Here is a 66,896-nt window from a genome sequence, read left to right as displayed (position 1 = left end):
GGGCCGTTTGCACAGTGACAGTTTAAACTAAATTTAATTTTAATCTGGATTAAATCCTTATCAAGTCTCGTTTGTTATTATTTGTTTCATTTTGAGTTTAAGCTACCAGCTGATTAAATTCAGTTTAATCTTTGACTGTGCAAACGGCCCTTAATTTCACAGTTTTTCAAGCAGATTATTGTCGTTTACTGTGTTGACTACTTTTCTTGAGTATTACTGTTTTGTTTGGGTGAAAGTGTATGAACGGCACAGTTCATGAGAGACTGTCGGCATCACATATAGCTTCTCGCTTCAGCTTGAACAATAAACAATGAAATTTGGAACATATAAAAGCGCTAAATAGAATTGTACGATGCTTGAATACATGACAACAAATACATATAATTCCAACTTAATTTATTGATGTTCAAAGTAGATGTTTAAACTTTGTTTTAATTGAAAGACAATGTAAATTATCAAGTAATATTTATTTTATTGCAACACAATATTAGACTCAACTCTTCAAGAGGCAAGAGCCATTTCAAGGTACTAAATAAAATAGCATTAATTGATATACATTTATAAGTTTATTCAATAAACTGTTTATTCATCTCATTCACACTTGCAAATGGCTTTTGAAGGTTGAAACTAGTTGGTTGCAATAAAATAAAGGGTATTTAACAGTTTTTATTGTTTTTTTTATAATCTGAGTCCTAAAAGAAAAGTAGATAATCATATTTAATATAAGGTATTGTACATCGAATCAATAAACTTTTTGTAATAATTATATTAAACGAAAATCCAAATTGAATGCTGTAATCACCCCCAAGACTTCTGCTATTGCAAATATTGACAACAGGGTAAACAGCTAGATGGAAATTCGATGAGCGCTACTATTCAAAAATTATTTGCAAAATTATTCAAATAATTGTTGTCAGTATTTGCAATAGCAGAAGTCTTCGGGGTGAATTACAGCATTTAATTTGGATTTTCGTTCAATAATAATTATCAATTCATCAGCATTTGAATAATTATTGCAACATCTCAGTATATTTCCATCTGTAAACTTTCTTGTGAATTACCGTATTGTTTACGGGACTTTGTTCAATTGAGATTGTGAATTATTGAATACAGTGATCAATTGAGATTTAAATTTAAAAATAATATTTACACAGGATCTGGCCACACCCTGGTCGCAAATCCTTACATCGGTTCCGGTGTGGGCCCTGTTGATAGCGGAAGTCGGCCATGACTGGGGTTTGTACACCATGGTCACAGATCTACCCAAATATATGAGTGACGTCATGCATTTCAACTTTGCTGAGGTAACCATTTTTCACTTCATCACATTCATAGTTACCTAATAATAATGATGATAATATTGAGTAAATAATTACTGTTACAAATTGATAAATACTTACCTTCATTATTGAACGAAAATCCAAAGTCAAATGCTGTAAACGGGTCGATGTCAAACGAGGCAAACGACAGAAGAGTCTTGCGACAGTCGAGACCACCGACGGTAGAGACCTGCGACATTCGAGGCCAGCGACGGTAGAAAACTCTGAAAAAGAGGCCTCAAATGTTGCCTGTGTCAGGCGACAGTGAGGCCTCTTTAATTTTTGAACAGCCCCGACAGTTGAGACCTGCGACCGTAGAGGACTCCTGAAAAAGGTTCCTCAAATGTCGCCTGGGCTAGGCTCTCCAGAATGGCAGACAGCACCAAAAGAATTATCATTTAATTAGTATGGATTTACCAGCAATTGATCTTATCTCACGAGAAATAATATCTAGAAATTTTAATCGACTTGATCAAAATAATCTGATTGTTGACATGACATGGTATATCATTCTAAATTAGAGTATTATCATAATTTCAAAGTTAATAATATTTTACAGTTTAAAGTGATTAGTGAGTACTATATTTTGTTATTCCATTTGGTTTGTAAACAATCTAAATTAGAACTTTCTGTTTTCAAATGTTTGTACTGAAAATTGGTCCTGAATCAAGTGTATGGAAACAACCCACTTTTTGGACTATTTATTGTTTATAAATCAAAATTCGGGGAAGAAACAGTTTTGGGCTGTGCCTGTTAGTCCTTCCCCAATCATTTTAAAGAATTGTGTTCTGTTTATCAATAAATAAATAACGAGCGAAGCTCGGTGCCCCGATATTGATAATATTAAGTGAAAACCTAATTATTGTTACAAATTTATAATACTTACTTTATTATTGAACGAAAATCCGAAGTTAAATGCTGTAAACCACTCCGAAGACTTCTGCTACTGCAATTATTGACAACAGGGTTAACAGCTGGATAAAAATTTGATGAGAGCTACTATCCAAGTACGGTATCAAATTTTAATTTCCTTCTGATAAATACTGTGTTGATAATGATCATATAATTTATTCACTGTTATTATAATATACTCGTGATTGGTGAAATTAATATAGTAGTCATGAACTTCCAAGTTATTTGAATTAATCTCTGGCATTCGCTTCTCTGGCAACTGTGTATTGACATCACAAATTTTACTAGTTAATAAAATTTATTTATTTATTCTTTTTTACAATAAAGCACAGATCGGGAGAGAAAAACTAAGAATACCTTGAACTATTTCTCTCCCAAATTAGGTAACATTAAAAATCCGAAATGAGGTTGTCTTCTAGATTTCCACAAAATTTTCAGCCCAAAAATATTTATACAAAACATTCTTTCGAATTTAGATGTTCCAAATACCAGAATAATGTGAATTGAATCATTATTCATAATATTTTAATCTCATTGTAATTTTTTTCCAGAATGGAATTCTATCAGCTATACCCTACTTGGTGATGTGGTTCGTCTCTATCTGCTCTGGTGTGATAGCTGATTGGGTATTGGCTAATAGATTAATGGGCGTGACTACTCTCCGGAAAGTGCTAGCCACTATTGGTGAGTTGGGATAATTGTTTATCAATCATGATTGAGTGATTGGAAAGATCTAATGTATCAAATTCTACTTATACAACATAAAGATAACTTATTACTACCTTGTACTAAAACTATAGTGCAAGATAATTCAGTATATCCAAAAGGATGTATGCTGGCTGCACTAGCTTATTTGGAGAAATTAAAACTGAATGTGATAATTATGTATTTGATAATTTTGATAGGAACAAAATTTTAAATGACCGCCATTTTGTTTTATTAATTTGAAAAATTATCATAATTTTTTGTAGCTTTGTTTAAAGTTGTTATAAATGATTGTGCACAGTTTGAATTCCGTATTTCAAACATTATTTAGAAAGAAAAGTAAGTAAAGAAAGAAAAATGGCCGCTGTGTGAGTAACTGAAGACTTCCGACGATTCAAATATGATATTTGGACTTTTTCTGTAGTTGAGAAGTTGATTTTGTGGTAATATTTCATATTAATAAAAATACTAAGCAATTGTCAAAAACCTCAGATTTATTGATACTAGAAAGACCGGTTTCGGTTGTTACACCAATGTCATCTCTGATAAACTGAGCTTGTCAGCTGGAATATGAGTAACCCTTGAAGACAGAACAATAAAATCTATTCTGATAGTTACTGTAATCATTCTTTCACTTTTTCTAGGTGGTGTGGGCCCGGCAGTAGGGGTAGTGCTAGCTTCGTACGCAGGGTGTGACAAAACCCTAGTCTCAGTTCTGTTTGCGGTTGGAATGGGATTGATGGGCTTCTTCTACGCCAGTCTGCGGGTCAACGCCCTCGATTTGAGTCCCAACTTCTCGGGAACCATAATGGCGCTGGTGAACGGGTCGGGCGCTCTGTCCGGAATGGTCACGCCGACCTTGGTTGGCCTGCTTACTGAAAATGTGGGTTTTTTTGAAAATTGAATAGTGTTTTATCAATAATTGCTTATGAAAATGTAGGTTTTTTTTTGAAAATTGAATGGTGTTTATTAATTACTTAGGCCTAATGGAAATGTAGTTTTCTCTAAGTTGAATTCATTTATACATTTATACATTGATAGAATAATATAATTCTTAACTATGGATGATGGGGGAGGAACAACAGGCTTAAAGCCCAAAACTGATCCTTTCCCAAATTTAGATAGAAAAAATAATTTTTAAAAACAATTTTAATTGTCTAAGAATAGGTTATGTTTACACTTAATGATTTTTGTCCAATTTTGAGTCCAAAATATTTATAAACTAGGAATTTAGAATTTAGAAAAGTTAAAAACGAAATTAAATAAGAATACTTCACTAAATCATCACTAATAACTGAAAAATACTGCTGTATCATAATTGAAAATTTTAAAACTTGAAAGAAAACTCAAACTTACTCCTAAAACAACAGTGGTTGTTTTAGAATTGTGTTTTAATCACAGTGAATGTGGTTTTCTTCAAGATTTGAAGGTCTTTTGTTTAGGCTACTCACAAAAATGAAGGTTTTCTCCTAAAGTAAGATTCAAGTTATGATGTCAGCACCTGATTTACATTGGGATTATCCTTGTCTGATGTTAATAAGTTCTATTCTATATTCCATTTCACTCATTTATTGTATAAATACTATAATCATAATACAATTATGACATTGGAGGAAAAACTAGGCTGAGCCTGTACTATTTCTCGCCAAAAATTTTGATAAATGTTAATGTTGTCCAAAAGATAGGTTATGTAATCTCACACTGCTTCGTCACTTGATTTCGGTCCAGGAATGATGATTAAAAATTTTGAATTTTGAAGGTTGATTTGATACTCTAAATAAAGCACAGAATGTATCACAATAAATTAAAAACTTAAGAAATATTGCACTTATTTAAAAAATATATTATATATATATTCTATTCTATTATCCTTGTCTGATATCGACACAGCATATTCCAAAGAAGAAAGGGGAATATTCAATTTTCTGTGATAATGAGATGTGTAGTGGAGAGTGAAAAGTGACTAAAACTTATTTTTAACTCGTAATCTAAATTTGGAAGAGAATATCAAAGGGTTCGGTTTGCTTGTTTTTGATTTTTCAATATAATTTTAATGGGAAGTGATTTTGTAGTAATAAATAAATAAATAAAATGAGTAAATGTGAGAAGGAAAGGAGGGGAGAATGCTAGATAATTGAGCTTTTTATAATATTTTAATAAATTGTCAAATCGAATGCATCTATTTCCTTTCAAGAAAATTAAGAGAAATATTTTCATGAAGATAATAGAATTCAGAGTCAGAAGCTGCATCATAAAATGAAAATTTCCCCTGGAATTGAAATTTCATGAATGTTGCCGTGCTACCAATTTTTCCTTAAACGGTTGGAATAGCATTTAACACCTATCAACCTAAGGATAGTTGTCGGCTCCAATGAAATAGATTCTTGATAAATGTGAATGGATCTATTGCCTATGAATGAGAAATCCAGTTTTCAGAGCAAATTAATTATAATCTTCAGATGATTTATACAAATACACAAAGAAAATATAATCTTAAGCCTAATTATTTAGAGTATTACGAACTAAAATACTTATCTAGTTTACAGTTGAAACACAGTGGCTATTGGCTTGAAAATACAAACAGCTATTTAATAACAAACTAGTACACAATAACTTGTATAAAACTCAATTTAAAACATTAATAAATTCACTTAACAGACATAATTCAGAGCACAAAATTACACACAAACAGCCAGCCATGTTTTCAGAAGAAAGAACACGGAAAAACCTAAGTTGCAAGTCACACAGCCAACGCCTCCAAATTACAGACACGTCACCAAAATATTATAACTTACAAGTTTAGAATTCACATTCTACATCTGTTCTCAATAAAACTTTATTTTGAAACTGTTATTTTAAATTTATATACATATCTCGATTTAAATAAACTATTTATCTAGTAATTTGTTAACCCTGCCTCGGTGACACCATGGAACATGCAACAAACATTTACGATAAAATTCTCCGTCAAAAAGTTTGTCCGTCTATTGATGACTCTGACATTTACTATAAAGTTCCATAGATCTCGAATTGAAGATTCGATTCAAATGTGAGAAAAAATGTAATATTACAAATACCCCCCTCTTGACATAAAAAAATTTTACTGTTTGGAAATTTAAGAAAAAATTGACATTGACCCTAATGAAATTGTTGAAATTTAAATTCGAGAACAGTAACAATTTTTTCTAGAAAAACATTACATGTCATCCAAAATTTGAAATTATTATAAAAATTCATCAATAGCGTTTGTTATATGTTTCCAAACAATATCTCAAAATATAGAATATCATATTTACTTTTGATTTAGCTTTATAATTTAAAGAAAAATATCTCAACAGAAAGTTTAATATGTAAAGAATAGTTTTTTGAAATTGCACATAAATTTAATAGATAGAAAAATTTAATTTTTATTGCATAAAAAAAAATTAGTATGTTGAATAAAAATTTTATTATTATTTTTTTTTTTTTTTTTTTTTAAATGAATTGATGAATTGTTACATTTAATTTCCACATAAAATTTCAATAAAGAAAAAATGTTCATTTCTTTCACTATTGACGTGGTTGATTTTATTGATGCACATTTTGGAAACAGTCCGTTAAGGCACTCAGTATGATTTTCAGTTAAGTGTGACTCCAATGTGATGACGTTAAGTGTTGGGCTGATCTGGATGCACGTAGTGTTGGGCTGATACTTGTAGTCGACTGATGCATCAAACTCGATACAGGTGACATCTCAGTTAGCATTGCCTCATGCTTTAGTAGACGGCTGCATACAAACTCGATACAGTGACATCTCAGTTAGCATGCTTCATTTTGTAGTAGACGGCTGCATTCCAAATTCAATACAGAGTCACATAAATTTTGTATCATATAATTATACAATTACATTTCAGGCTTGAAATGACATGTAATTCGTTTTTTGGAAAAGAGATAGACGCTGCATACAGGATTAATTTAGGTGAGGATTAATTTAGGTAAGGTTGGTTTTTTGATATTTTCAGCTTTCAAGGTTTAGAGTTCTGCATACAGGAATAATTTAGGAGAGGATTTTTTGAATCAATTCTTTCATGATACTGTGACTGTTCTTCTGAATTCAAAGTGTGAATGTGAACATGGATGGCAATTACCTCCAGGTAATGCAGTAGTGTTGAAGTTTGAGATACAGAGTCAGCAATAAGCATTGGCATGCTATTGGCGTATGCTTTGGTGTCGGCTTTGGCATCGGCGTTGATATTGGCATTGGCGCAGGCATTGGCATTAGCATTGGCACAGATTTTGGCATTGGCGTAGCTATTGGCATTGGTGCAGCATTGGCGCAGATTTTGCATTGGCGCAGGCATTGACGTAGCTATTGGCATTGGCGCAGCATTGTATCAGCACAGGCATCGGCGTAGATTTTGGCATTTTGGCGTATTATTAGTGTTGATATTGTTGTAGGTATTAGTGTAGGCATCAGCATTGGCACAGATTTTGGCATCAGCATTGGCGCAGATATGGCTTCGTTATTGGTGTAGGCCGCAGCGTAGATTTAGGCGTAGATATTGGCGTAGTTATGTCACACTAGTTCGAAAATCACCCAAATGTTCTTAACACTCTTCATGGCGTTCACTTGTTGCTGATTTCGAGATTCACATGATAACTATTTCAATGTTAATGTCTGTGCTGTACCTGTTATCTTAAATGCTTATAAACTAAAAAGAAAAATTTGATTAGGCTATCAATACAATCTAATACACATGAAAATTATTTTTAAGTATTTATGAAATTGTTCTTAACATCTTATTATACAGTCAGCAATACATAAATTGTGAAATATGGACATATCAATGATAATTTAAAAAAAAATTCATTTTCATCTATTCACTGTTCAAATATCAACATTTATCCCATTCTTCAAAATAGAAATATAATTTCATAACACCCTGTATCATTATCAAAATTGTAAAAACAACAGATCATCACAACAAAAATTAATTTCAATAATTTCAGACAATTGATCTTCTATTCACAATCATTTCATAATATATCTGCATTTCATTATCATTTAATATAACATTTCATTTATAGCAAGTTCATTTCACATTTATGATTTATCATTCAGGGTTTCAAAATTATTTAGTTTTAATTTTGTTCAAAAATTGTATAAAAAGCAAATTATTTAATATTATTTAATCATCGTTTGTTGGATACTATAGTTTATTTCGACTCTTCAATGTTCTAAACACAAACTACATTTCATGACAAAACTTTACTATCAATCATTAAACAAGAAACCATTCAAAAACATCAATAATATTTGCTTCAAAGGCAAACAATATTCATAAGTAATCTGCATCTATGGCAATCAACATTATTAATCATTATTTTGCATCTATGGCAATCAACATAAGTAATCAACACAAAAAATATTATCTCATTACTGCCTCTCTAAGTCATAACCTCTGTTATTCCTTCTTTAGGCAATAATGGGTTTCCATCTCAAAAAACAATCACATACCAGCAAAATTCTAATCAACAAACCCCACTAAAAATTCTACATACACTCCAGCATCCATTTCAAACGATAATCAATCATATCAAAATTTATAGAACAAACAGTTTTAAAATTTTGAAAAAGATATCAATCACAAAAAAACTTATTTCAATTAACATATAACAAAACGTTTTAAATTGAACCATTATTTTTAAAATAATTTAAATTTAAAGACTGTATAATAAGTACAAACATTTCAAGACTATAATACAAAGATGATCAAGATGAATAATGGGTAAATAAGTTCCCTAAAAAATACAAAAAAGAGGAAAAGAAAACTGGGTAAATAAATTCCCTAAAACAACACACCATTTCAATAAGTGATACATGATGAAAAAATATACCACAAGCAAACAATATTTACACAACAATGGATAGATTTTAGAAAAGTTAAGTTTTATCAACAATTTAAAGATTAGGAAAATAAGCTACTATTTCAACTTCCAAAATTATTTCAGAAAAAATACAAATTTAAATGACTATGGACAAGATTGGTTAAGATGCATCATAGAAGAATTCTACTGAACATTACACAAAGACAGGAAGAATCGAAAATTGAAAAGATTAAGGGCCAAGAAAAATAGGCTACAGGAAAGAAAAAAGACACGATTATGGACTCTTACCATACACTGTGTAGTGATTATGCTATTCTGAATCCCGGCATAACACAGGATTCCTAATCCTTGTGTGTTGGGGAATACCTTTCATCATGTGATTCACTGTCATCATCTTGTAAATAAGCAACTTGAAACAACCTTTGAATACTAATACATCAATGGAAACTTTGCGTTTTGTTTTCTTCAATAGCATGATTTTATTCATGGGTTCATTTGTTTCAACAAAGCCGTTTTGCCTACAAAAGTAGTCATGTTCACTTGAGAATGCATTGCATACACCTTTTCAATTCTCAGTTGAAAATTGAACTCATCAACTTGACTCAAAGCAAGATTCATTTTGTTTACATTGTTCCTAACTCCACAGAAACCTGTCTCATGTAACATTCACTTTACTTATAGTTTTCCTAACTTCAATGTAGCAATATTACTTTCATGATAGTTGACTTTCAGTGAAGACAACTCCCTACCTACTTCTTTATTCAATTCTACTATCTCACTAGGGTGACTTTTCAACAACAGTAACTAGGCCTACATTTTCAGAAACTTGAATGAGTTGATCTTGTACTTAACACTACTATCATCCTGCTTCAATTGTTTTCATCTTATGATTTTTAATCAATGTCTCATGTGCATTTTTCAATAGAAGGTTTATACTAACCTGCTCTAGTCTAAGCTAGTACATTCTGCTTCATATCATCAAACCTAGCATTTTGATTTTTAAACATTTGGTCTAACTTAGCATTGCTTCATCAAATTTAGCATTTTGCTCATCAAACTTTGTGTGTAAGAATGCTATAAGATTCAGATCATTTTTAATGTTTGCCATTTTGTAATATGCACTGATTCATTAAAACTTGATCTCTCTTGAACCGACCTCCCACTCAGCAACAAACCATTCATAACTATCAAGATATCTATCCACTAATAATTTCTATAACCAGGGATTTCATGGTGTACCATTTGGGACATATTTATTTTGTATTCGGTCCCACAGGGGTACCATTTGCCGTGCTACAATTTTTCCTTAAACGGTGGAATAGCATTTAACACCTATCAACCTAAGGATAGTTGTCGGCTCCAATGAAATAGATTCTTGATAAACTGTGAATGGATCTATTGCCTATGAATGAGAAATCCAGTTTTCAGAGCAAATTAACTTATAATCTTCAGATGAATTTATACAAAACACAAAGAAAATATATCTTAAGCCTAATATTTAGAGTTATACGAACTAAAATACTTATCTAGTTTACAGTTGAAACACAGTGGCTATTGGTTGAAAATACAAACAGCTATTTAATAACAAACTAGTACACAATAAACTTGTATAAAACTCAATTTAAAACATTAATAAATTCACTTAAACAGACAATAATTCAGAGCACAAAATTACACACACAACAGCCAGCCATGTTTTCAGAAGAAGAAAGAAACGGAAAAACCTAAGTTGCAAGTCACGAAGCAAACGCCTCCACATTACAGACACGTCACCAAATATTATAACTTACAAGTTTAGAATTCACATTCTACATCTGTTCTCAATAAAACTTTATTTTGAAACTGTTATTTTAAATTTTATACATATTCTCGATTTAAATAAATATTTATCTAGTAATTTGTTAACCCTGCCTCGGTGACACCATGGAACAATGCAACAAACATTTACTAATAAATTCTCCGTCAAAAAGTTTGTCCGTCTATTGATGACTCTGACATTTACTATAAAGTTCCATAGATCTCGAATTGAAGATTCGATTCAAATGTGAGAAAAAAATGTATTAAAGTTTTGCGAATAAAAATGTATTGATATCATAGAACCATAGAGAAACAATAGCATAAGTAGATATCCATGGTATAGGGTTTTAGGTCGCAACTTTTACTGTTATCTCAAGCCTATAGTCATGTATTTCTTTCCCGTGAAGCTTTATGACGCTGGTAGTCTCTCATATTGTGCCGTTCATACACTCTCACCCGGTCAAAACAGTAAAAATCGACAATAATCGGCTTGAGATAACAGTAAAAGTTGCGACATAAACGCCCTATACCATGGGATATCTACTTATGCTATTGTTTCTCCATGGTTCTATGATATCAATATATCATTTAATAGCAAAACATTCATGAAATTTCAATTTCCAGGGGAATTCTCATTTTATGATGCAGCTTCTGACTCTGAATTCTATATCTTCATGAAAATATTTCTCTTCCTTTTCTTGAAAGGACGCTATTGTTACGCTATTATTACGCTATTGTTTCTCTATGATAGAACCAAGGGAAAGGATTATTGAGTATCGCTTTGATTCTTCAGCAATAAAGAGCATTTTCGTATCAAGCTCCCAATAATTAGTGGAAGGCGTGATGCAGAGTATAATGATCTAAGTAAAGTAATGTACTGCAACTTGAATCACTTATTGTAATTCTTCAATCATAATTCAAATTTTATTCATTTTTAGAAAACCCTGGGAGAATGGCGTGTAGTATTCTGGATCATGGCGCTGGTGCTGATTGTCACAAACTTCGTGTTCGTCTTTTTCGGTTCGGGCGAACTTCAACCCTGGAACGAACCCAAGCCAAAACCAGACGCCGAAGCAAACAATGATCCAACCACGCATGCGCGTGACACAAGAAACGGCACGTTCAGCAATAATGCTCATCTGGAAACAGGAACAACTAAAAACGGAATCAGCGAAACTAACGGAATGAGGAACTAACAAACAAGGGCTTTTGAAATTCGGTCGAATGACTTCATCTATGTATAGTGAGACTTACTTTAAACTGCCAGCTTTGGGTGGATGGGAAGGATGGAATTCACTTCATCAAGATGTCAGTTGATCAATAGATAGGGAGATGTCCACTTCATGAAGATCTCAGTTGATCAATGTGAAGGGTGACGTCTACTTCATCAAGATGTCAGTTGATCAATGTGAAGGGTGACGTCCACTTCATCAAGATGTCAGTTGATCAATGTGAAGGGTGACGTCCACTTCATCAAGATGTCAGTTGATCAATGTGAAGGGTGACGTCCACTTCATCAAGATGTCAGTTGATCAATGTGAAGGTTGACGTCCACTTCATCAAGATGTCAGTTGATCAATGTGAGGGTGACGTCCACTTCATCAAGATGTCAGTTGATCAATGGGAAGGTTGACATCCACTTTGCCAAGATCTCAGTTGATCAATGGAAGGGTGACATCCACTCCACCAAGATCTCAGTTGATCAATGGGAAGGTTGACATCCACTTTGCCAAGATCTCAGTTGATCAATGGGAAGGTTGACATCCACTCCACCAAGATCTCAGTTGCTCAAGATCAGCCTGGGTTTTCCATTTCATACTTCCATCATTGACTGAATGGGAATGGTGACATTCACTTCATCAAGATGTCAGTTGATCTACAATCAGCCCGGGTATTGACAACTTCAATAGGTCCAGTGTTCAGTTTGTCAAGTTCAAGTTACTTTCAGAAAGTCCACTGACAGTTTAAAGTGGGTCTCACTGTATAGATGACGTCATTTGAAACGCTCCATCAAGTTTTTCTCAACTTGTGAGAAGTTATTAATTTTGTAAATAATACTGTGAACTAAGAAAGTCGAATTCCTATTAGTAATGATGCACCTAGATTCTCTTAGGTGTGATACTTATAAACGTGAATAATTATAATAATTAGTCATTGCAAGTCTGTGATTGTACTTAGCGAGTAATTAGAAAAATGTATTGTAAAAAATATATTAAAAATGTTGAAACCCTCAAAATATGATGTGAATGTTAATACTATAATGTTACAAATAATATTATTTTGTAATATTAAAATAATATTGAATTCAGACTGTCAGCATGGGAAGCATTTATGAGCAATCATATTTCAATGTTGTTGAAAAAATATTATAATTATAAATCCATTAATGCTGACAGTTTGAAATGATGGAATTTTCTGAATGTGATGGAAAAATTTGATTGCACAATACGGTATTGTGTAACTAGTTTGTTGAAGAGCTCTTGAAAGAGAGAATATTATAATATTTTTGTCGAGTAGATTTTTGAGAGCTGGTAGTTAAGATAAGATTGATAATGTAAGTTGTTAAGTGTCATTGTTGTCTGACCAGAGAGTATAATATGTTATTGAATAAAATTATTTTCATTGAAAAGTGAGAGTTTTAATTACAAGATTTGATGAATCTTGAAATTATTCCTCAAAATTCCTCTTTCTACATTCATGATTAGTTTACTGGATAGATTGCGTGAAAATGAAAGACAAAAGAAAAGGTCAAACTTGATTCAATTATTGACCAAAAATACCGGAAGCTATGATTCCACTTGTTGTCTATGGATGGAATGAATGAGTGATTATCAATGAATGAATATCAATGATGCTCACATAATTAATAATTATCTATGTTCGGACAAGTGATTATAAAAATATGACAGAAACTAACTGAGATAGGCTGATAAATATTCAGAGATTCTGGCTAAATTGATCTTATTTATGTATCAGCCATGTCTTAGAAACATGTTGTACTTATACTGTTCAAATCAAGTCAATATTCTCACACACATTTTATTTATTGAGAATACATTACATGAAAAACAAAGTACAACTCGAAGAGGTTTACAGCTACATGCCAAAACAAACCTTATTTACATGAAAAGTGTGACACAAATGATTTAGAAATAAGCTAATTAATTTGGTGGTAATTAATTAGCAAACATTGAACGGTCATAGGCCCGTTTATTCAAACACAGCGCCAAATGGTAGTAATGCATCATAGTCGATACATCGATATATCGATGTTTTCTCCATCGGCATCGACATTTTGTCGATGTAACATCTTCGAGAATCGAGATTGAGTCTTCAAAAACAACATAACCTACAAAAAACCTAAAACTCGTGATCTCTAGCCCACGTATTGTAAATGATCAAAGGAGGATTAGACTGATTTTTATGATTATTTGTTACTTGAATAAAACTCTATCATCACGTAATCAACAACCTTTCAACAGTCCAGTTATTTTCAACGTTTGGTAAAAAGGATTTCAACAAGAAGTGTTTATAAAAGGCAAGTTGGTTAGTGCAGATGCTTTATACATTTATACAATATTATTAAATCTAGTTCTTGTACATTTTTAAAATTTATCAAACATGAAACATTCTTCCTAATGAAGTATGATAATAAGCTTAGTTTTCGTCCAGCATTTTACATGTCTTTCAAAAGTTTCATGTACAACTCTTTTATTAAAGCCAACTTGAAGGTCATATTACTCATTAGGACACAGGCTTTGTCGTCAGTGAGCCACCAATGGTGTCCGTGTGTAAATCAAGCTTGAACAAAAGTAAGCCATCAGTGTTGTCCCTATGTAAACCAAGAAGGGACATAAGTAAGCTATCAGTGGTGTGTAAACCAAGCCTGAACATCAGTGAAACATTAGGAATGGTGACCGGACTGTAGAATCAAGCAGGAGCGGCCTGGCTCAGCTACGGGCCCTCGGCTATGGCTGATTATGGGGCCCCCCACCGGGGGGTCAGTGGGTCGAATAACCTCAAGCAAGAGGGGTGAGGGTCGGGGGCCCTCCCCCGGAAAATTTTGTATAATAATATTGATGCCTAATAACTGATTTTTACACTGTTTTGGAGAATGTAATACCTAATTATGTCTAAAAATTAGTGGCATTTGGTAGCTTATTAAAATATTTGTAGGTAATTTTTATTGGCCTACATGTTCTTCATGATATAATATTTAAATTTGTATATAAATATTTATTATATATTCAAGTGTCCCCACACAGGGTAGCCTATAGGGAACACATATTAGAAATTAGGAAAACAATATTGTATTTGATTTTTGGAATGCATTTGATTGTATAATTATTTTTTTTTTGAATAAAGAATTTGAATTTGGGGGGTCCCTTGGCCTCGGGGATCTCCGACCACCTGACCTGGCCAGACCGCCCCTGGACTCAAGTGAGTCACCAGCCGGCGACTATCCCTAGTGTAATAAACCAAATAAGAACTTATACCCTGGAACTCGCTTTGACACTTGATGTCCCAGCCTGGTTTCCTTAGACTGGCCTTAGTGTGTACATGCAAGATTAACATTGTGCACATGGTGTACATGCATGATAAACATGTGTGAACATGCATGTTAATCTTGCGCGCACATCACACATGTTTGCTATGCATGTTTTGTCATCAGCAAGAGGCTTCTAACATAAAATAAACAGGTAATTCATAACACCCCTTATCTCGGTTGAACGAACTTGCATGTCCCAGTCTGGTTTCCTCATGAAATTCGGGCTAAATCCAGGGTGCCCATCCCTGATACGTGTCCCCCCTTGAATTGGGATCCCAAAGAATGTCAATTTTTATTCTAAACACTGAAAGACTGCTGACCCCTTTTAGGTCCCCTTAAGATTTGATTTTGAGGCTCCCCCCCAAGAATTTCAAGGACGCAGACTGCGTTCAAACCCTCTCATTTTGGGCACCCCTGATGAATCAAATCTTTGATCCTGGTGGCATTGAATTCATTGAATTAAACATTATTCATAATATTTCAATCGCATTATAAATTTGGTTTCAGAATGGAATCCTGTCAGCTATACCCTACTTGGTGATGTGGTTCGTTTCTATCTGCTCAGGAGTAATAGCTGATTGGGTCTTAGCCAATAGACTAATGGGAGTCACCACTTTACGGAAGGTTCTGGCTACTATTGGTGAGCTGCTTGAAGTTCCTTAATTCATTCATTTTATTTCCATTGAAATATCAGTTTAGATTCATAATTCACATATATTAATTCAAGATATACAATTAATTAGGCTTTGCCCATGTGAGGAACCTTCGTCAAGTTTTGTATATGTATATTCTGTATTGTTAGTATTTCCTAAGAAGAAGAATAAAAATAGTTTCAATTTCAATTTCAATTTAATTAATTACGACATGATGCAATGGATAATATATATTATGTAACATGAATATAATGATAATCTATTTTTTAAAATTATGTGAAACGTCATAGATAATCTATAATAGCCTATAATAAAATAAAGAATAATTGGCTTACACACGTAGGGGATAGGAAACTCACGTATGACGCATCATCACGTCTCAACTACTCAACTGATTAACTTGGAATTTTGCATATACATTCTTAATTCACCGAGGATGGTTATAGGCATATTTTCAATTCTTCAAGATTTCAGTAGGCCAAGCTTTTAATTAGTCCCTTGCGGAGCAGGGGTTACCTGCTAGTATATTATATTTATTATAGATTCAGATACATTTCCAATATTTAAGGGTTATTCAGATATATTTTATTATTAAAATTGTATGAATGAATTTTATTTTTCTAGGTGGTGTGGGCCCTGCAGTAGGAGTAGTGCTAGCTTCGTACGCAGGATGTGACAAAACCCTAGTCTCAGTTCTGTTTGCGGTTGGAATGGGTTTGATGGGTTTCTTCTACGCCAGTCTGCGGGTCAACGCCCTCGATTTGAGTCCCAACTTCTCGGGTACCATAATGGCGCTGGTCAACGGGTCGGGTGCTCTGTCTGGAATGGTCACGCCGACCTTGGTTGGCCTGCTTACTGAAAATGTAGGTTTTTTTGAAAATAAAATAGTGTTTTATCAATAATTGCTTATGAAAATGTAGGTTTTTTTGAAAATTGAATGGTGTTTATCAATTACTTAGGCCTGATGAAAATGTAGTTTTTTCCAAGTTGAATTCATTCATAGACTACATTTATACATTGATAGATACAATATAATTCTCAACTATGAATGATTGGGAGAGGAACAACAGGCTTAAAGCCCAAAACTGATCCTTTCCCAAATTTAGATAGAAAAAATAATTTTAAATACAATTTTAATTGTCTAAGAATAGGTTATGTTTACACTTAATGATTTTTGTCCAATTTTGAGTCCAAAATATTTATAAACTAGGAACTTAGAATTTAGGAAAGTTGAAAACCAAATTAAATAAGAATATACTTCACTAAATCATCACTAATAACTGAAAAATACTGCTGTATTCATAATTGAAAATTTTAAAACTTGAAAAGAAACTCAAAATTACTCCTAAAACAACAGTTTGTTGTTTTAGAATTGTGTTTTATTGATCACAGTGAATGTGGTTTTCTTCAAGATTTGAAGGTCTTTTGTTTAGGCTGCTCACAAAAATGAAGGTTTTTTCCTAAAGTAAGATTCAAGTTATGATGTCAGCTCCTGATTTACATAGGTATTTATCCTTGTCTGATGTTAATAAAGTTCTATTCTATTATCCTTGTCTGATATCAGACATATTTCAAAGAAGAAAGGGGAATATTTCAATTTTCTGTGATAATGAGATGTGTAGTGAAGAGTGAAAAGTGACTAAAACTTATTTTTAATTCGTAATCTAAATTTGGAAGAGGAATATCAAAGGGTTCCGTTTGCTTGTTTTTGATTTTTCAATATAATTTTAATGAAAAGTGATTTTGTAGTACCTAATAAATAATTTTTTTTTCATTTCATTTATTGTATAAAATACTATAATCATAATACAATTATGACATTGGAGGAAAAACTAGGCTGAGCCTGTACTATTTCTCTTCAAAAATTTTGATAAAATGTTAATGTTGTCCAAAAGATAAGGTTATGTAATCTCACACTGCTTCGTCACTTGATTTTTGGTCCAGGAATTTGAAGATTTTGAATATTTAAAGACTTATTAGCTAGATAAACGCTGTCATCAATTTTTCTTCCTCCTCAAACAGTCTCAGAATGGGAAGCGTATGAAGTCTGTGTGAGGAATGGTTATAGTTAAGGTTATGCAAAGGCTGAAATTAAACTTTCTACTGGTGATATTTTTCAAAGTTTTTCGATTTGTATACTATGAAGCTATCAAAAATAAAAATTTTTCTCAGGAAAACATTTTTTTCGATCATTACTTTTTGAGATATGAGCGCCTAAATTTGAAATTTTTGTGCCAGAACGTTTCAAGTTTGGTGAAAGATAAAACCATGAGACTTTAAGGATAGATTCTTTTTGGTATTGTTGATCTAATAAAACAAAAATTTTCTGAAAATATCAATTTTTGAGAAAGTTATTCAATTTACCAAAAATGACCGAAAATAACTCAACTAAAAGTTATTTTTGGTCATTTTTAGTAAATTGAATAACTTTCTCAGAAAATGATATTTTCAGAAAATTTTTGTTTTATTAGATCAACAATACCATGAAGAATCTATCCTTGAAGTCTCATGGTTTTATCTTTCACCGAACTTGACATGTTCTGGCATAAAAATTTTTAGGGCTGTGCAAAGGCTAAAAATAACTTTCTACTGGTGATATTTTTCAAAGTTTTTCGATTTGTATACTATCAAGCTATCAAAATTAAAAAGTTTTCTCAGGAAAACATTTTTTTTCGATCATGACTTTTTGAGATATGAGCGCCTAAATTTTAAAATTTTGTGCCAGAACATTTCAAGTTCGGTGAAAGATAAAACCATGAGACTTTAAGGATAGATTCTTCTTGGTATTGTTGATCTAATAAAACAAAAATTTCCTGAAAATATCAATTTTTGAGAAAGTTATTCAATTTACCAAAAATGACCGAAAATAACTCAACTAGGCTAAAAGTTATTTCTGGTCATTTTTAGTAAATGGAATAACTTTCTCAGAAAATGATATTTTCAGAAAATTTTAGTTTTATTAGATCAACAATACCATGAAGAATCTATCCTTGAAGTCTCATGGTTTTATCTTTCACCGAACTTGAAATGTTCTGGCACAAAAATTTTAACTTCAGGCGCTCATATCTCAAAAGTAATGATCGAAAAAATGTTTTCCTGAGGAAACTTTATTATTTTGATAGCTTGATAGTATAAAAATCGAAAAACTTTGAAAAATATCACCAGTAGAAAGTTTATTTTTAGCCTTTGCACAGCCTTAAAAGTGAGTCTACAGTATAACTAAATTTTATTATATAACTATTATTATTCGTCAATTTAATCATATTCCTTTCCATTTTTGTTTCAGATACTCCAGCCTACTCCATCAAACAACACAAGCTCTTTCAACAGCATGGATTCAATAGGAAACAAGAAATTTCAACAAACATTGGGTTGAAAACAACATGACTTCAATAGGAAACAAGAAAATCAACAACCATCAGACTGAAAATTAACAACGTAGTTAGCATACTTTAATCTTAAAACTGAAGAAAAAACTTTGAAAAAATTTGGTTACTAGCCTTTCTCCCTTTTCACACTTCTTAACTAGGAAACAAGAGAATTCAACAAATATCAGACCGAAAATTAACAACGTTTGCATACTCTAATAATATAAACACTCTAAATAATCTTAAAACTGAAAAAAATCTTGGATAAATTGTGGTTACTAGCCTTTCTTCCTCTTCACACTTCTTAACTAGAAAACAAGAGAATTCAAAAAATATCAGACTAAAAATTAACAACGTTTGCATACTTTAATAATATAAATACTCCATATACTAAAATAATCTTAAAACTAAAAAAATCTTTGATAAATCTGGTTACTAGCCTTCTCTCTTTTCACACTTCTTAAATAGGAAACAAGAGAATTCAAAAAATATCAGACTGAAAATTAACAACGTTTGCATACTCTAATAATATAAACACTCTAAATAATCTTAAAACTGAAAAAAATCTTGGATAAAATGTGGTTACTAGCTTTCCTATTTACACTTCTTAACTAGAAAACAAGAGAATTCAATAAACAACAGACTAAAAATTAACAACGTTTGCATACTCTAATAATAAATACTCTAAATACACAAATAATCTTAAAACTGAAAAAAATCTTTGAAAAATGTGGTTATCAGCCTTTCTTCCTCTTCACACTTCTTAAATAGGAAACAAGAGAATTCAAGAAACATCAGACTAAAAATTAACAACGTTTGCATACTCTAATAATATAAATACTCTAAATACTCAAATAATCTTAAAACTAAAAAAAATCTTGGATAAAATGTGGTTACTAGCCTTCTTATTCATACTTCTCAACGCTATCTACTTTTTCGCCTGTCGCTTCTCCTACCTTATGTATCAAATCATGTACAAAACAAGGCCAAAAGAAAAGAAACGCGATAAAAGTGTGGATAAAGTGAAAACTCTGATAGTGATTGGATCCGGGGGTCACACGACTGAAATGATGTTGTTAGTTGAAAAGTTGGACTTTAGAAACTATTCTCCCAGAACTTATGTGATCGCCGACACAGATACTATGAGTGAGGGGAAAGTTTTGAGGTGTGAGGGTGAAAATGAGGGTGAAAACGAGGTGAAAGAGGGTAAAAACGAGGCTAAAAACGAGGTAAAAGAGTGTGAAAACGAGGTAAACGAGGTTAATAAAGACTATAAAATCCTAAAAATCCCTCGCAGCCGAGAGGTACACCAATCCTTCCTCACTTCGGTTATCACAACTTTGGAATCCATTTTCTATACTCTACCAATCATGCTGAGGGTAAACCCTGACCTGATACTCTGTAACGGGCCCGGTACATGTATACCAGTTTGTGTGATAGCCTTTCTGATGAGACTCTTTTTCGTCTCGAACAATCGGATAATTTTTGTGGAAAGCGTTTGTCGTGTACAGACTTTGTCGTTGACTGGGAAAATTTTGTTGTTTATTGCAGATGAAGTGTTAGTTCAGTGGCCGGATTTGACTGCTGAGTATCCCAGGGCTAAGTTTATTGGTAGACTGTGATGGTGGTTTTGGTCCATGCAAAATACGTGAAATTTATTAATAAATTAATTGAGAAAATAAAACATTAATAAACAAATTAAACATTGAGAGAATACAATGTTTGACAGGGCTGTAGGGATACCCGTTTATTTAACTAATAACTATGACTAGTTTAACATAACTCATAACTAGTTTATTGGTAAACTGTGATGGCTGTTTTAGTCCATGCAAAATATGTAAAATTAATTGAGAAAATACAGTGTTTGGCAGGGCTGTAGGGATACCCGTTTATTTAACTAATAACTATGACTAGTTTAACATAAATCATAACTAGTTATTGGTAGACTGTGATGGTTGTTTTAGTCCATGCAAAATACGTGAAATTTATTAATAAATTAATTGAGAAAATACAATGTTTGACAGGGCTGTATGGATACCCGTTTATTTAACTAATAACTATGACTAGTTTAACATAACTCATAACTAGTTTATTGGTAAACTGTGATGGCTGTTTTAGTCCATGCAAAATATGTAAAATTATTAATAAATTAATTGAGAAAATACAATGTTTGACAGGGCTGTAGGGATACCCGTTTATTTACTAATAACTATGACTAGTTTAACATAACTCATAACTAGTTATTGGTAGACTGTGATGGTTGTTTTAGTCCATGCAAAATACGTGAAATTTATTAATAAATTAATTGAGAAAATACAATGTTGACAGGGCTGTAGGGATACCCGTTTATTTAACTAATAACTATGACTAGTTTAACATAACTCATAATAGTTATTGGTAGACTGTGATGGTTGTTTTAGTCCATGCAAAATATGTAAAATTAATGAGAAAATACAGTGTTTGGCAGGGCTGTAGGGATACCCGTTTATTTAACTAATAACTATGACTAGTTTAACATAAATCATAACTAGTTATTGGTAGACTGTGATGGTTGTTTTAGTCCATGCAAAATACGTGAAATTTATTAATAAATTAATTGAGAAAATACAATGTTTGACAGGGCTGTATGGATACCCGTTTATTTAACTAATAACTATGACTAGTTTAACATAACTCATAACTAGTTTATTGGTAAACTGTGATGGCTGTTTTAGTCCATGCAAAATATGTAAAATTTATTAATAAATTAATTGAGAAAATACAATGTTTGACAGGGCTGTAGGGATACCCGTTTATTTAACTAATAACTATGACTAGTTTAACATAACTCATAACTAGTTATTGGTAGACTGTGATGGTTGTTTTAGTCCATGCAAAATACGTGAAATTTATTAATAAATTAATTGAGAAAATACAATGTTTGACAGGGCTGTAGGGATACCCGTTTATTTAACTAATAACTATGACTAGTTTAACATAACTCATAATAGTTATTGGTAGACTGTGATGGTTGTTTTAGTCCATGCAAAATACGTGAAATTTATTAATAAATTAATTGAGAAAATACAATGTTTGACAGGGCTGTAGGGATACCCGTTTATTTAACTCATAACTACTATAGAAAACATTTTCAGTTGAAAATTGTATTTTTTTGTTAGGGATACTCTAGAATAGAAATAAAAATATAAGAATCTAAAGCTGCGTTTACATCAAAGCTGTTAACATAATGTTTATTTTCCTGTCCTTTTAGATTCTATTAGGTTGAACGGAACTTGACAAACACATATGTTCATCATGTGTATGATAAGTTATGTTCAATCTAATAGATTCTATAAGGACGGAAAAATTAAAATTTTGTCAATACAATAACTTTGGTGTAAACACGGCTTTAGTACCCATTTTTTAAAAATGGTTTACTTACGACAAGTTTCGGCCATGATGTCATTACTAGTAGTTCTGTGAACAGTAGACCTCACGCATTATTCTCATCCACAAATACCTGATTGAAACTATAGACCTTATGGAAATACAGCAATAGACTGGCTTCTCCACACATCTGTGTAATCACTTGTCAACTGATTTATGATGTAGTCTGATTTTAACTCTAATATTGGCGTATGAAGGAGGCTCCTTTTTCCTTTTATATTATCCATGAAATGCAAAATTTCCAAAAACCTTGTATATAAGTCGACGCACAATTAAAAAAGGAACATACCTGTCAAATTCATAAAAATCTATTGCCGCGTTTCGCTGTAATGCGCAACATATAAACATTTAAAAATTAAGAGAAATGCCAAACCGTCGACTTGAATCTTAGACCTCACTTCGCTCGGTCAATCAAGTAATTAAAAAAGTCAACTTGTCGTAACTAAACAATTTTAAAAAAGGGTACTAAGATTCTTATTTTTTATTTCTATTTAGTCGAAAAATATAATATGATGTAGTTTTTTAATTGATCAATGATGAATTAAAATTATATTCATATTAATTCATTCATTCATTCAATGTGAAGTGATAATCAAATGTAATATTTAACTATAATTTGGTGTCTTAATACTTCTAAATTCAAAATTTCCAGCATATATATATATATTTTTGGACGAAAATTGAACTGGAACCTCTTACAGTAGAATCATAACCTATTTTTTATACATTTCATTATCAAAATTTGGGAATGAAATAGTTTTGGGCCAAGTCTGTTGTTCCTTCCTAATGATATTTATATAATTTGTGATTGTAACCACGAATAAATAAATAAATATAAATTGATCATCACAATTTTCCAGTCAGACCTTATTTATTCCAAGGACTGTAACGATTTTATTAGGATATGATAGTAATATTCTATTAGTTGAATATGGTAAGGTACTTGAGATAGGGTATACAATTTAGACATTCCTATTGATAAGTTATTGATATTAATCTGTATGATGTAATATTGATATTATTTGAAATAGGTAGTCTGATAAGTAGTGAGATTATAAATGAAGACTATGATAAACTATACTTTTGTTTCATTGTGTGCTACCTTGAACTTATATTTCAACACTGATCTCAGAAACATATTTATACAGGTGACACAGAATAACGGAAACTTTTAACAACGCCATAAAACATTAGTGGGAAGGGCAAAAATAATTTTATTCAAACTAATGTAAAGTTCAAAACTTGCCATTTGATAATATTATTAATAAATAATTTATCAATTAAAAATGTCTAGAAAAAATCCTAAATAAACATAGAGCTTTCTGTCCTATATCGTACCGTGACGTGTCGTCCCGGAATGTGAGTGTGAGCGCTGTTATCAGGTCTGGCTGCAACTGTCTACAACGTTGATGGAAAGATACAATTTTCAAGATGTTTGATGTTTTTGAACGGGTAGGTAGTATTATAGTCAACTGTCTACTAACGTTAATGGAAAGATACATTTTCAAGATGTTCGATGTTTTTGAACGGGTAGTATTATAGTCCACTAGACAGCTGATTTATGATGAATAATTCTATAGTCTGATTTTTACGGTAATATTGGCGTATGAAGGAGGCTCCTTTTTCTTTTTATATTATCCTTGAAATGCAAAATTTCCAAAAACTTTGTATATACGTCGACGCGCCATTTAAAAAGGAACATACATGTCAAATTTTATGAAAATCTATTACCGCGTTTCGCCATGAATGCGCAACATAAAAACATATAAACATTCAAACATTTAATCGCACTAAAAACTTTGAAATTTTTCATTGCGTCAAAAACATAACCCACAAAGAAACAAGCAAGGAAATTGATCGAACCAGTCTTTTGACCGTGTTCAAATAATTTGATCGCCCGTTCGGCGGCAGTCAAACTTAACCATCGGATTGACCGTGGTCAAACGTAACTGGGGTTGGTGGAACGAATTATTTCTGATTTAATCAGCTGATAGACTTTAACCATGTTCAAATGCCTTGACCAAGGTTGGTGAAACGGGGCATAAGAGAAATACCAAACCGTCGACTTGAATCTCATTCCGCTCGGTCAATAATTATTGACATATGACCATAGTTGATCTATTATGGTATTAGTACATTTTTATATTGTAACTAGCTGTCAGGCTCGCTTCGCTCGCCATATCCGTCTAGCCAGGGGGCTCCGCCCCCTGGACCCCCGACTGGATCGTCCCAGAATGAGATCAGTAGGCTCGCTTTGCTCGCCTGCATTTTCATTTGAGCATTTTTATCATATGTTAGAACAAATCCAGTCGGGGGTCCAGACTAAACGTCTGGCTAAACGGATATGGCGAGCGAAGCGAGCCTGACGGCTAGTAATATAATATTCCTAGGATTGAAGTAGCAGTGCCCAATCAATTTTTCTGCGATAAATGCATTTATTTAAATCTTCAACTGGTGCCAACCTAACAAAGTCAACTCAACTTAATGCCAACCTGACAAAATTATTAATTTAGTTGCCAGTTAACAACTGTTTCGAAGAGGTACTCCATCTAGATTATAGTTCTATAGTAACATATGATATGGAAATTTCAATTATAATTAAGAGATTGGAAGAAGAAGAATATACATGCTGAAAGACGAACTTTAACCCTTAAAAACAAACCTTAGAGTTAAAATATTGCCAAAAGATTTCTTAGTGCGCCTCTAAAGGCCAACTGAACATACCTACCAAATTTGAACGTTTTTGGTCCGGTAGATTTTTAGTTATGCGAGTGAGTGAGTGAGTCAGTCAGTCAGTCAGTCAGTGAGTGCCATTTCGCTTTTATAATATATATATTTATATATCTTCTATATACATTATCTTCTATATAGATTTATATATCTTCTATATACATAAAAGCGAAATGGCACTCACTGACTGACTGACTGACTGACTCACTCACTCACTCACTCACTCACTCACTCGCAGTACTAAAAATCTACCGGACCAAAAATGTTCAAATTGGTAGGTATGTTCAGTTGACCATTTAGAGGCGCACTAAGAAATCTTTGGCAATATTTTAACTCTAAGGTTGTTTTTAAGGGTTCAAAGTTGGTCTTTTAGCATGTATATTCTTCTTCTCCCAATCTCTTAATTATAATTGAAATTTCCATATCATATGTTACTATAGAACTATAATCTAGATAGAGTACCTCTTCGAAACAGTTGTTAACTGGCAACTAAATTAATAATTTCGTCAGGTTGGCATTAAGTTGAGTTGACTTTGTTAGGTTGGCACCAAGTTGAAGATTTGAATGCATTTATCGCGGAAAAATTGATTGGGCACTGCTACTTCAATCCTGGGAATATCATATTGCTAGCCGTCAGGCTCGCTTCGCTCGCCATATCCGTTTAGCCAGACGTTTAGTCTGGCCCCCGACTAACATATGATAAAAATGCTCAAATGAAAAATGCAGGCGAGCGAAGCGAGCCTGCTGATTTCATTCTTGGTCGATCCAGCCGGGGTTCCAGGGGGCGGAGCCCCCTGGCTAGACGGATATGGCGAGCGAAGCGAGCCTGACGGCTAGTGTTATTATAAAACTGTAATATTTTTACAGTGTAATATTTTTCATCAAGAGCATTTGATAATTCATTTATGTCATAGTATCAGTGTAATACCGGCCGTTCTTATAAAAAGTTGTTCATTTGAAATATCAGGGATTGGTTGGAATGTAAAAAGTTCATTTACTTCTCACTAATTTTGATAAATATCTATTTGATAACGTGTAGAAGTTTACAATCCACTAGAATTTAGAAGTATCTAATCCACTTCAATGTTTTCTTGCAGTTATAGGCTATTGCAATTTTACAAGCCATAGGAGATAACTTGAAAAAATAAATACATTACAAATTGTTTGGTTTGAGATGAAAATGATGCATTATAATGTGAATAAAAATGATAAATTTGTAGAGATATTTGCAGAAAAATTTTTGGTGGAAATCCCAACACAAGCGCTCGTATGGGCGGTGTAGCATTCTGGCAATTAGGCCGCTCACCGCTTGTCACACGCTAAAAATCACTCCTATGCTCAAGCAAGTCACCAACTGAGCTGGATAAGGGCTGCAGAAGTTAGGGAAGATAGTGGGGTAGGATTACATGGCACTCTCACCACTCACTAATTTATTTATTTATTTATTATTTATTTACAATACAAATGACACTAATGTAATAACATTGAAAGATAACATAATAAGGTAGTCCTTATGCTATTTTTCTTCCAAATTTATAGGTGACAAAGTCCAAGATAAGGTTAGAATTTCACCTGTACAATTTCTATGAAATTGCCACATTGGGAAATAAAACAAAAATTCGTAAAAATGCGGCATATTTGCCGCCCGCGCGAGCGGATGAAGGTTAAGCAAGAAATTATTATATTTTTATATAATTTCATAATGAATTTTCATAATTAGGATGAAATATTTTGTTAATTAATTATTAAGCATAGTTATTGAGAAAAAGGAATCAAATACTTCATATTATGTGAAGTAATGTAAATTCGTATGGCTTTTGTTGGTGGGGAGTCCTTCGCGGGAAGGTCCCACCGCCTGAATTTATCGTTGAAGCCGTCAATGGGCCTTACGTCTGTCATACTTCAGCCGGGACCGACAGTTTAACGTGCCCATTCGATAACAATCCGATATTGTGAAGTATTGTGGTGTAATGAAGGAAATACACAAACAACATTCAAAATATATTTATTTACATTTCTTCATTTCTAATTTATATTTATTTCAATCTCACATTACTTCCCAAACTTATCTAAGTACAGTACCATAAATATCCACTTGGAAGACCATGAATTATAATAAATCTATTTTCAATTCCAATTTATTAATATAGGATAGCCTACATGCTAAAAAATATATTCGAAATTCAATTCAACTGTTCAGTTTGACTGAATTAACTTACACATTACAATAATTTATTGTTTCTGGTGGATAGAATAAAATACCGGTGGGTATAAAGATGATCTAATTGGCTATTCAGTGAACGAATTACAATAATCGGCTTTGTCATTTGTTCAAGGTTGAAAAATTGGCTAAAATATAATTTCAGACAACCATATTTGCATAATTTTCAATTTCTCAATTAATAGTCTACTATACACATAGGCTTTAACATAAATTATTACTATATTCAACAAATCCTATTTATTTTTTTTTAATACATTCAGAATATCATTGGCTTTGTCCTAATATGCGTTTTTCCGCGATTAATGCCAAAATGAACAAGTTATCGAATTTACAAAAAATGTTACTTTTTTATCTGTGAACGATATGGGGAATAAAATGTTTTAGTTTGGAACGAAACATTTTTTGAATTAATAAGGGAAGTTCTAATAATATAGTCGAAATAGTTTAGGATCTGGAAAGAAAACGGAATCTGGTAAGTTAGCACTTCCACAACCTATAACTCGCTTATTAGACCACTTAAAAATTTCAGTTGTCACTATTTCTCACTCTTATAATGATCTTAACAATTATAATGAAAAAGATGATCCAATTTAAATAGTAAAAAAGAGTGTACTGAACAGCCTTAAGCTGCTCCCATAATTCCCACCAACTCTGTACATACATTTTTGATTGTCTGATTGTGCCCTTTATTTTGCTTTCACTGTGACATCTTGCAACTTGTTAATTCTCACGTTGAAATTTATGCAATCACTAACTTATTGTGCCCTGATCAATAACTGTACCCATTCTATATATATTCAAGCTTCAACTATACCACAGAGAAAAATATATTCTTTATTAATCTATACCCATAGCCCTACTTTCAAGGCAATTTCGCTACATTGTTGATACTGTGGAAGGAATTATACTACTGCTGTTTAAAAAAAGAATTAAAATAAGTATGAGATTCTAAGGATTCGTGTAGATAGACCCGAATTTTCATTATATTTATCTGATATGATCCTTGGAGGGGGGGTCTAGGCCCCCCTGCCTCCCCTAAATGGCGCCCCTGGGGACAACAAATGACCAATGAAAATCATTTAACACATTCAATGATATATTTTTAAAAATTGAACAAAAACAACCAGGCTACAACTAACTAAAAACCAGAATACATAGAATAGGTACCAACATTACTGTTCTCAACATACTCCTCAACCCACTAGCAGAAGCCGATTCTCCTTCTTTACCAACTTCATCTCTGTCTATTTCTTTATCCGATTCTTCCTCATGTTTCTCTTCTTCTTTCTCTTCCCCACCATCCTCACTATCATCATCATCATCATCTTCGTTATCATCATCATCATAATCAATCTCCCCCTCTCCAGCTCCGCTCATACCGTTGTCAGTAGTCGACTCATAGTCTTCCGTGACATAATCGAGAGTCGATACTTTTGTAGTATCGATACTTGTTGTGCTATCGATGTGTTGTGTGCTAGTATCGATAGGTCGTGTCGATAAGGTAGTATCGACTGTCGATTCGGTCTCGAGTGTTTCGTTTTCTTGTAGCAGCCACCTGTAGATATCGTGGTAGTAGCTGGCGTACCAAGTGTTCACTTCGGTTTGTTTCATAGTTGAGATGTACTTTTCGATTGAGAATACTTTGTTGATGCCGGTCAGGTTCAGCTGTTTCATTTTGCCCTCCATGAACGAGTGGAGCTGGAAAATTGATGAAAAAAATTAGAGAAAATTCCGAAATAAAATGAAAAAGTTGCTGAATGAGGATGAAGAATGGATGAAGCTGGGAAAAATATAAATGGGAATCAATCATCAACTTAGAATTCATTGAGAGAGAGAGAGAGAGAGAGAGGGAATTTTCATTGAGAGAAAGAGAGGGTGAGAGAAAACGAGTGAGAATGAGTGAGGCAAAGATGATTAAGTTGCCAATCAAGTAACGGAAAACATAATTATTGTGAGAGATATTAAAAAAGAGTATAAGAGTGTCGCAATCACGTATGAAATAGGAAGAATGAGCGATTCAAGAGCCGTTAAAAGAGTCTCCAGAGAAAACCCAGGTGTAGGATGGCTGAATGGACGTTCACGAAAACGCTGGCTGGAGGATGTAGAAGATGATCTTCGGAAAATAGGCGTTAGGGGATGGAGCACTACCTCCGTAAACAAAGCCATAGTGCATTCTGGTGACGTCAGCACAGGTAGGGCTCCTACACCAATAAAAGCACTAGCTGATATAGATCAGCTGAAATCAACAAATTTTTATTGGTGTAGGAGCTCTACCTGTGCTGACGTCATCAGAATGCACTACGGCTTTGTTTACGGAGGTAGTGGATGAAGACGCAAGGCTGCCGACAGAGAGGAGTGGAAAAAGTAAAGTAAATTCGTATGGCTTTTGTAGGTGGGGAGGCCCTTGCGGGAAGGTCCCACCGCCTGAATATATAATTTGAGTTGTCAATGGGCTTCACGACTGTCATACTTCAGCCGGGACCGACATTTTAACGTGCCCATCCGATAACACGGGAGTGATCTGGTTAAAAAACTTTTGGTATTGAGAGGGTTTGAACCCGGGATCTCTATGCTGCTACGCAAGCACTCTATCCACTAGACCACGGATCACTCCAGAGAGGAGTGGAGAGAGGCATTCTAGAGGAGGCCAAGGCCCTGGATGGGCTGTAACGCCAGGGAGTAAAGTAAAATCACGTATGAAGAAACCAACTGGTCGTATTAGAAAGTATCAAATCTTGTCTGCAATATACCAATCAATTATTTAATAGAGGATTAAAAGAGAATTATATAATTTATGTATTATACTTACTTCATCAATCTGAATTGGATTCATATGCAGGGTGGCAAACATGAAATAGTTCTGTAAATCTTCAGGACCATATCTGAAATGAGCAAATAATTATTGATATAAAGATGAGTAAAACAAATATTTCGAGGGAGTTTCATGATTCTGAACTAATATCATAATTAAATATTGAGGTGATCATCAAAATCTGAATATGTTACAAAATGAGATGATTTGGATAGCGAAGTTCATACATTAGGCTACAGTGAAGTCCACGTTATAATGGCAGTGTTTGATTAGTAATGGTATTGCTATCCTTGTCTCTCATTCAACAAAGCGGATAGCTCTATCTCTCGCTTTGATCTGCTGCCAGATCGGCTTTCAACAATGTAGAATTGATAATTAATTCACAAAATATTCCATATTGATTATGAAATTTTTGAAAAATATAATTTCTTGCTTAATAAAATTTAATTGATTATTTTAAACGAGGATGAACAGTTAATATCACTTTGATAAACCTGTATCAGCTACCGTCAAGAAGGCATTGACTAGACAGTGAGGATCGGCAGCGTTGTTCTCCTATCTTTCTCCACTGCCATTATAACGTGGACCACACTATATCTCAGGTAATAAGAATAGCCCAATATTTCAGAGCTACGATACTGTGGTGATATAGTATCTTATTCATAGGGTTGTGTGGCAGAGAGGACCAGGAGTCCTAACTCCGCCCTAATAAAGACATGTAATCAATCAATTCCTCAACAGAGGTGCTTTTAGTATTCATGGCTTTTCAATTATTATCTACTTAATCCAATAAATTTGTTCTGAATCCTCAAGTCAAGTTCTCAATTATTTCTTTGTTTTCAAATGAATTTGATAAGAGTTTCCATTCAATTAAGTGAATGATTAAAAGCTGATAAATATGTTCAGTTTTGAAGCAACTAAATTTGAAAATCCACTTTCTGAAAATATTTGAGTGCTGAAAATTTTGTGAATATTGAAGAACTACAAGACTTGAACTATCTCGGACTATGTGTTACATGTTATCTGACTGAGTTTGGGAAAGGAATAGCAGAAGGTTACCTTATTTTTCTCTCTCTATAGTTTCGATCATGTACTTATTGTAATGAATGATAAATTAATAATAAACTGAGGGAAACTAAAAACTTAAAAAGCTGCATGATGATAAACTAAAAATCACTCCAGGATGAAAATTGTAATGACCTGGAAACGATGACCATTAAAAATCAAGAGAATTAAAATGAAATGTTTTGAAGTAGAATATACGATAGTTTCAAACTTACAGAGCAGAAATTTCCTCCGCATTCTTATAGAAAAAGTTCAGCATGGTCTCCGAATTTGTTTTTCTGCGAACCAGTGCTCCAATCAGAGTATTTCCCTCGTTATTTTTGAAGAACTCCGATTTCACGTCCAGAGAATCCTCAAGCATCCTGTAACGAGAAAAAATTTAATTATATAAAGTTTAAATAAACATGATGACGTAATGACATAAACATGAAAAATGATGATGAAACACTGGAATGTTGTTGACCGAGCGAAGTGAGGTCTAAGATTCAAGTCGACGGTTTTGCATTACTCTTTATATGTTTTTATATGTTGCGCATTTACAGCAAAACGAAGAAATAGATTTTTATGAAATTTGACATCTGTTCCTTTTTGAATTTCGCGACGACGTATACATAAGGTTTTTTTTTAATTTTGCATTTTAAGGATAATACAAAAGGAAAAGGAGTTTCCTTCGAACACCAATATTACTGTAAAAATCAGACTATAGAATCATTCATCATAAATCAGCTGTCTATTGGACTATAATACTACCCGTTCAAAAACATAGAACATTTTGAAAATGTATCTTTCCATCAACATTAGTAGACAGTTGTCTATCAACTTTGTCTTTCCATAATCTGAGGCCATGATTCAAGTTTGGAGTTTGGAGTTATTGATAGAAAACATTTTTTTTTACATTTTTCCTTTTTAATCTGATGATTAAAAAGAAATTGATTTCTAAAATCATGAAAAGTGAGAAATGAAGTTTGTTGGAAATCAGCATTATGGTAGTTTATTTTGTTAATTTCATCACATCGATTTTTCGCCTAAACGACAACACAGAAATCAATGTTCTCTGATGGGTTGATTGGATTGGCGTATCGACGGCAGCCAGACCTGATAACAGCGCTCACACTCACATTCCGGGACGACACGTCACGGTACGATAGGACAGAAAGCTCTATGTATTATTATTTAGGATTTCTTCTAGACAATTTAAATTGATAAATTATTTATTAATTTCTGAGAAAACATAACAACAGGTCAATGTGACTTACTGAGCGCGAGGTCTACTGTTCGTTCACAGAACTACTAGTCAATTATATTTTATCAAGCAAGAAATTATATTTTTCAATAATTTCATACTAAGATGAAATATTTTGTTGGTTAAATATTAATTCTACATTGTTAATTGACGATCTGGCATTCTCAGAGCAAAGCGAGAAAGAGATAGCGCTATACCATTGCTTCATCAAACACAGCTCTTATAACGTGGACCTTACTATAGAAATCATAGCCACCTCTAATACAAGGCCCCGGTCTACGATATTGCAACGTCGCAGTGTAGGCCTACAATCTAATAAATAATTGGTGAAAAAGATTTTAAAAATCTGGTGTGGCGCACTCACACAACTTTCCTTGCCGTTATGAAAATTTATCACCTGACGCTAGTGTTCCCGCGCATCTCAAGTCTACTATTCAAAGATCCAAGCCAGCTGGTGACAGGACAATAAGGCTGGAGACACACGAAGTTTGCTATCTCTTCATAGTGAATGATTTAATAGAATCAACAGTTGCCAACAGTTTATAATTGTAATAATAACATTTTCTCGAATTTCGAGCTTATTTTCAATTTTAGGTGAAAATGTTACTGAACATTAATTGAAGAGATTTCCATGCTCAATCTTCTCCACTTGGAATTTTTTGTTCAAATTGTATTTAAAGCCTGATAATTGGGAATCTAAAATCAAACTTTGCATAGATGGGGCGGAGCTCCTGAAATTTTTACAGATATGGGACTTGTGGCAGTTGGTAGAGCTTATCAATGACTATTTTAGGTATAAATTTGATCAAAATCGTTGGAGCCGTTTTCGAGAAAATCGCGAAAAACCCTGTTTTTGACAACATTTTCACCATTTCATCCGCCATCTTGAATTGCATTGGATCGAAATTGTTCGTGTCGGATCCTTATATTGTACGGACCTTAGGTTCCGAAATTTCAAGTCTTTCCGTTGATTGGGTGATGAGATATCGTGTACACAGACTTACATACACTCATACACACACACACACACACACACACACACACACACACACACACACACACACACACACACACAATACCAAAAACCACTTTTGTGGACTCAGGGGACCTTGAAACGTATAGAAATTTAGAAATTGGGGTACCTTAATTTTTTTCGGAAAGCAATACTTTCCTTACCTATGGTAATAGGGCAAGGAAAGAAAAAATAACAGCTGATCTTTTTCACAAATCATGTATTAGATTCTAGGCCTACACTGCGACGTTGGCCGAATATCGTAGGACGGGGCCTTGTATTAGAGGTGGCTATGATAGAAATACGTCTTCGGAAGACGAAGCTGTCTTATCTCCCAATGTTGAAAGCTACGTTGATGTGAACGGGACAGATTAAGCTGCGTACACATATACGCGCTTCCAACCCGCACCGAGCACGCTCCGCCCTAGTACCGCCCTCGTTCCTCCATCGTACCGCAGTCGCTCCGCCCCCGCTCTGCAGTCGCACCCATCATGAACGTTACGGAAGATGTTAGATCTTCTCGCGTTCCCCGGTCGATCCACTCTTGCTCGCCGGTCGATCATCAATCGCTCTGCTGGAGTGACGTTCGGTTGCGGAGCAGAGCGACAGTCTGTACGCACCTTTACTGGTATGAAATTTACATATTGATTGACATTAGGAGATACGTTGGCAAGGTCTTCCGAATACTTATTTCAAGCTACACGTATGTGACGACCTATAATTTCAAACTTTGACATAAATTATTGGATTTGTCAACATCCATAAAAATACTCACTGCATGATTTTGCTGGGATCCTGAGAGCAGGCCATGGCTTCCAGGTAGGACTCCCTCTTCTTGCGACTGGTGGTCGACATGTACTGCTTCCTCACGAACTGCCACACCTCCTCTGGGCCGGCATTCACAGCCGTACACAACAGGATGTCCTCCAGGTCTGTCGGGATCCTAAACATTCAAAATCCACATAGATTAATACTATAGAGAAAATAGCATAAGAAGATATCCCATGGTCGTTTATTTTTAAAATTTCAAGTCGATTTTTTGTTAACTCAAGCCGATTACTGTTACTGTAGACTATAAATACTGTCTATCTTTACTGTTTTCTTGGGGTGAGAGTGTAAGAACAGCAAAGTATGAGAGACTACCAGCGTCACATAGCTTCACCAAAAATAACCACTAGGACTATCGGCTTGAGTTAACAGTGAAATTTGGAACATAAACGCCCTATACCATGGCATATCTTCTCATTAAATCTTCTCTCAATATTCTCAGTATCGAATCTTTTTTCCCCAAAAGGTCAGTAGTAAAACAGATAAAATAAGTAGCTATTTACTTCCTTTATTGACCGAGCGGAGTGAGGTCTAAGATTCAAGTCGACAGTTTGGCATTTCTCTTAATGTTTAAATGTTTATATGTTGCGCATTTACGGCGAAACGCGGTAATAGATTTTCATGAAATTTGACAGGTATGTTCCTTTTTAATTGCGCGTCGACGTATATACAAGGTTTTTGGAAATTTTGCATTTCAAGGATAATATAAAAGGAAAAAGGAGCCTCCTTCATACGCCAATATTAGAGTAAAAATCAGACTATAGAATTATTCATCGTAAATCAGCTGACAAGTGATTACACAGATGTGTGGAGAAGCCAGTCTATTGCTGTATTTCCATAAATTCTATATTTTTACTTTCCTTGCCCTATTACCATAGGTAAGGAAGGTATTGCTTTCCGAAAAAAAATTAACGTACCCAATTCATAAATTTCTATACGTTTCAAGGTCCCCTGAGTCCAAAAAAGTGGTTTTTGGGTATTGGTCTGTATGTGTGTGTGTGTGTGTGTGTGTGTGTGTGTGTGTGTGTATGAGTGTATGTGCGTCTGTGTACACGATATCTCATCTCCCCTCCAACGGAATGACTTGAAATTTGGAACTTAAGGTCCTTACAATATAAGGATCCGACACGAACCATTTCGATCAAATGCAATTCAAGATGGCGGCTAAAGTGGGGAAAATTTTGTCAAAAACAGGGGTTTTCGCGATTTTCTCAAAAACGGCTACAACGATTTTGATTAAATTCAAACCTAAAGTAGTCATTGATAAGCTCTATCAACTGTCATAAGTCCGATACATGTAAAAATTTCAGGAGCTCCGCCCCATTTATGCAAAGTTTAATTTTAGATTCTCAATTATCAGGCTCCAGATACAATTTAAACAAAAAATATCAAGTGGAACAGATTGAGCATGAAAAACTCTACAATTAATGTCCTGCAGCATTTTCACCTAAAATTGAAAATAAGCTCGAAATTCGAGAAAATGTGATTAGCCAATTACAAACTGTTGGCAACTGTTGATTCTATTAAATCATTCACTATGGAGAGATAGCAGACCTCGTATGTCTTCAGCGTTATTGTCCTGTCACCAGCTGGCTTAGATCTTTGTTTATAAGTAGACTTGAGATGCGCGAGAACACTAGCGTGGTATACGATTTGGGAAGTATCAGTAAATCAGCTGTCACTCTCCTACAAGCCGGGTCCACACTGAAAACAAATGTTCGACAAACATGGGCAAATTCAGTGAGGAATCGGCATAAGAACGGCACAATGACTACCAGCGTCACATAACTTCACGAAAAATAACTACTTGGACTATCGGCTTCAGTTAACAGTGAAATTCGGAACATAAACGCCCTATAACAAGGTATATCCTCTCAGGTTATATTTTCTTCATGTTGATACATAATATTAATGTTAAGATAAGGGTACTTTCAAAAAAAGGTTTTTACCCTTCAAGGCGAATACCTTGAAGGCAAGAACACACAAATAGACTGCGAAAAGTCAAACGACTGCATGCAGACGTGAGGAAACATAATTATGAAGACAGACAGACGTGTGCGTTGCAACAGTCCTGTTTGTTGGACAACATATCAATTATTCTACTTGATTTGAAGCTACAATTGACTTGGCGGAATATGCAGAGCAAAGTAGAGATACAGCGGCGGCGATTTTGCCGTGCTTAAGCGGAAAGCGTTCTGTAGTCAATACCTCATGATATGCATACCTAGTTTCCTCTCTGAAAGTACTGCATCGACTGAGTCTGATCGACAACTTGGCAAACCGCTCTCCTTACTATGAGTCTATTCATCACTGTAATTGGCAGATCTCCCTCCATTTCTCTGCTCTGTTCATCCCTCCAAGTCAAAAGTAATTTTATAGATAAAAAAATATGAATCTCAGTACCCTTTGAACACAACATGGGTCAGGGTACTGAGATTTATAATTTTATTATTTCATATTAAAAGTTGCCATAAAGAAAAAAGACAACAGTGGTAATTTTGTATAGACTATATAGTTTCCTCTCTGAAAGCACTGACTGCATTGACTGAGTCTGAACGTCAACTTGGCAACCACGCTTCTTTTTATGACTATTCATCAGTGTAATTGGCTGATCTACTTTTGAATTGCCTGTTTTAATCTTACTATAACAATCATGTTTTTATATTGTTTTAATGAATGGACTATAGTTTCCTCTCTGAAAGCACTGACTGCATCGACTGAGTCTGAAAGTCAACTTGGCAACCGCACTACTTTCTATGTCTATTCATCAATGTAATTGGCCGATCTACTTTTGAATTTCTGTTTTAGTTTTACTATAACAATAATGATTTAAATATTGTTTAAATAAATGGACTATAGTTTCCTCTCTGAAAGCACTGACTGCATCGACTGAGTCTGAACGTCAACTTGGCAGCCGCGCTTCTTTCTATGACTATTCATCAATGTAATTGGCTGATCTACTTTAGAATTGCCTGTTCTAATTCGGCTATAATAACAATCATGATTTAAATATTGTTTTAATGATTAATTGACCAATTAACTCACTGAGTTTCAGCTTCGGACATGAGCAGGTAGACCTGTTTGAGAGCCCTGTCGACGCATCCGTGGTGTCCGAAGCCACAGGCGAGGGCCACCACTGTCATCCGCGTCAGCTGACTGGTGTCACACTCTGGTGTCGCGTCGTCGTCGAAGCTCAGTGACGAGTACCAGTTGGAGACCAGCATCTGGATGTAGCGCTGCAAACCATTTCATAAAATTATTATAAAATGGGGAAAAATTTATTAATCCAGACAATAGTAGAATAATAGAAAGGAGAAAGAAGAAGGAAGAGGAGGAAGAGAAGGAAAAGGAAAAGGAGAAGGAGAAGGAGAAAGAGAAGAAGATGAAGAAGAAGGAGGAGGAAGAGGAGAAGGAGGAGAGGAGGAGAAGGAGGAGAAGGAGAAGGAGGAGAAGGAGGAGAAGGAGGAGAAGGAGGAGAAGGAGGAGAAGGAGGAGAAGGAGGAGAAGGAGGAGAAGGAGGAGAAGGAGGAGAAGGAGGAGAAGGAGGAGAAGAAGAATGAGGAGGAGGATGAGGAGGAGCAAGAGGAAGAGAAAGAGATGATGGGAATTATAACTCGAAGTAATGTTCAAATATGAAACTCTACTTAATAAGTTAAAAACTAGTGGATTTGAATCTAAAGGTGCGTACGGATATACGTGCCGCGAACATGAGCAATTCACTTTTAATCAGCTGACTATATCTGTATTTTTACAGAAACGGTAAGATACAGATATAAAAAGCTTGGCATCAGCTGATTAAAAGTGAATTGCTCATGTTCGCGGCGCGTAAATCTGTACGCACCTTTAGAATTATGGGATGAATGAATCAATAAAAATATAGAATGATGGTGAATACAATATTGCATTAATAATTAATATAATGAGAAGGAGAAGAAGGAGGAGCAAGAGGAAGAGGAAGAGAAGATGAAGATGGAGAAGAAGAAGATGAAGAAGAAGAAGAAGAAGAAGAAGAAGAAGAAGAGGAGGAGGAGGAGGAGGAGGAAGAGGATGAGAAGAAGGAGAGCACGAGGAAGAGAAAGATATGATGAAGAAGAAGGAGAAGAAGAAGACGAAGGACAGAAGGAAGAAGAATAAGATGAAAAAAGGGAGAAAGAAAGATGATTCCATTAGGTTGATTGAAACATTAGTCAATAATTAAAAAGTTTTCTCATCAAGTCTCACTTTCAAAGTGCCATAACTCCTTCAATTATTACAATCGACACATTTGAAACAAAACATTCTGTAGATAATTTTATTTACTTCAAAATTGTTTCTCTATAAAATTCACCTCAGATTCACGGTTGAGGAGTTACAAGCCAAAAACCGCACGAACTACACAATTTTATTCTCACAGACTTCAGAAATCTCAGAGCCCAAAGCTTAGACAGCTCTGGAGCCTGATTGATGGATGAGTGAAGGATCGTCAGCACATTCTGGCGGCAGAAATCCTAACTAAACGTCACCTGCAACTCTGCAAACGGGAGCGCTCGCCCCATCTAGCGGCAGCAGTTGTAACTAAACTGTACATTGATTTAGTTTTTCGTGAATTGTGGTGTTATTGTTGATTTCACGCTAAAACTCCATAGAACAAAAGTTGTAGAAAATGGAACGGAGAACAAATTTAGTTCTATTATGTTTTCTTGTATCACTACGTACAAGGTGGAAGTTATGAAAAACTGAAAATAGGTTGATGGTGATTTGATTTGTAGTTAGTTTTTTCTTGCGAAAAAATCTTTTTCCTGGTTCAGAAGGAGAAGAAGTAAAAAAAGGAGAAGCATAAAGTAAAAAAGAGGAGAATAAGAAGTCAGGAGATGAAGAAGAAGAAGAAGAAGAGAAGAAGGAAAAGTAAAATGAGAAGAAGGAACAGAAAAAGAAGAAGAAAAAATACAATTAAAATCATATGAAACAAAGTGGAAGATGTAGAGAACAACATTTAGAGAAGAGGAGGATGGAAAGCATAAGAGGAAGAAGTAGTGAAAGAAGAAGAAGATAAGAATAATAATAAGAAGAAGACAGGAGAAGAAGAATTGAAGAATAAGTAAGTAGAGGGAGATAGAGATGAAAAGGAGTGGCTGGAGGAAACAGTAGAAGAGGAAGGAGAAAATAGAAGAATGAGAAGACAAAGAAGAGAAGAAGCAACAACAACAAGAACCAGGAAGTAGAAGATCAAGAAAAAGTGCAAGAGATCAGAAAAAATAACAGCTATAGTGAGGTCCACGTTATAATGGCAGTGGATAAAGATAGAAGAATAGCGATGCCGATTCTTTTCATTAATTAATTATATTTCTACACTGTCAAAAACATAATTGGCATCGCTTCGGACCAAGAAAACGGTAGTACCACCGGCTTTGTCGAATGATAGACAAGGATAGCAGAACCAAAGTTGATCAAATACTGTCATTATAACGTGGACCTCACTATAGAACAAGAAGAGAGAGAGAGAGAATATTAAAGATAGAAGAACAGAAAAATAAGAAGGAGACGATAAAAGACTGGGAAAAGTGGGAGAAAAAAATGAGAAGATACAAAATTAACAACCACAAAATAAGGATCATGGGATAAAATACTGGGAAAAGTGGGAGAAAAAATGAGAAGATACAAAATTAACAACCACAAAATAAGGATCATGTTCAGGAGGATAAGGATCATGGGAAGAAGAACAACAAGTAGAATGAAAACCGGAAAATTACAATGATAACAATATCAAGAGATAGATAACTTAATTAAGCTAGATAATGAGAGAAGAAGAAAAACAGAATAAAGAAGTAAGAAATATGATCTAAAGAAGTGAGAAATAGTCAGGAAACAGTCTAGGAAATTTATTGAAACTCGGCCACTCACCCTAAACAAGGGCCTAGCAGGTGTGCCAATCAACTTGGCTTCCAGAGTTTTGAAAATATCGAAGGCAGTGGTCCAAGGTATGATGTCGGTTTCATGCGCCAGGTATTGGCTGAGGTTGAGTGCAGTAGTATAGTTGAGGTACCCTGCACTGGCCAGTGTGAACGCATCATCCAACAGCTGAGCTCTGTTGAGAGGGTGGATGTCTGCGAACTCACAGCTGATCATGTCGTCGATGAGGAGGTTCCAGGTGTGGGGGTCGTAGCTCACACGGTAGAAACCTGCAATGAAGAGGTTTTTGTCAGGTTTCTCAGTTTAAAAGTATGTTTTTTCAGGCTTCTCAGGTAACTAGTAGTTCTGTGAACAGTAGACCTCACGCAGTATTCTCATCCACAAGTACCTGATGTCAACTGTTTTAAATGTTAACAAAATCAGTTCACGTTTGAATTTGTATTCCATAATTTATTAATATTTATGTTAATTTAAACAATGAATAGAATATATTTCTATTCCAGAATTTATATAATATTCATCCAGTTCTGTGATAATCTTTCCATCTAATCAAAATTAATATTTTTCAATCAAAAATATTATAATTTCTTCAGCATTATTTAGTTCATTTGATTATTTTTAATTGTGCGAAATATCAATGTGAGGAAAATGTAGTTGGTGATGATGGTTGAAGCTGAAAATTAGGTGTTTTTCACAATACAAGGAGCATTGTTGTCAGGTGTACCTGGAAATCTATTTGAGATAGAGTGCTCTCCCTGATTTTAGATTGTGGAGCACAAAAATACGCCCAGAGGGGATTTTGAATTATACATCTAAATGTTAACAATCGGAAGATATTGTTGATCAAAAACTGAAATTCATCAAAATTGATTTTTCCTTCAAATTTCACTCATTTTTGAAAAATCATAACTCAGTACTCATTGGAGATAAAGAGTTCCGAATGATCTCATTTTATTCAGAATTTTTTAATCTAAAAAATGGCTAGTGCAAATGTTTCTGTCCGAGATTTGGCAGGAATAGCTGAAAACTGGAGAATTAGCCGAAAATACGAGGTTTTTGGGTCACTCTGTATCTAGCACAAGGAAATTTTGCATGGAGAAATTGGTTCTGGACTTCTCTTATGTGCCCAAATAATAAATTAAAAAATCAGAGCTACAATATAAATTGCATGCACCAATGTATATAGTGGCTGGACTAATATTCCAGGAAATTATTCTGGAAAATGTATAATTTCAGAGATATGTAAATTCGAGAATAAATAATGTGCAGAATGCTCTCTGAAATAAAAAACAAGACTGTATAATCTCTGTTTCAGAGACTAACATCATAGACAAAACATAAAAAGACTATTTTTTCTTCTCTCATGGTAAAATCACCTGCAAGTTGAATATTGAACATTATCCACTCATCATCATCGAGGTTGATCTCGACCTGATGGAAGGTTGGACACGTTGAACCATTCACGTGGTCTCGTGTCGTTGAAATCCAGTTCGGTGCTGGTCGTGTAGGAGAGGGGAATCCACCAGCGGGGTGATTTAGCCGATTGCTCGCCCGATGAGTTGGTCATCAGGAAACGTTTCTGAAACGAACACAAAATTATTGAAAATTGAATGATTAAGTGTATTGAAGCAGTGAAACAGTACAGTAATCTTGTGGAATACATACAGTAACAATAGTAGGCCTATTGATGTAGTGTATACAGTTAAGTATTCAAATATTGAGTTAGTAGAGGAAGACCTGATTATGGTGAGATTCAACTTATAAAATCAGCACCTGATTAAAATCATTTTATAGTGATGTCTACGTTATAATGGCAGAGGAGAACAACGTTTTTTTGTGTAGTTGAGAAGTTGATATTGTGGTAATTATTCATATTGAATGGAAAAGAATAAGAAAATGTCAAAAACCATAGATTTATTGATACTTAGAAAGACCGGTTTCGGTTATTACACCATTGTCAATTTTTTGGCAATATCTTTTCATTCAATGAGAACAAAGTTCCCGACCCACTGTCTTGTCAATACCGTCCATAGACGGTAGCTGAAACAGGTTTATTGATGTAATATCAATTTTCCTTCTCCTTTAAAATAATTAATTATATCCTATTAAGCAAGAAATGATATTTTCCAATAATTTCATAATGAATTTTCATAATTAATATGAAGAATTTTGTTAATCATTTACTAATTCTACATTGTTAAAAGACGATCCGGCCACAAAGCAAAGCGAGAAAGAGATAGCGCAATCCGCTTTGTTGAATGATAGCAACAATTGCTAATTCAATACTGCTATTATAACATTTAACAAAATATCACATCTTAATTATGGAAATTCATTATGAAATTATTGAGACATATAATTTCTTGCTTAATAAAATATATTTGATTGTTTTAAACGAGAATTAACAGTTGATATTACATCAATTATACTTGTATCAGCTACCGTCTATAGATGGCCTTGACAAGACAGAGGATCGGCAACATTGTTCTGCTATCTTTATCCCCTGCAATTTTAACGTACATAGACGATTTTAGATCACGAGGCATATAGGCTTGAGTTGTGTACTTGAAGCATTTTTTTATCAAATTCATGAACATTCATATTCAAATCCAGGTGATCCGTGATAGGTCAACAGAGAATCGTCAACATTGTTCTCCTATCCTAATCCACTGCAATTTTAAAGTACACAGATGCGGTTTCAAATCACGAGGCATATGGGCCAAAGTAGTGTACTTGAAGCATCTCTGTTTCAAATTCATGGACATCCATATTCAAATCCAAGAGATAAATGAAATTCAGATTAATTTTGTCACCTGAGTCAGATTGATAGATCCATCCTCATCACGTTCCACCATGAGCAGGGGGAAGCCAGCCTCGTGGGTCCAGAAGTACATGATCTCAGCTATGTCAGTCGGAAGATCTAGTTCCAGCTCATTTTGAACCGATCCCAAACTGTCCCACAGGTCGTCTTCTGTTACTGATTTCAGGCTACTGTAAAGTTAGAAGACATAAGATTAGAATCACATGGAACAAAGTGATTTATATTTGGGTTTATTCTTAAGGTGCGTACAGACTTTCGCTCTGCTCCGCAACCGAACGTCACTCCAGCAGAGCGATTGATGATCGACCGGCGAGCAACAGTGGTTCGACCGGGGAGCGCGAGAAGATCTAACATCTTCCATAACGTTCATGATGGGTGCGTGGGCGGTGTGACTGTGGTTCGATGGTGGTACGAGGGCGGTACGAGGGAGGAGCGTGCTCCGTGCTGGTTGGAAGCGCGAATATGTGTACGCAGCTTTAGATTTCTAGAATAAATTTGCCTAGAAGTCATGAACTCCAGCTAATTTTGAACAGAACTCAAACTATCCCACAGGTCGACTTCTGTTACAGACTTCAGGCTGCTGTTGGATCAGAAGAAATACAATTAGAATCACCTGAAACAAAGTGGAATATTCCTCATGTTTCTATGAAGAATATCTTTGTCTTTGTCTTCTAACTCAGCTCATTCTGCACCGAACTCAGACTATCTCAGAGTCTGTAACTGATATCAGGCTGCGGTTGAATTGAGAATGAATTTATGCAGTACGAGCAGGTGATAAGGTACCCGTGCTTTGCAAGTAGGGATGTCAATCCCGGGATCACGAATCCTGGTCCATTTTTGATGGATCAAAACAATGATGGATGGACCTAAATTTGATGGACCTAACAATCCCGGGATTCTTAAGCGTGAATCCCGGGATTTTCGGGATTAGAAAACCTGAAATTGTGAATCGTATCTTTCCAAAAACAATTAAATATAGAATTCATTTGATGAATATGAGTTTTGGATAGTCAATTTATTGTTCTAAGTGTTTGACTAATTTATTTTACAGGCACAGCCTACACTTGCATAATACATAATATGTACTCTGTAATGGCTAAATAGTATTCTCATTATCGGTTTTTATTATTCGCGGAATCGTAGTTGATCGGTTGTTATGTCTCTAGGTTTGTTTCTGTACACAGCACCACTATTACCAGTCTAGACTAGTGAGTATAGAATCTAATTATATCCATTACATTACATAGAATAATGATTATATTAATTACATTCTATACTCACTGGTCTAGACGGTGAAATATTTGCAATAGTGTCTGATGTCATTTCCTTGAAATGCACTCAGAACTCTCTTCTCTTTCTCCAACATAAGAAGAATATCTAGTTGAAGTAAATATAGTTGGCTCTACAAAATTTCATTTAGTAGAGTAATGGTTCAGCTTTCGTGTTTTTTGGTCAGTATGGCGTCTTACCAAAATTATTCTATCCTGTTATTAATTCAAGTGATATTAATTCAATTTACAGTATTTGAAATGTTAAAAGTTTGAACTCTATCTCGTCCTGATGTAGGATAGAAATGCTTTTGTTCTACATAAAAAAGACTCTGCTGAGTCATCTTCCTAATCGAAGGTAGGACATCAAATAAAAAAGCTACTCCTAATCTTGGAAACATTTATAGAAATCGGATGTTAAATTTTAACATTCCTAAGTATTTTTTCATTTTAATAATATCCTATCCCTCTATAATGAGCCCTTTTTCATCTCCACACACTGCTACTGAACATGTAATTGAGGAGGAACAATTGGTTGGAAATGCATGAAACTGATTTTTGCCAATCCCGGGATCCCGGGATTGATATTGGATAATCCCGAAATACCGGGATTGGAAATCAGTCCCGGGATTGACATCCCTATTTGCAAGGTTCTATTTGAAAGCACAAATATAGATTGAATATAGTTTCATATTCCAATGCTGATTTCGAAAGTATTAACAAATGTAATAATTTATAACAGGGAAACTATTTGATTTGCCTTTTATTGATATTTCATTGAAAATTGAATAAATTTATCTTATCCATTGTGATGATTATAATCAATTGAATCATGAAAATAATAATAGGCCTTCATCTTTCCTCGGTGAATTCAGAATCTTCATGTATAATTGCAGGTTGATCATAAGTTGCAAGTTAATTTAGTAAAGAGTCACAGTCAATATTGTAGAACCGTTCCATAATGGAATAAAAACACACATATGTTGTCAAATTCCACACAGTTTTAATTGGTACAGGACCATGGTTTCGTGACCACACAGTCACATTTTCAAGCTGACTAAAGCTTAAAGGTTAAGGTAGACATTGAATATGAATTGGTACATGTTAGCCAACATAACTTTATATATTTGGTATAGAGAAATATTAATTGGAAACTTCTAATTTACTGTTGTATGAATATATTACAAATAATGTATATATTATATGTTCATTTATGTATATGTGATAATGTAGTGATGATGTGCCAATCATGTATTTCCGATCCCGTACATGTATAGCCAATTCTTTTCTTCAATCAATCATTTTATTCAGTAAAATTCATTACAAAATTGGTCCTGCTAAACCTTAAAGATTTTACAGCAGGTGCCTACAAATAATGAAATACTTAAATAGAATGAATGCTAACTTTCAAAATAAACTAAGGAAAAAAAATCATGAAACTGGGAGTTTAGGAATTTAAAAAGGAGTATGGGGTATTAGATGAACTAAGGTTGATTAATAGGGTATAGGGTTAATGAAAATTGGGAAAAATGGAAATCTCAAAAAACTTCAAATCATAAAACTAAATTATATTTAAAATAAAATGAACTTGATACTCTATAGTAAGTAAGCATCAAAAGATATTAATCTTATTCAGAATTAAAGATAATACTGAATAAAAAATACAATAAGTGATCGGGAGTCTCAAACTTTAATTATCCATCCATTTAGTATATGAAAATTATATGATATATTAATATTATAATGAAAAATTGGTTAGTCACTCTAAGGCGAAATGAAATAATGGAATATCTTTCATTATAATAGATTGACGAAGGTCACATAAGAGCTGATAACACAATACAACCAAACTAATACTTCAAACAATCTGGTGAACTTATCCTATCATTTTTTTGATTCGCTGAAGTTCATGTTTGTAAGAGTGCTTTGGAAATGATGATAGTTCACACAAATCAGCAAAAGATTCTTTCATGAAATTGAATAATGAAAACGAGACAACATGTTAAGCTGATAAAAGATCATAATCAGAGACTCCTGGTAGTTTCCACTCCAAATCACACAATCTGCTAATGACTCAGTAGATGAGATCAAAGGGCGTAATCAATATTCCACATACGAGAGCGTTCCCTTTCAAACGGATTTTGTGAACTGGACTAAACCTATGAAGAGAGTATTGGCTCTCTCACTCTGTATACGGTACTCAATTCTGGATACCCACCAATTCCTGGAATTCGAAGCTGTATGAAACTCCAATACAAAAACGGGGAGGAATAAAATCCTGCTTCATTTGGTGAATTGTTATCCAGAGAATGTCATTCCATAGTTTTTCAATTGAAACATTCCCATTTGAATTTATCATCATTAAATTGCAATCAAATTCTAGATAATGCTTCATATTAACTTCTAGATGATGCTCACTTTTGTTGAAGGTAGTCCCTGATAGCTTTCTGGAATAGGTCAGGTGTCATGATGTGGTAGAGCATTCTTACTAGTGCTCCTCCTGAAATAAAAGACTGCATGAATTATTTTCCTTGAGAATGCCAAACAATTTCATAAACTTTAATTCGAATTTATATACTGATTGATTTGAATGTTGACGTTATTTCAATAAATATATTCATGTCGCCAACAACATTATCTGAAGTCGGAAATATTCTTATGAACAGTAAGATCTCAATAAACATTGAGATTCGAGAATTTAGATGAATTGAGGCATCCTTTCCGTGAGTGAAAATGTTGAATGATGAACCAAGCTATATCATTTTATGAGGTGATATTTCCATAAGTGAACTATTGCCATTACACTTAACTATTGAACATTACTCTAGCTTAACCCATGATAAAAAGCCTTAAATGATGACCTCCACTCAATGTGAGCTCAGTCTAATCATAACGTTATTTCGGACAGAATCTTATCTACGATTAGAAGCTCAAAGTAACATTTTTCCTCTCATGATCATTGAGGAGATATTATACTTTTTGTAGGAATGGAGAATTAAAAAAATCTTGAAAGAAATGAAGAATTTTGAAGGACGCAAGCCCTTGCACTTTTCATGATTTAATCTTTACTCCAGTAGAATGTCAACCAAACTATCTCAATCCTAGTATAACTTGATCCAAATGGTCTTTAATCTAATAGGACTCTCAACCATAGAAGAAACAGTCTAGCATAGAATGAACTGAATGTATTCTATCAATTAATATACTATCTGTATTCTAGATATTCTATGTTCTCTACACAGCTGTCACAGAAGTCTGAACCGGACTCCTTTTATTAGAACTGAACTTTTACGAGTTTCTCAATAACAATTTAACTCAGGTTAATATTCACTTAGGTGGATCTTGTTTTGACACGTCCTTGACCTCACCTTTTATAACTTTTTTTGATGCAGATTTTACTACATGCTTCTACCACACTATAGCCTACTACTTCCATTACATGTTGCTACTATCTGAATTCCCCCTTGCTACAACACAGAATTTAAACTACTTCTCGCTACAATTTGAGCTACTACTTGCTACTATTTGAACTACCTCTTGCTACAACACAGTGTACCTTAATCATAACTCAACCTAGATAAACCTTGACTTCGACCATAACCTCACCTTTCAAGTAAGACACGCTGTCGAAGACCTTCTCGATGTCAATAACAGAGCGCACTTTGTTCAGCGTGACCGGATGCGTGAAGAGAAACGCGTCATGCGTCAGCATACTCTGCACCTCATTCACCACGAAGATGTCCATCAGTCTCCACGAGGGCTCCAGCTACACACAGACCAACCAGGACCTTTTCAACCAAACAACGTCACTCATTCAATCACTAATGATGCTAACTAAGAAAAAGTCTGCTAATTATTTAGTAAAACTCCAGCTAGGCTGTATAACATAATCCCGTTTCCACAAAAGCCGGTTAAATTTTAACCCTAAAGAGACACACTGGGGTGTTTCACTCACCAGGGATTTTTTGTTCTGTTCTGCAGTTGACAATATCAAACAGATGGGAATTTATGCCCAGTCCAAATTAGGTTTGTAGTATTGTCAACTACTCTCCACCACTTCCAGTCAGTAATAGCATTCTACAAGGTCACCAGCTCATCTTGTTCTTTGTTTGGGATGTCTAACACCCCAGAGTGTCATTTACGTAGGACTTTCATCAAACACTTTTATTACTTGTATTGCCACTACTATATTTTTCAAAGAAAAATGCAAAATTAAATTGGGTGTTCAACACCCCAGTGTGTCTACTGTGCATAAAGTGTGTACCTGTAGGGTTGACCGTGATTAATTTCACGAGAACCAATCAGAGAAGGGGTTTTTGAAAAGACGGCTTCTCTGATTGGTTCTCCTGGAATCAATCACGGTTAAAATTTAACCGACTTTTGTGCAACTGGCACATAGACCGATTATTGGATGTTCGATTTTCTGCCATCCTCATGAAATCTATCAGATTGAACTGTACTTGACAGACACATGACCACATCATCTGTTTGACCTTATCCTATCCTATTATATTAAGCGAGCAATTTCTGTATATATTTATATACTTGGTTATTTGTTTGTCCAACGGATCTCGAAAACGGCTCTAACGATTTTCACGAAATTTGGAACATAGTAGATTTATGATATGAAAATTCGATTGCACTAGGTCTTATCCCTAGGAAAACTCGCTGAAGGACATGAAAGGGATAATAATTAATCATCCTTGGAAAACAGATGATAATTCAGTCGTCTGTCGATAACAGAAGATGCGTGTTAGTATTATGTTCAGCTCTTGAATAAATCAGCCTATCTCACGAGAAATACAATATAGAAATTTCAATCACCTTGATCAAAATAGTATGATATGACATGGTATATCATTCTGAATCAGAGTTAATCACAATTTATAGTTTTGAGTGATTGGTGAGTGTTATTTTGTTATTCAATTTGATTTGTTAACAATCTAGATTATAACTTCTCTGTTTTCAAATGTTTGGACTGAAAATTGTACCTTAATTCAAGTGTACTTTTTGGACTATATTTATAGTGTATAAATCAAAACTCAGGGAAGAAACAGATTTGGGCTGTAACTGTTAAGGTGCGTACAGATTTACGCGCCGCGAACATGAGCAATTCACTTTAAATCAGCTGATGCCAAGCTGTTTATATCTATATCTTACCGTTTCTGTAAAAATACAGATATAGTCAGCTGATTAAAAGTGAATTGCTCATGTTCACGGCGCGTATATCTGTACGCACTTTAAGACCGTCCCCAATCATTCTAAAGAATTGTGTTCTGTTCATCAATAAAAATATTACGAGCGAAGCTCGGTGCCCCGATATTCATCTATCATATCTACGAGTTAGAATATATATGCCAACATACATTTCTGTTCAAAAACAATTACATTTTTCGCCACACTGCACAGAAAGCAGCTGTTTTCCAGTCCCTACGTAGATCTGAAAGACATTGTTTGCAGACGACTCTCGTCTGACGTCAGAACAGGTTTCTTTCTAACCCTTTCCAGCCGCTAACATGGAATTAAGAAAGGTGATCAAAAAACAGCTCATCAAAAAACTTTCCATTATTTGTGTTCATTATTCAATAATTAAAACATTTATAATTCAATTCAATTCAATAATTCTTTATTGAGGTATTCAGCACACAATGATTAATGATTAGAACAAAATTTTTTGATCTAGGCTAAACTACATGAATAGCTATAGTTGAATGACTAAATCGATAGAACATACAGAAGAATCCAATAATCACAAAGTCTTGAAGGTCTTATCTTGCAAAACGTAAATTAAATAAGTTACATGATAAAAAAAATACAAACTCCATTAGAAAAAATAAATGAAAATAAACATGTAATGAATAGCCTACACAATACCCAATCAAAGTGCTCTGACCCAGCAATAAAGGTATAGTCCCACATGAGTCATAACTTGTGGTGGGACGAGTACCGTCATATACTAAGTAATTTGAAATTGAAAGTGTCAAATGAAAAATTCAAAAATGAAAGGAAAAAATAAAAAGTTTTGAGCAAAGAACAGCGGCAATGAGAGGAGATAAACATCCCATGAGAGGGATGATCCCATGAGAGGGATAATAATATCATCTTATTGTCATTTGAAAGAATAAAAAAAAGTATAAACTCAACCTCCCACATAATTGAACATAATCTTTTAGGTTATTTAAACAAATCAGAATAAGAAAAAAAATACTTGGACAATTTCCTGATATTCATATTACCTCAGATTTGCTCGAACTATCACCTTCCACTTCTGCTTTCGAAAGTGCTTAGTAGTAGTATATATATATATATAATATATATATATATATATATAATATAAATATATATATATATAATATATATATATTGTTTTTTTTGTGTGTGGCGAAAAATAGCGTTTCGCACCACGTGCAAAAATGTTTTTCCGGCTCTCAATCTTTTCTAGTCCATGGCCTACGGCCTCGGACTTGAAAACCGATTTCGAGCCGGAAAAATCTCATTTTCTGCTCTAGGTGCGAAATATTCTATTCCAAAATGCGCTAATATCTTTTTGCCAGATTCAGTTGATGCTCTTGGCATGCTATCATAATAATAATTATCATTATTATTGGCATGCTATCTTGAGATTATGAATATTATTGGCATGCTATTATATGAGATCCACAAGTCTTTGAATAAGACTAATGGAGAATAAATATGAGGAGATGGATATGCTTCATGATTAGATCTAACGAGAGAGTCATAAATGTCATGAATGCAAATTTTTCCCTCATATTATTATCAAAATAAAATTGAATTATAATAAAATATCCTATCATTTTTTCAATATAATTGAAGGAGATAGAATTATCTCAGATTATCTAACCTCAATCTGAGAGTTATGCCATATTAATTTCCCTTCCTGTCCATTTAGAAAAATAATATATCTGAAATAAATAATTCTACCAAATCTGTCAGATAATAAACTGGCAGAAAGACCCGATTTCATTCCTCTGTAATTAAACTTACAATGGACAAGCTTTTTCATTAGCCAGTTCCCCTATTCTCTAGTTAATATAACTCCTAGAAATATTATTTCACACCATACTGCTATAGAAAATTATTTATTTTAGAGAATTAACCATTTCCATCACCATTTATTCTAGCTTTGTCCCCACTAGATAAGAGTTTTCATTATCCTATTCTCTAGTTAGTTAATTTTCCATCCTCATGAAATATTACGCCACCATAAAATATTGAGGAAATTTATTATCCTCCACCTATCATATCCACAAATCTACGCTATCACTACGGGAAATATTCCATTCCACAAATGAAAATTGAATAAAAATATTCATTATCTTCAACTGTAATTAATTCTACTGTGTTTTACTCCAACCCTTTAATACTATACCATAGAATATAAATCTAGAAACAGTATAGAAGTTTTCTATGAATATACGTACCCTATACTTTGTACCCTATCTCACGAACCTACCATTGTATTCCCCCATAATAAAATAGGGACGTAAATCTATTTTTAACCCGGCTTTACTAGCATATAATTTTATACGGAGCAGATAAATACAGGTATACAATTAGTAACACCCTATTATAAATGCATGGGCATATAGCGTATTGCGTGATACCGCATCACCCCAAGATCGTTAGCGTGAACTCAACACTTATCTTTTCTTAATTATTATTCTGGAGGTTCTCTCTCGTTATCTCTCTCTCTCCCTTACACTTTCACTCTCTCTTTCACTCAATCTCTCACTCACTAACTTACTCATCCATCCACCTCCCTTATTCTCTTACTTCCTCTAACTCCCTCAACAAACTCTCTCACTCTCTTACACTCTCTCTCACTTCCTCCCTTCCTCACTCTCACTCACACCCTCTCGCACTCTCTCTCATTCTCTCTCACTCACTCCCTTACTCAATCACCCTTTCACTCCATTATTCTCTTACTTCCTCTCACTTCCTCAACAAACTCTCTCACTCTCTCACACTCCCTCTCTCTCTCTCACTCTCACCCTCTCGCACTCTCTCTTAATAATAATAATAATAATAATAATTAATAATAATAATAATAATAATATAATAATAATAATAATAATAATAATATATAATAAATAAATAATAATAATAATAATAATAATAATAATAATAATTATTCTCGTAAAAGGAAAAATCACAATTACAATTTCAAATGAAAACATATAACATAACAGTATGAAGAAACATTTCAATTTTCAATGAAATTATATAACAAAATAATCATTACAATTGCTTCCTTATCAGAGAAATTAGGTACTCCCGAGGATTCCTTTATGGGAGTTACCAGCAAATAGTTTTAGTCATTTAGAAAAATTATAAACCTCTAAATAACAATTACTACATCCCTGTCGCGAAGAGAACTGTTAGGTACTAGAATCAACAAAACTTGTCTTCTCTATTTAAAAACAAACAATATAATTACTCTTCCACTTATATACTCTTACTTTTATAAATAAATCCTTGGTTGAATTGATGAAATTAACGTTTCGGTAGAGAGTTAGTGGGAAGGATACTTCGAATATTCTTCCCGAAGAATGGACATGATATGTCCAAAGCTCCGCCAATTTATGTAGAGCATAACAATATTATCTATTTATATATAGTTATTACAAATGCTTTTTTCAATTCATATACAGCTCAAAATATTTCTTAGTCTATATTTGTAAATTCATCTATAATATTGCTGTATTGTATATAAGTGTATCAACCAGTATATATTGTTATCTACATAAATAAAGTACTCAATCAATCAATCAATCACTCACACTCCCTCCCATAATACATATTCATCATCTCATCTCAACATTTTCTGTTCTTTTAGTATTGTATATCGTAACTATTACTCAATCAATTCCTGAAACTTATTTAAATCACACCTTATAACGTTTGTTCCATTTATCTATTTTGAATAATTAATGCAATATTGTATTCACTATTACTCATTCTAATATCATCCATTCATCCCATTTCTAAGATTCAAATCACATATTCACATGTTATAATATTCCCAACAGCTCTATTCCATCACAAACCGGTCGTGTGTTAATGAGAAGGATATTGTATATCCTTCTTAGAGAATCGACAATTATTTGTTGAAACACCGCCGATTTATGAAGTTACATCACATTATTATATTATCTTTATTCTAATTGCATTCAATCTTTATTCTCATTGATTAATTATTTATTTATTATCTATACTTTGTGAAAGTCGTTGAATAACTAGCATTATCGTCATTTAATGTAAATTAGTGTTTAAGTCAGTAAATATTGTAACATACATAGATAAAGAAATCCAATCTAATCTAATCTAATCTCCCTCACACACTCGCAGTCTCTCCTTCACACTCACGCTCTCTCTCGATCCCTCTCTTCTACACACTCTCTCCCTTACTCACTTCCCCTTCCACTCCCTTATTCTCTTACTTCCTCTCACTACTTTTGGTAGAGAGTTAGTGGGAAGGATATTTTTAATATTCTTTCCGAAAAATGGACATTGGTGTGTCCAAAGCTCCGCCAATTTATGTAGATGCATAACAATATAACAATATCCATAATGCATGACAATATCCATAGTTATTTATATTACAAATTGCTTTTTCATATCATATACAGTTCAATAATTATTTTCTTAGTCTATATTATGTGAATTTAACTATAATTTTGCTGTATTGTAAGCTATTGTATATAAGTGTATAAGCCAGTATATATTGTAATCTACATAAATAAAGTACTCAATCAATCAATCAATCCCTCAACAAACTCTCTCATTCACTCTCTCTCTCTCACTTGCACTCCCTCATTCTCTCTCACTCACTCCCTTACTCAATCACCCTTTTACTCCCTTATTCTCCTACTTCCTCTCACTCCCTCAACAAACTCTCTCATGCTCACTCTCTCTCACTCACACTCCCTCCCTTACACTATCACTCACTCTTTCTCTCTCACTCACTCCCTTACTCAATCACCTTTTCACTCTCTTATTCTTTTATTTCCTCTAACTCCCTCAACAAACTCTCACTCACTCACTCTCCCTCTCATAAGATACCTAAGCCAGAACAGAAAATTATCACTTATAGAGACTTCAAAAACTTTGATGAAGCCGCCTTCCTGACTGATGTGGCTCAGACTCCATGGCATCAAATTGAAGCATTACCCTCAGTTGATGACATGGTCAAGACTTTCGAGAATTGGACTTTGACTTTGTATGACAAACATGCACCTTATGTGACAAGGAGGATTTAGAAAATTCCATTCAACTGAGACAGCTCTGCTTCGTGTCACTGATGATATAAGGTTAGCTATGGACCAAAGAAAATGCACCATCCTCACCCTATTTGATTTTTCTAAAGCATTCGATACTGTTGATCATACAGTCCTTCTGAATAAGTTGGCTATTCTTGGTTTCAGTCACAACTCGTTAGTTTGGTTTAAATCCTATCTATTAGGTAGGAAACAATGTGTATCTGTCGGTGACAAAAAGTCAACTTGGAAAAACGTTATGCATGGAGTACCACAAGGTTCAATTTTAGGCCCTCTCCTCTTCACTTTGTATGCTAATGACCTTTCTTCCATTATCAAATTCTGCATACTTATGCAGACGACCTTCAAATCTATTTAAGCTGTCCCATAACAAAAATTAATGAAACAGTTGGAATAATGAATCAGGATATCAATTCGATAGTGGAATGGACAAAGAAAAATGGCCTTAAGCTTAATCCCATCAAAACACAACCCATTATAATTGGATATTCTCGTCTTATAAACAATATTGACCTTGAATCGATTCACAAAATTAGTGTAGACGGTAATGACATTCCTTACTGTAGCTCAGTTAAAAATTTAGGCATTATTATGAATATACTCTTGACTGGTCAGAACAAGTGAACAAAACTTGTAAAAAGGTATTCTCAGCCATGCATGCATTGAAGAAAATGCACGATATCCTCCCTAGAAACATTAAATTATTATTGGTTCAATCTCTCATCTTCCCACATTTAATGTATTGTAATTCTGTTCTTAACGATATGCAAGTCACTCTGAATGATAAACTACAGCGTTGCCAAAATTATTGTCTACGTTTCGTCTACTCTCTCCAACGCCATGATCATATCACCCCAGCCCACATTGCTAGTTCAACATTAAAGCTTCCCGATCAGAGGCTTTTTCGAATAGTCAAGCTTGTTAGAGATATCTTGAAATACGGTAATCCGAACTATTTTAAAGATGATTTCAAATTTGTCTCTGAAGGTAGGAGGATAGATGCTTCACATACTAGAACCGGAGAAAGTACTTTAAGGATACCCAATCATCGAACTACTATTTTCACAAAATCCTTCTTAGTCAGTGCCTGTCGTGCATGGAATGCACTTCCTGTTTCTATCAGGTCCATCGAGAGCCGAGCGAGCTTCATCCTGACTTTAAAAAAACATCTTTTGGAACAAATGACTGAAACTGTCCGGCCCTAGAACGATCACATGACAACCATCCCCCACCCATCCCACAAATACAAACCTTTAAACCATGTTATAGAACGAATTGTATATATATATATATATATTATATAAACTCATGTTATTTCAATTATCCACTGCATAATGCTGTATATTACTGAAAGTTGATAACCCTGATCTACTTTCAGCCTACTTCATTTTATTAATCAATTATTTGATCTTATCTACCTATATAATTATTTTACTTTATCAATTTTCTGTTTTTTTTCTCTTCAATATTCATATTGATTAAAACTTTTACAATATTTCCATTAATAATAAATCCTTAGTTTAAATAACGAAATTAACGTTTTGGTAGAGAGTTAGTGGGGAGGATATTTTTAATATTCTTTCCGAAGAATGGACATTGATAAGTCCAAAGCTCCGCCAATTTATGTAGATGCATAACAATATAATTATTATCTATAGTTATTATATTACAAATTGCTTTTTCATCAATCTACTTCCAATATCGAGGCACTGAGAGCTTCGATCGTTATTTTTACTTTCCTTGCCCTATTACCTAGGTAAGGAAAGTATTGCTTTCCGAAAAAAATTAAGGTACCCCAATTTCTAAATTCTATACGTTTCAAGGTCCCCTGAGTCCAAAAAAATGGTTTTTGGGATGGGTCTGTATGTGGGTGTGTGTGTGTGTGTGTGTGTGTGTGTGTGTGTGTGTGTGTGTGTGTATGAGTGTATGTGCGTCTGTGTACACGATATCTCATCTCCCAATTAACGGAATGACTTGAAATTTGGAACTTAAGGTCCTTACACTATAAGGATCCACCACGAACAATTTCGATCAAATGCAATTCAAGATGGTGGCAAAAATGGCGAAAATGTTGTCAAAAACAGGGTTTTTCGTGATTTTCTCGGAAACGGCTCCAACGATTTTGATAAAATTCACTCCTAAAATAGTCATCGATAAGCTCTATCAACTGCCACAAGTCCCATATCTGTAAAAATTTCAGGAGCTTCGCCCCATCAATGCAGATAGATTCCCAATTATCAGGCTTCAGATACAATTGAAACGAAAAAAATCAAGTGGAGTAGATTGAGCATGAAAATCTCTACAATTTCACCTAAAATTGAAAATAAGCTTCAAATTCGAGAAAATGTGATTATTCAATTGCAAATTATTGTTGATTCTATTAAATCATTCACTATGAAGAGATATCCAGACCTCATGTGTGTCTCCAGCGTTATTGCCCTGTCACCAGCTGGCTCAAATCTTTGAATAGTGGACTTAAGATGCGCGTGAACACTAGCGTCAGGTGATCAATTTTCATAACGGCAAGGAAAGTTGTGTGAGTGCGCCACACCAGATTTATATTTATTAATAAACAGAACACAATTCTCTAAAATGAACGTGTTTATATTTCACAGATGGCTATACGTCATCTTATGAATTTCGGGTATGCGATATATTTTGATTTCTCACATACTCACTCGCTCACTCACTTTTTTACTATCCAATGACGACGAAAGTCTCAGCTGTTTCAGCCAAGGATGAATTATCCTTTTAATGTCGTTCAGCGAGTTTTCCCAAGGATGATACCTAGTGCAATCGAATTTTTTTATCATAAACCTACTATGTTCCAAATTTCGTGGAAATTGTTAGAGCCGTTTTTGAGATCCGTTAAACATAAATAACCAGATATAAAAATAACCAGATATATAAATACAGAAATTGCTCGCTCAATATAATAGGATTTACAATCTTTTGTATAATTACTTTGTAAATTATCGTAGGTTATATTCTTTTTGAAATCAACATGTCTTTATTTACCATTTTTATTTCGGTTTACAGATCCAATAAAAACCTCTGCTATAGTGAGGCCAACATTATAATGGCAGTATTTGATTAACATTGGTATTGTTATACTTGTTTATTATCCAACAAAGCAGATAGCGCTCTCTTTTTCTATCTGTGCAACGTTGCAAGAACATTATTTTGAAAATGTAGAAATATTATAATCAATCAACAAAATATTTTATCTCAATTATGAAAATTTATCACTTTTTGTGAAGTTGAGAAGTTGATATTGTGTAATTTATTAATCATATTGAATAAAAAGACTAAGAACTTGTCTAAAACTCCAGATTTTTTTGAAAGTTAGAAAGACCGGTATCGGTTTCGAAAATGGTAACTTTCAACGAAATCTGTAGGTCTAGTTTTTGACAATTTCTTAGTCTACAGATGGAAATAAATTGGAAGTTAAATTTGTTCTAATGCTAATTGATGAATAACTATTATCTAAACGAAATTCCAATTAAATGCTGTAAATCACCCCGAAGACTTCTGCTACTGCAGATATTGACAACAGGGTAAACAGCTAGATGGAAATTCAAGCAATGGAAATTGAAGCATTCCTGACCGTCAATAAGGAGGTACCGGGTTCGGTTCCCGAGCTGACAAATAATTTTTGTATAGTAGCGCTCATCGAAATTCCATCTAGCTGTTAACCCTGTTGTCAATAATTGCAGTAGCAGAAGTCTTCAGGGTGATTTACAGCATTTAATTGGAATTTCATTAAATAATAATTATTTCCTAGTCTTTTTATTTAATATGAAAACTTATCACTTTGCTTTGAAAATAAGGTAATAAATGAGTGTTTATGAGTGAATTAAGGTGGAAAACTCACCATATCTAGGAGGAAATACTGGAAGAACTCAGCGAACCCTTCGTTGAGCCAGACCTGGTTCCACCACTCCATGGTTACGAGGTTTCCGAACCACTGATGGGCCAGTTCGTGGCAAATGTGGAATGCCACCTGTTGCTTTTGTTTTAGAGAGTTCATGTCGTCTACCACTAGAAAACGTTCGCTGTAACATGAAAATAGATAAATATGAATAAATAAATGAACAGATCAATTAATTTATATTATATAGGTAAAAAACAAGATAGGAGTAGAAGAAGAAGAAGAAGAAGAAGAAGAAGAAGAAGAAGAAGAAGAAGAAGAAGCAGAAGAAGAAGGAGAAGAAGAAGAAGAAGAAGAACGAAGAAGAAGAAGAAGAAAACAAAGAAGAAGAAGAAGAAGAAGAAGAAGAAGAGAAGAAGAACAAGAACAAGAACAAGAATGAGAAGAAGAAGAAAACAGGAGAAGAAGAAGAAGAAGAAGAAGAAGAAGAAGAAGAAGAAGAAGAAGAAGAAGAAGAAGAAGAAGAAGAAGTGGAAAGTATCTAAAATTGATTTTAAAAAACCAGTGCCTAGTTTTAACAATATCAAGTCGTTCTCATTCACATTCTCTTCCTCTTCTTATCATCAATTCTACTGCTCCTATCCGTCCTTTTCTTCTTCTTACTGCGTCTACTCCATTTATGAACGGCAAAACCACCCGACTCGATAAATATTCCAGATAGTCATAATCTGAAAAGATTCAGTTCTACAGTTGAAATTCCAATCATATTCATTGAGACATCAATGAAACAAAATTCTCAAAGCTATGAAAAACACTGATCTCCTACTTGCACGATTTCAAATAGCATCACATTCTCTCAAAGAAAACAAGGATGGAATACTACTATCAATTTCACCATCCATTTAAGGAATTCATTCATGAAACTTGACCATTTCACGTTTGTAACCATAGAGTTTAAAATGTAACATTCAATACTCAATAAAAATATAGAATGGTTAATTCTATACTCTCTGTTCATAGCTAGTGGTGTATTGCCTAATCAATGAAATATGAGCTAAGAAGCTTTAGTGGCACTCAAACACACACTCATATACAGTACAACCCACAGTAAGCAATTGTCTAGAATTACTTGTGGTCAAACTAGGACCACTTGTGATATAGTGTGTGCAATATTAAACATACACTATCAAACGACACCGTTCACACTGAGAATTTGAGACCACTGATTTGAAACTAATGTAATCGTATGACACAGCTCACACTGAGATCTTCAGGTCACCGATTTGAAACACATGTAATCATATGCCATCGTGCACATTGAGATCTTGAGGTCACTGATATGAAACTCATGTAATCAAATGATACCGTGCACACTGAGATCCTTAGGTTACTGATATGAAACACATGTAATCAAATGATACCGAGCACACAGCGATCTTGAGGTTACTGATATGGAACACATGTAACCAAATGATACCGTGCACACTGAGAAAATGGAACCACTGATATGAAACACATATAATCATATGAAACCGCTCACACTGAGATCCTGAGCTCGCCGATTTGAGACTCATGTAATCAGATGATTCCGTGCACACAGATATCTTGAGGCTAATGATATGAAACACATGTAATCAAATGATACCGAGAACACAGCGATCTTGAGGTTACTGATATGGAACACATGTAACCAAATGATACCATGCACACTGAGAAAATGAAACCACTGATATGGAACACATATAATCATATGACACCGCTCACACTGAGATCTTGGGCTCACTGATTTGAAGCACATGTGTCCAGATGAAACCTAGCACACTGAGTTCTTCAGGTCATCGATTTGAAACTCATGTAATCAGTTGACACCTCGAACACTAAGATTTTTAGGTCACTGATTTGAAACACATGTGAACAGATGACACCGTGCACACTGAGATCCTGAGGTTACTGATATAAAACACATGTAATCAAATGATACCGTGCACACAGAGAACCTGAGGTTACTGGTATGAAACACATGTAATCAAACGATACCTTGCACACTGAAAAAATGAAACCACTGATATGAAACACATACAATCATATGACACCGCTCACACAGAGATCTTGAGGTCACTGATACGAAACACATGTAAACGGTTGAAACCTAGCACACTGAGTTCTTGAGGTCATCGATTTGAAACTCATGTAATCAGATGACACCTCGTACACTGAGATTTTTAGGTCGCCGATTTGAAACTCATGTAATCAAATGATGTAGCGCACACTGAGATTCTGAGGTCACCGTTTTGAAACACATGTAATCAAATGATACCGTGCACACAGAGAACCTGAGGTTACTGATATGAAACACATGTATTCAAATGATACCGTGCACAAAGAGATCCTGAGGTTACTGATATGAAATGTATGTAATAAAATGAAACCGTGCACACTGAGAAAATGAAACTGCTTAGATGAAACACATACAATCATATGACTCGGCTCACACAGAGATCTTGAGGTCACTGATAAGAAACACATGTAATCAAACGATACTGAGCACACTGAGAAAATGAAGCCGCTGATATGAAACAAATAAAATCATATGACACCGCTCACACAGAGATCTTAAGGTTACTGATTTGAAACAAGCTTAACCAAATGATACCGTGCACACTGAGAAAATGAAGCCGCTGATTTGAAACAAAAAATCATATATGACACCGCTCACACAGAGATCTTGAGGTCACTGATAAGAAACACATGTAATCAAACGATACCGTGCACACTGAGAAAATGAAGCCAGTGATATGAAACAAATAAAATCATATGACACCGCTCACACAGAGATCTTGATGTTACTGATTTGAAACAAATGTAATCAAATGATACCGTGCACACTGAGAAAATGAAGCCTCTGATATGAAACAAATAAAATCATATGACACCGCTCATACAGAGATCTTGAGATCACTGATAAGAAACACATGTAATCAAACGATACCATGCACACTGAGAAAATGAAACCACTGATATGAAACACATACAATCATAAGACACCGCTCACACAGTAGCGGCTCGTGATCTTCTAGCTTGGGGGTTCAACCTCATGATCTATTGGAGAGAAAAGCCAAGAGGATATAGAGTATTGAGCATAATCAAGTGTAACGTGATCAATAATAATTTAAGGAATTACACCCCAAAGATGAGCATATTTTCTACAATATAAATTTTTTGTCCTGTTCATATTTTTTCTTGTTTGATTTTCACTTCGGGAGTTGGTCACCATTATGTTTTATTTTACCCCTACCCTCAATATCAATATTGTTTGTATTTAACAAATACTGAACCTTATCATATTTCTTCATCAAATGCTGTTACGGTAACACAAAATTATATTCACACTCTCACTTAAAGAAATGGACACATTAGAAATACTCACGAATACACGAAACACACTAGAAATTACTATATTCTTCTACACGCAAAACAAATTTATGTAACGAGAAATGCAGTGTATCACAACTGTAAACAGTGTATACCCGAAACCATACCATATACCTTAAAACTGTCACGCTTAGGCTACTTTCTTGTTTACCGCTTTTTACTGTTTACTGCCACCAAATTTAAATTATTGGTTATAAGCAAGTTTAAGATGGCACTGTATCCGTATCACGAATACTCACGATTCATTCCGAGGTTTACCGAATGCTTCACTTGCCTCGGCTAGGTTCGGCTACTCTCGGATGAACTCGTGCAAAATTGGTTCAGACAGGATTGTGAACCAAATCCGTGCTGGCAAACCGATTCCCCTCCTCCGTACCACTACCTCACCCGGCCCTGTTTTTGGGTTCACATCGGGGAATGAACACTGCTTTCCACCTCCACCCGTCTCGTCATTTCATTCGGTGCTGTATCAAGCAAGCCACTACGGGATCTCAGGCACCGGCAGCAAAACATCAACGTTAAGTTTACGTAGATGAAAAATGTTGTGATGTAATTCAATGAGAATAAAATAAAAATAATTATTTGAGTTGCAAATTCATCATTGTAGGAAGTTGATTCAATTCTGGGGGTTCAATGAACCATTGAACACATAGGACGAGCCGCCACTGCGCTCACACTGAGATCTTGGGGTCGCCGATTTGAAACAGATGACACCTCGCACACTGAGTGCTCGAGGTCATCGATTTGAAACTCATGTAATCAGATGACACGTCGCACACTGAGATTTTTAGGTCGCCGATTTGAAACTCATGTAATCAAATGATGTAGCGCACACTCAGATTCTGAGGTCACCGATATGAAACTCATGTAATCAAATGATGCAAGCACACTGAGATCCTGAGGTTACTGATATGAAACACATGTAATAAAATGATACCGTGCATACTGAGAAAATGAAACCACTGATATGAAACACATACAATCATATAACACCGTTCACAAAGAGATCTTGAGGTCACTGATATGAACACATGTAAAAAGATGAAACCTAGCACACTGATTCTTGAGGTCATCGATTTGAAACTCATATAATTATTATTCAATGAAAATCCCAAATAAATGCTGCAAATCACCCCGAACACCTCTGCTACTGCAGACATTGACAACAGGGTTAACAGCTAGATGGAAATCACTTTCCTCAGCTAAATCACTTTCCATCTAGCTGTTAACCCTGTTGTCAATGTCTGCAGTAGCAGAGGTCTTCGGGGTGATTTGCAGCATTTATTTGGGATTTTCGTTGAATAATAATTATATATTAAATAGCATTTGAATAAATGCATTCTCTATTTAATTCCATCTGAAACTCATATATTAAGATGACACCTCGCACACTGAGATTTTTAGGTCACCGATTTAAAACTCATGTAATCAAATGATGCAGCGCACACTGAGATCCTGATGTTACTGATATGAAACGCATACAATCATATGACACCGCTCACACAGAGATTACTGATTTGAAACACATGTAATCAAACGATACCGTTCACATCTAGAAAATGAAACTACTGGTATGAAAAACATACAATCATATGACACCGCTCACACAGAGATCTTGAGGTTCATCATCATCATCATCATCCATGGCTCTACAATCCAAACGGATCTTTGCCTCCTCTAGCAATCGCCTCCATTCCACTCTGTCCATGGCAGCTCGTCTCCATTTCTTACACCAAGCCTCCTTGCATCTTCAGTTACAGAGTCCATCCACCTCAGTCTTGGTCGGCCGGGTGTCTTCTTCCTTCCATTTTAAAATTCATAATTCTTTTTGGCGGATATGAGTCTCAGCTCTCTCAACATGGCCGGCCCACCTGAGCCTCCCTACTCTGATGAGAGCCATTGCATTGGTGTGGCCGTACATATCATAAATATCCTTATTCTTCCTTCTGTACCACACTCCATCAATTTGCAGATCTTGAGGTTACTGATATGAAACAAATGTAATCATAATGAAACCGTGCACACTGAGTACTTCAGACAACTGATATAAATCACTATGTAATCATAAGACACTGCTCACACAGAGTTCTTGAGGTCATCGATGTGAAACTCATGCAAAACAGTGACACCATACATATTGATAGCTTGTGGCAGAGACTAATAAAACAGTCTTAAGTTTTCTCTGCTTGTGCTAGTATATGTATCCGTAGTATCTTATTGAGTTTCCGTGGTTAAGTGGTAGACTGGACATTACTGCCAAACTTCGCCATGTCAACAATTGAAAAAGTCATTCTTGTGGTTATAAATAAGAAGCTAACATGTAACAGAGTGAGACCGCGAACACATGAAACCATGGAGGATTATGGGTTGATGAAACCAAGGATTATGAGTCGATAAAACCGCAACTCGGCTGTAATCTTGGTGCAAAAACTTGCTGAATGATTCTCGAATTGCATGGCCTTCGGTACGCATTATGGATGGGTGACCAGTGGGACAGAAAATCGCGTGGTTTCAGTTTGCAAGTTGCAGAGTTCTTGTGTTCTATACAGAGAGTATACTACTCTTATAATGATTAGAGATTGAGAGTAATGATTCACTGTTCACTTTCTTGTTTAGAGCTACTTGTATTTTTATTAAAATTGGCAATCAAAGTAGGCTACCTTTTTTAACAATAAAAACAACATAAAAACTTGTACACTTTTTTATATTGTTTTTATTAATTTGAATAGAGTAGCCCATAAAAGTGAAGTGGCTTTTTCAACATATATTTTAATTTTATTTGCAAGACAGTTTTGTATGACGGATTGTTCAATTATAAATGGTCTTCTACATACTTTGCTCCTATAATTTACGTGTAAAATTATGGTCTGATTGTCGAATTAAATTCCATTAGCTGTATTATTATATAAGATTTATACAATTTATGTTTTTTTTCATGATTTTGTCACCATTTTTTTGCAAATAAATTACAATTTCAATTTCTCACAACATGCTTCGACTCTATAATGATTTACGTTCTAGGATTCACGTTATAAAGTCAGCACCTGATTAACTAATCTGACCAGCACCTGATTAACTAATCTGACCAGCACCTGATTAACTAACCTGACAAGCACTTGATTAATTAATTGTGGAGTTGTTTTTGTAAATTCCTATTACTAGTTTAGAATCGTTGCGCTTCTGACTATAGTTAGGTCCACAAGTTATAATGGCAGCATGTTACTAGCATCGGTGTTGCTTTCCTTGTCTATCATTCGATAAAGCAGATAGCTCTATCCTTCTCCAATTCTGCACCTTTGTTAAATTGTTGAAATATGATACAGAATAATAGATAATAGCATCGGTGTTGCTTTCCTTGTCTATCATTCGATAAAGCAGATAGCTCTATCCTTCTCCAATTCTGCACCTTTGTTAAATTGTTGAAATATGATATAAAATAATAGATAATATCGTGTGACCTGGCTGGCTCAGGTCTGGTGTCAGAGTTTTCAGGTCGCAACTGATAAATTTCAGGGCCTCTGACATGACCTAACGAAATATGATGAACTGCCAAAATATGTCATCTCAATAAATTATGGAAGATCATCCAATATCATTTTTATTTGTCTGAAGCATAGTTTTCCAATTATGAATGAGAATTTATCAATGAATGAAATGATAGGATATGAACTTTGATACGGGAAGAAATTGCTACATTATAGTATTTATATTTGATTGATAATAGTTTTGAAACCGAATAATGTCAGATATGAATGTAGGAAGTTTCAAATCCATTGTTTACTTGTGATAGGAGATAAATGACTACTGTGGGCCTCTTGTTACACCCGTATGCTATTTGAATATTTGACAAGGCTCTATTCTCTTATCAAGAAAATATTAGAATAACTACGCATTGAATCGATAACCCATTCTTCCTATTTGTAATACTAGTAGCTCTGTGAACAGTAGACCTCACGCAGTATTCTCACCCACAACTACCTGATTGAAAAACTATAGACCTTATGGAAATACAGCAATAGACTGGCTTCTCCACACATCTGTGTAATCACTTGTCAGCTGATTTATTATGAATAATTCTATAGTCTGATTTTTACTCTAATATTGGCGTATTAAGGAGGCTCCTTTTCCCTTCTATATTATCCTTGAAATGCAAAATTTCCAAAAACCTTGTATATACGTCGACGCGCAATTTAAAAAGGAACATACCTGTCAAATTTCATGAAAATCTATTACCGCGTTTCCCCGTAAACGCGCAACATAAATAAACATTTAAACATTTTGGGCCGGTTTCCGAATTCGGGATTTAGCTAAGACTTTGAACAGCTGGAGTCAGAAAATTGGTTTTCCAAAACGGGGCGTAGTCGCAGTCATTGTCATAGTCACGTTTGAATTAAATTTCGAGAAAATAGGAAATTGAACACAAAATAAAATAAAAAGGAAATAGTGTAAAGTTTCAGCTATTTTGAATTATTTAGGAATGTCTAATTTCGTCAAGGAAAAACGTTTCCAATTTATAGAAATGAGAAAATAAAAACTACGACTACTGTTATAGAAGCTGCGACTACGCCCCGTTTTGGAAAGCCAATTTTCTGACTCCAGCTGTTTAAAGTCTAGGACTTAGCTAAAACCCGAGCTCAGAAACCGGCCCTTAAACGTAAAGAGAAATGTCAAACCGTCGACTTGAATCTTAGACCTCACTTCGCTCGGTCAATAAAGAGCTGTATTGATTCTGGAATCATGTTAACTATAGTGAGGAATGTTTTTAACTCGTGGCTAGAGCACAAGATTTATTTTTTCAGCCACGCC

At 34.4% G+C, this 66,896-nt stretch overlaps 3 protein-coding genes across 4 annotated transcripts; 2 read left to right on the top strand and 1 right to left on the bottom strand.

The window, feature by feature from the left end:
• Positions 1-1,154: 1,154 nt before the first annotated feature.
• LOC120352772 (putative inorganic phosphate cotransporter) lies at positions 1,155-13,230 on the top strand (the record flags this gene model as incomplete). 2 transcript variants are annotated; one of them, XR_005572102.1, is given in 5 exon segments in its annotated part: positions 1,155-1,304; positions 2,783-2,915; positions 3,581-3,819; positions 11,540-12,187; positions 12,230-13,230. XR_005572102.1 is itself a non-coding variant. In XM_039434976.1 (4 exon segments), coding segments are annotated over 4 exon segments (780 nt in total), but the record flags the coding sequence as incomplete, so codon positions are not given.
• Positions 13,231-14,003: 773 nt separating this feature from the next.
• Positions 14,004-21,292, top strand: LOC111045985 (UDP-N-acetylglucosamine transferase subunit ALG14 homolog). The gene is made up of 2 exons (XM_039434977.1): positions 14,004-14,147; positions 19,090-21,292. Exon 2 carries the CDS (start codon positions 20,059-20,061, stop codon positions 20,791-20,793), a length of 735 nt encoding a protein of 244 aa, XP_039290911.1. The 5' UTR covers positions 14,004-14,147; positions 19,090-20,058; the 3' UTR covers positions 20,794-21,292.
• Positions 21,293-28,545: 7,253 nt separating this feature from the next.
• LOC120352771 (thyrotropin-releasing hormone-degrading ectoenzyme-like) lies at positions 28,546-58,841 on the bottom strand. The gene is made up of 11 exons (XM_039434975.1): positions 58,662-58,841; positions 48,096-48,255; positions 46,908-46,989; positions 43,214-43,391; positions 41,777-41,979; positions 40,392-40,669; positions 37,557-37,747; positions 34,459-34,626; positions 31,644-31,790; positions 30,361-30,433; positions 28,546-29,249 (listed from the first exon to the last, which is right to left on the bottom strand). Exons 5-11 carry the CDS (start codon positions 41,796-41,798, stop codon positions 28,686-28,688), a joined length of 1,443 nt encoding a protein of 480 aa, XP_039290909.1. The 5' UTR covers positions 41,799-41,979; positions 43,214-43,391; positions 46,908-46,989; positions 48,096-48,255; positions 58,662-58,841; the 3' UTR covers positions 28,546-28,685.
• Between the last annotated feature and the right edge of the window lie 8,055 nt (positions 58,842-66,896).

This window comes from Nilaparvata lugens, chromosome 8 (assembly GCF_014356525.2).
Source record: "Nilaparvata lugens isolate BPH chromosome 8, ASM1435652v1, whole genome shotgun sequence".
NCBI classification, from domain to species: domain Eukaryota; kingdom Metazoa; phylum Arthropoda; class Insecta; order Hemiptera; family Delphacidae; genus Nilaparvata; species Nilaparvata lugens.
This window is presented reverse-complemented; position numbering and strand designations above follow the sequence as displayed.

Coding starts and splice junctions, on each gene's coding strand:
- LOC111045985 (XM_039434977.1), top strand. CDS start 20,059: ATGTGGTTACTAGCCTTCTTATTCATACTTCTCAACGCTATCTACTTT.
- LOC120352771 (XM_039434975.1), bottom strand. CDS start 41,798: ATGTTCAATATTCAACTTGCAG. Junction 40,670..41,776: donor GTTCAATATTCAACTTGCAG/GTGATTTTACCA, acceptor TCTTCATTGCAG/GTTTCTACCGTGTGAGCTAC. Junction 34,627..37,556: donor ATGTCCGAAGCTGAAACTCA/GTGAGTTAATTG, acceptor TTGAATGTTTAG/GATCCCGACAGACCTGGAGG.